We start from the raw sequence: 72,089 nt of genomic DNA on the forward strand, positions 1-72,089 counted from the left end.
AGCCGAATAATTTCGTGCTTTGTGTTAAATGTCCTGGCGCCGAGTTCTGTCGCTGTGTACGTCAGGGTCGTAACGAGGTATATTTTTTCACAACTGATCCCATCTTTTTACCCAAAATTTTGATCCCTGATCCCAAAAGTTATGGTAACTTTGATCCCTGATCCCCCCCAAATTTTGTTGATCCCACTTCATTCATTCCTTATAATTTTGCCTCGATGTCGATTTTGCAGTACATTAGCATCTAATCAGTATAACTACAACCACGCCAGCACAAAATGAACTGTTTACAATTTCTTTAATAAAAAACCTTAATAAAACACAGAATACCGTTCCTCGTATTTCTTTCTGAAGAAATTATCCAAAACATTGGTGCCTATCTGAATATGCCTGATCTCCCACTTCTCCTGTTCGACTTCATCCATCCATGTTTCACAATCAGCGCTTAAAAGGAACGCTTACTGGCACACAGGACGCGGTGGCCTAATGGTTAGCGCGCTTGATTCCCTTTTACCTTTACTGGCACAAATATCATTGACCTCCTCTTATTTTTACTGCATGTATAACCGAACCAAAGTGGCTGATACTGTTTAATTCCTGAACTTTTAGTAAGGGATACATAGCGTTTCCTGTAATGCTGTGCTATTGTTCATTCTTGTCATGTTCTTGTTAAGGAGGAGGGAAGACTGCAGTATGTCTGTGCAAGTTATATAGACGAATATGATTTTCATTCATCATTGAAAACATCTTAATTTAAGAGTGGAGAGCGGAGTTAAATAGGTTTGGATATTCTCGCCGAAACTGAGGTGAATAATCGTTTTACTATGCTACACTCGGATATATACCACACATGTCAATTGCAGGAGATTCCTCGTGCAGTTAAGTTAAACGTGTTTTACCCCTGAAACTGCAGGGACTGTTTGCTGTCTTGTTCTAAAGAAGGTTCCTTATATGATTTTTGCAGTCATTTAATTAATAGGAACTAGACCCGAGAAAATTGCATATAAAACTGTTGCGTATATTTCGCAAGAATTCATGTTTCTTTGAAATCTAATTTTTAGAAAACTCACGAATTATTTTTAAAAATACTCACGCAATTAGCAACTAGTATAGTTAAACTACATATCGTGTTACTCTCATGCCGGATCTACTGCGTCCAGCTTCAAAGCGTGTCGATTGGTCATAATTTTCGTTTGTGAATAATATTATCCATTCGATGAATCGATGGAATCGACAGGCACCGCTGTATCCAGCTAATCGCTAATGAGATGTATGTTTCCGATCGACAAAGAATAGAAAGTTCTTCTTTCGGGTCGAATCTAGTCACGACAGCATTGGACATGGATGCGAATTCATTCCTTAAATAACTTGGCAATGAGCCTCAAATCTCTTGCTTCTGCTCGTAAAACGTCTTTTTTTCCTGTCTAAAATTGTCTTGTCTGATCTTTGCACAGTAATAAAACCACTCAAACTCCTTTTTTGAATTTTTGAATTTATTCGTTGTAATGGCCCGAAGGTCCAGCCTACATCGCGAAGGAAGAGTTATACACAGTTTCCCCCTCTGCACGGATTCTATGACGCAGCTTTGTCTATGGTTGGCATAATCATGAATGTCTAGAGTAGGACGACTTGGGTTCCAATTATTCCACACCCAGAGTCGTAAAACTTGGAAAGCAGACATCCTATTCAATACAGTGCAAGTTGTTTTCAGAGGGGAACAACTCTGTTTTGTGAAACGACGAATGATACATTTTGAAAGCATCTCTTGTGGGATTTGCAAATGCTAGATCAGGACCTTGTGGACACCTTTGCTCTGTACGAAAAAGACTTTCATCAAGTCCGCCACTCTAAACGAAATGGGTTGTACCTCGAGTAAAAAGATTCGCTAGAGCTGCTTTTAAACGAGCCAGGAAATTACAGGAGACAGTGGATTAAAGGTAAGCAGGCTTTCCTCAGCATATTTGTTAAAATACAGTGCCAATGACTCTACAGCGACCAGGACAACTGAAGAAACAAATAAGTGAAAATAAATACATTCTTTTTGACATTTTTACTGTGAGATCTACAACTCTAGAAACAATGTGTTAGAGTCACCTACAACAATTGGTCTGCCTGTGCTGAGACCTGCGCAACACGTGTAATAATGAAGATAAGCCGAGAAAACATGTCAAACATAGGACATTCTCTATGGACCTCTATAAAATGTCTTGGGATTTGCTGTGGACACGAGTAGTAATTCTATTCTTTGAAAAAAAAAAAACAATAATAAAGGATACCGTATTACCAGGAGCCCATGGGCTCCTGGTATTACTAAATTATTTTGAAGGATTTTTGCAAAACTCCTGGTACTATCAAATGCCACCCGAGAATGTCAGGACGTGTTATTGGACGGCCGTCACGGATTGTGGTAGGCTTAGCCGCCAATGGATATTTGACATTATTAAAAAAACTAGCAATGGTATATTGCAATTCCTGCGTTTCGATTGGTTAACAGGCAATGGTATATGAGCTCATATACCATTCACAACAAATTTGGTAGCCAATACGCGTCAAAGAAAATAGCTGGGGAGCTCAAATATTGCAATTCTTTGGGCGTTTTTAATAAAAGAATCATTCCACTCGCGCTTGTTGGATTTGAGATCGTTATAGCGAACTCGGCGCTATGCGCTTCGTTGGCTATCTACCATCTCATATCCAACACGCGCTCGTGGAATAATTGTTAAATATTCACCTCCAAGCAGCTATCAGCGCGCGCCAAAAGCGCTATTCACTGTTCTATTATATACAGGTATATACAAATTCATTGTAAAAACACATCGGGAATTGTACTTACCTGCTTGATGAGCGCATTAGTGAGCTTCCTTCGTACAGTTTAGGTGACCAGAAACGTGATCTGGGATGTTTCTGGGTCATAAATTTCAATTTGTCAAAAATAGTGCAGATTTTAACAAGCACGAGGACGACAAAGACTTTAAATCAAACATCACTTTGCCTTCTTAATGAATTATCGTCCTTCTTTTTCTTTTTCCCCATGGATCGAATCGAAAATCAACGAAATTTGTCCAAACAACAATGAGTCGAATGGTCAACATCCAGCAATGGGCCAACGTGATCATATGACATATCATATGACACGCAGCGTGAGTAAGACAAAATTTAAACCCACAAAGTTATCAACGATTGCGTGACTAGCCAGTACTGCCCGGTCATGAAATACTTTATGAAATAAAGCATAAAGTCTATAAATAGCAACTAAGCATGAAAAATCCCGGTAAATGTGCAATTTGTGATTGTTATTGTTATTCTAGGACAGCCTGATCCCTGATTCCATGAAAAACACTGCTGATCCCGATCCCACTGGTTGTGATCCCAGATCCCGGGGCTGTGATCCTTGATCCCACCCCTTTTCAGGCCTTTGATCCCTGATCCCATATACCTCGTTACGACCCTGGTACGTGTTCGGTCTCTTTAAAGGGAATTATAAATTAATTTAATTTTGTGATGTGCATCTGAATGAATGAATATGAATGGGTTTTGCACGATCGAAACCTTTTATATAGTTGTTTTAAAACAAGATGAGAAACTTTTGGTATTTTATTTCCATTATAAACGACAACTGAAACGGAAACAGCGATATATGTTCATAATATTTATGTACGTTTATGTTCATAACTGAAGTCAACTTCCAAATTAATAATACTACGCAAGTTATAGCTTTGACGTAAGTTACCCGCCAGAGTAAATAAAAGATACAAATCATTCCCAATTTCAAGTAAGTGAATGATATTATTATCTCACTCTTTAATCTTAAATTTGAAATGCAAGAGTCCTAACAAACAAATCAAATTCAATTATTGACAAGAAAATTCATAACGTGACGCAGGTCACGCAATGAGCTCAGTCGATGATTTTACTGTTTTTTCTTCTTTCTTCGCGTCTATATAACCAGTATATCGGCATAAGACATCAACAAAATCAAATAAAGTTTAAACTTGCTTTCTTTGTGCAAATCATAGCTCCCAAATGTAAATTTAGCGGACCAGATCACTTAGCGGAGGACGAATTCAAAAATTAGCTTTATGCAAATTAGACACGAAGGGGTCGTAAACTTTCGTTTCTCATTTGTGTGAATCTTGAGTGCCCAGATTTTTTATTTGATATTATAACAGAAAAGACATCGAGCTTTTGCACAGTGTTTATTTTGACTCGATATCGGACATACCAAGGTGCTTTTTCGGCCTCCAAAGTTTCTCAATTTTTGCCCTTTCCCGAAGTGCTTGATAAAGCAATATTTTAAAAGGCGAAGGAAACCTCAAAATAGCCGAAAAAAATTGAAAGTTTATTTTGCCTGAAAGAAGAAAGGTCAAGCTATTATTCTAAGTTTATTTCGATTCAAAGCATTGAAAATTGCTCTTATAGGAATATCGAGAACTTTGCCATTTTTACGCACATTTTTTGCATATTTAATGAGCTAAAACCGTTATTTTCGTTTTTTCTTAATTTCTCGAAAACCATAAATTCCTAGAAGATGAGAATAATATTTTCGAACATAGTTCCCCAAAGGTGTTATTCAGGCAAAGTTTCAAGATTTTCGATTTTCCCAGCCTGTCCAACGATTCTTCATATTCTCAGTCGGAGCCTCTTAAAACGCAAAGCGACTTAAAGACATGATATCAGTTGCATATTTTGTTTAGCGAAAAAGGGGGAAACTGAAGTTAGTGCCATACCTGAAGAATAAAGTACTCGTCAAACTTATATTCAAAAATCGACGAAAGTGGACGGCACGGCGAACCACACTGCAAGCTTAACATCTTTTCAACGAAGCCTCTAACGCTCACGTCGAACAAGGATGGGTCGAACATTTAAATTGATGATGTAGAGAAGTTCAGGCTTTTCCCGTGAAGTAGTAAGTCCAAAACGCTTTCAACAATCACAATTTTAATATTCAGCTCGTGTCACGGCAGGTTTGCACCGATAAAGCGCCAGAAGCGAGCAAATACTCTGCAAAGCGTCCAATAATCAAAAGCTGGCGGCCAGATGGAATGGACATTCTTGTAGGCTTCGCTCTTCAAACTTAACGTTGATTCGCAAATTTAAGCCATTTCAATATCCTTTTGAGGGTTAAAAAAGGTGAATTTCGCTGTTGTCGCATCGTTTTACTTCGCCTTGAACCATTTTAGAATTTGGCAGCCACTCATTAACTTTAAACCAATGAAATGATTTTTGCGTTCGCCATTGATTGTGCGTGCAACTCGCTTCCTTTTAAGTGCTCGAAAAAAGTCATATAATTAATCCTTTTTTGAAGAAGCTTGTTCGGTCGAGATGACAAGATATTGGCTTCGTTCTTTTTTTTGTGTTTCAGTGGACCGATAAAACGCAACAAGAAAAAAGAACTTGGCCAATATCCTGCCATTTACGCAACTTGATCTCACGATTGGTCAATAGCCCATATATGTTGATTTCAATAAAAGATATCTCGTGAAAAATCGGGATAGTAAGTGACAAGATTTCGTTTCTTAGTACATCACTATGTTAATGTGAATAAATGAAATATCGTGGAAAACCGGGCGAGTAAGTCACGAGGTAACTTTTATTAGTATTATGATGATAATTCTACAGAATAAAGGTTAAGTACTAAATGCACAAGTAACGAACTCCGTCATTGTCTAAAGACCGTTTGGCGTTCTTCGTTTTCGACCAGTCTTCGTTTTCACACCAGGTCTTCGTTTTCGATTGGGCCCTTCGTTTTCTATCGGGTGGTTTTGGTCTTCGGTCTTTGTTTTCGACACTACCATATAAAGACATTCGCGCTAGCTAGCGCTACAGTAATTGATCGCGCGACTTTGCCAGCCATACCATAATAAGTTATTAGGGATTGCTAGAGGCTATCAGTGGTATTTACGTAAATTCCCGGTTGGCTTTGAGCAGATAAATTTGTAACTAGCCTTTAAACGACTGTGGAGCAAATTGTAGATTTTTTTTTCTCACACTGACTCACTTCGGTTGTTAGAGTTGGACATTTTTTACGTACCCTGGTCCTGAACTGGGTTAGGATTAGCCACAGGGTGGGGTAAGGGACAAGCCCCTAATCTATAGAAAATGATCTGACCTGGCTCGCGTCTCAAATAGCCTCTCATAGCCAAGCTCCCACCAGAAGCATGCACGTTGCAGCACTGCTCTGACAGATTCTGGAGGTGTGAAGGCGGGTTGCTGGCGCCTTAAAACCAGCTTGCTTCTGGTAGATGGGGATCGTAGCCTGGGAGTGGCAACCCATCTAAGAGAAGGAATACTTATTTGTCGCCGCAGTGTGCCTTTTATTCCTACATAGGCTACAGTTAATTAATCATATTTTACTCAATTACTTGTCTGTTCGGCCAAGCAGGGGCCCAAAGACATTATCACGATTTTTATTTTTTTTGACTATTTATCATGACATCTGTTGATACTGCCGTAAAGAGCACCTCACAGTTAGTAAAATAGCATGTCTTTGAGTCGTTACAGTGGAACCTCGATTTAAGGAAGTGCCAAGGGACTGGGGAAATTCGTTCGTTAAATCGTGAGTTCGGGAAAACAACCAAAATTTTCTTTATATCGAGTATAGTTAATAATTAATTTTCAACAGTGTTATGTTGCACTATCCAGCATTTCCAGGTCTGAACATCTTAAGATGTGTACATAGCTCTACGGCACTAAAAACTGAACAGGCAAACAAAACTACTTAAAACTTCACATTAATTCCGACGCTAATAAAAGATTTATTCGAATGAATATTTTTGTCATCAGTAAAAATGCGTCCTTCATTTACTGAAGAAATTCCTCAAAATGAACATGGTAACAAAACGCTTCAGATCGTGGGCCATGTGCCGTGTCTTCCACTTATTTTTAAAACGTGGAGGACAAATATCAGTGGAAGTGGTTGGTAAACGAAGAAACAAGGACATTGGACTAGAAATTCTACTTATTTATTCCTTTTTCCACAAGAAACCTTCAAAAATAAAGAAATTAATAGAACTCACAAGAGACAAAGAGGAAAAGTCGATCTGTTGAGGTTGTTGTTGCCCTTGTGTTACAGGATTAAAGAAATTTTACATTTGTTTCGAATTCATCTTTCGCCACATGTTGACATTTATTCGTTATATTGATGCATATTTTCCGTTTGGCTTCTGGATTTTGTTCCTAGTTATAACGAGGATTTCGTTAAATCGAGGTTCATTTTATTGAGGTTCTGTTTCAAACATTTTAATTTTGGCCGGACAGAAGAAAATCGTTCGTTAAACCGAGGACTTCGTTATATAGAGGCTCGTTATATCGAGGTTTCACTGTACTTATAAAACCGCAGTGGTAGATTCGCAAAGTCGGAAAAGTTTAGAGACAGAGAGCTACTACAGTAAGATGGCGACATGACAAACTCGAATTTGCACGTTTTTTTTCTCTTCAGACATTCATATATCCACTCTCAATTTTAGAGAATTTTCTAAACTCAAAAGCATGCGACAGTAAAAGCAAAGCCACATACGTACAGGAAAAGGCCAAAATCTACACGTGCAAAAATACAAACTTGTACATTCCGTCTAGGTCAATATTCAAAATTACAGTGAATACCCAGACCACATTTCGGTCTTGTCGCGTGCACTTTCGCACTTTTTTCGACAACCTTTCTCGAATTAACTGTATACAGACACGATGAGTAAACGTTTTATTTAATACAATATGTTTTAGTCACTTTAGTCCTTATGAGAATTCAAAATGTCTAAGGTTCGATTTCCGGAGGCGGAAAAAAATCATATCAGCTCTCCAGCCTTGAGGAGTCATTCACAGCTTCGACCAAACAAAACCGTCCTTGAAGTTTAATTCGGAACGAATGTTTGATTGAAATAAATATGTTTTGACTTTGTAGCTCATGTTATTTTTCACCAGTAAATTCATGACTGGCGCAAAATCCTGAAAACAGTTTGTCATTTATTCTTCGTTGATATACTTTATTGTAAGAGAAAAAACTAACAACAATACAAATGAAAAATAAACTGGAGTCGAGTCCCTATGACGTTAATCTAAGTGGACAGTATCGGCTGCGGTTGAACTAGAGGGTCTATTATAGGGGGTCCGATCCTACAGTACGCAGAATGCCAGATTTTGATCTTTCTAGCAAACAGCAGAAGAACGAATATGGCACACTTATATTATAATAACCGATATTTTTAAAACTACTTAATAAATTCTTTAAATTCTTACGATATGTTACCTCAATATTAGTATTTCTCCTCATAGAGACCACAATAATGCAAGAACAGAGCATTACTTCCTTATTCTATTTATTACCTTGCGAAAGAAAAGGTTTTACATCTAATGGGCACTTTTCAAACCCATAGAATACAAGGGTTTTCATAAAGAAGCATGAAATTCAAAGTTTTAGACGGACGGTTGGGTTTGCTTGTGTGGTCTTTCTAACATGAGCATTTCACGTCCCTTCCAAATTACCAAAGGAAAAGCCCTGGGAACTGACTTCGCACTAATGTCGTGTTATTTAATAGAGAATTACTAGTTAATTGCCTCGTGACGTATTCGCTTGAGATGAGAATCACCACGCTTTCAGTCTTCTACACGGACGATAGCCGAATTTATTCTATTTCGTTAACAATATTAAAAAGTTGTAAAGGGAAATTTGTGCTTAAATCAGCCTTCTTATATTCTAATTAATTTTCATTTTTTAAAATCACTCTTTCTGTCTCGGTAATATTTCCAGGGTATATTATACTCAGTTGTCTGGCGTTCTAAGCCTTTCTTGAGTTCCAAACTAAAAATAAAAAATGATACTGTTTCATTTTTTATTTTTAGTTTGGCACTTAAAAATAGTTTAGACCGCCAGACCACAGAGTATAATATATCGTCAAAATATTACCACGACAGAAAAGGTGATTATATAAAATGAAAATTAAATAAAACATAAGAAGGCTGATTTAAGCATCAATTTCCCTTTGCCACTTTTTAATCTTGTTTCAGTTTTATGACGATTAAGCAACGCTAATTTAATGGTAATAACCGTCAATGTTACTGTTAAATTAAATTAATTAATTTGAACGTGTTGGAATGCGGAAGCTTGTTTCTCGGCCAATGGCTTTCACCGGCAATATATTCATACTAAACTTGAATACCGACGCACCCTAACTTTTTATCTACAGAACAAACATTCAAGTTCACTGGAAGAAACAAAGGACTCCTTTCGTCTTCATTCAAAAACTTAAATAGCCATTATTTTCTCTCAGGTGTGTAATTTTAAGCGGCGTTCACACGGCCAAAACAAGTTTTGACATTATAATTGGAAAACCTTGAAAATGGGACTTTGATCAAATACAGGTGTATTGGCCTGTTTAAGCACCGATTTTACACCAAAAATCGGATCGTGTTTTTCTTTGATTGGCTCTCTCAGAATGCAACCGATATTCAAAATGAACAATCTTATAGAAAGGTCGGTCCTAGCTCTATCAGATACTCATCACAAAAATTCACTGACTTGCTAATTGATGACGTCACCAGTGGTTCAAGGGCCGCACCTCCAAATAGCGCCTAAAATGCGCGTTTAGGAGTGAAATGGTTTAGACCGAGACCACCGTTATAGCAGCACGAAGATCATCGTTATATTCGATTTATTTAAAGCATACTTAATAAATTCCTTAAATTCTTACGATATGTTAACTCAATATTAGTATTTCTTCTCATAGAGACCACAATAATGCAAGAACAGAGCATTACTTCCTTATTCTATTTATTACCTTGCGGAAGAAAAGGGTTTACATCAAATGGGCTCTTTTCAAACCCATAGAATGCAAGGTTTTTCATAAAAAAGCGAACGGAAATGCAAAGTTTGGACGGTTGGATTTGCTTGTGTGGTTTTTCTATCATGAACATGTTCCGCCCCTTTCAAATTACCAAGGGAAAAGCCCTCGAAAGGAGATTGACTTTCCCACTTATGCCGTGTTATTTAATAAAAAATACTGTTTAATTGCCTCACGATGTAGTCGCTTGTGAAGAGAATCACCACGCTTCCAGTCTTCTACACGGGCGATAGCCGAATTTATTCTATTTCGTTAACTAGAATAAAAAGTTGAAAAGGGAAATCGGCACATAAATCAGCCTTCTTATGTTTTCATTAATTTTAATTTTTTTTAAAAAATCACATTTTCTGTCTCGGTAATATTTCGAAGGTATATTATCCTCTGTGGTGGTCTAAGCCATTTTTGAGTGCCAGACTAAAAATAAAAAAATGAAACCGTTTCATTTTTTATTTTTAGTTTGGCACTCAAAAATGACTTAGATCGCCAAACCACATCGTATCATATACCCTCGAAATATTAACACGGCAGAAAAAGTGATTAATCTTGTTTCAGTTTTGTTTCAGTTTTGTGACGATTAAGCAAAGCTAATTTAATACTAATACCTGTCAATGTTATTGTTTAAATTAAATTAATTAATTTGAACGTTTTGGAATGCGGAAGCTGGGTTCTCAGCCAATGGCGTTGACATGTATACATCCCGGGCAATATATTATTACTAAACTTAAATACCGGCGCACTCTAACTTTTTACCAAAAGAACGAGCTTTCAAGTTCACTGGAAGAAACAAAGGGATCCTTTCATCTTCACTCAAAAACGTAAAGAGCCATAAGTTTCCCTCAGGTGAGTTATTTTAAGCGGCCTTTACACGATAAATTTCATGTTGGCAAACTCAAGTTGGTGTGTGTGAAAGATGCAACAACAGTTTGTAAACACGTTGTCAAACTGTTGGCGATAAATAAAAAAAAAATAAAGTTCTATTTGTCGCCAACAATTTGCCAACTTGTTTGCCAACTATAGTTGTATCTTTCACACACACCAACTTGAGTTTTTCGTGCAGAGGCAGGGAAGCAGGGATGGCGCGGTGGTGAGAGCTTGTGGGTTGAATTTGTTGTTGGTTCTCGTCCTTGCTCCGAGGTTTTTTCCCGGGTTCTCCGGTTTTCCTCTCTCCACGAAAACCAACACTGCTAAATTCCATTCGATCGGGAACAGTGGACGAAGAGCCACTCTGTGGAAGTGCCACTGCACTGCAAATTCGAACCCATTTATTTTATATTTTTTATTTATTTCAAGGCCGCTTAAAAGAAAGAACTTCATAGGATCCCGATAAGCGTAATTTTTCGTATCACATTTTGCTTTTTTTTTATAGGTTACAATGACAGGAAGGAAGTTGGTTGTATTCATTCTGCTGATTGTGTCAATGGAGCTGTTTTTTGGTAGCGTTGATTCCAAATGGTGGCGTCGCCGACGCCGCCGTCGACGATCTCCACCTCCACCTCCACCGCCAACCACTCCTCCCTGCAAATCAACCGTTCCGTATCCTGGGATCATCAATTGGCACAACAAGTGGCATCAGTCATTCTCCGCTTATTGCCCATACAGTAAGTTGATACATTCCACTTGATTTCTAAATCTTTCTGCTACGGCGAATGTCAAGCGTATTTTTTTTTAAGTGGTATAAAATCTTAACTTCAATAAATCACACAGAACGTACCATAGAAGAGTCTTCAAGCAAGCCCTTGCCTTTTCAGGCTTATATATGCAGTTAAATGTTGCATTTGATATGTTTCAATTGATGCGCTGATTTGGATGCAACCTATTTTAGTCCGATATAAGAGAAATATATACAAATTGCAATATCGTTTACACTAAAAATTATGTGTTGAATTCTAGGCTACTCAATGGCACAGTGGCTCAGTGTTTTCCGACTCTGCCAAGAAGACCGAATTCACCATTTTCGATGCAGTTTTGGACCCGCTATCTTCGATCACAGCAACTGTGGCTGGACGTCACAATTTGTGAATGACGTGAAAAAAACATTTATCTTCAAATGCCCCAGCCAAGGTTTCATCAATGGAATAGGAAGCTATTTTGATAAAACTTCCAAAGATCGCAGGTAGTTAGAAAAAAATAGCCTTTTTCTACTTCCCGTGCAGTAAGTTACACTTCTTCTAGACTCCTAGCTTTACCTAGACTGTTCACAGCGCTCTGATTTACTTTTTTGTTTTGTTGGTTGATGAGCGCGGGAAAGAACGGAGAGGGAACTGGACGCCAGCACAATAATAATAGGCGCTCCCACAACTCTCCTCCCTCCCCTGCGCTTCGCGCTCGTGCTCACTTCGCTCGCCGATTCTTTCAGTTTTTGAGTTGACAAATAGGGAGGCTGCGGGCAGTCTGAGCTTTTCCGATTATAGAGCGTTTTCACGTGACGTTATAAAAATTCTTAATTCAAAACTCTTGAACCTACCAAGCTGTTCTTTTAGTATACTCTATACATCAGTGTCACTGGTGAACGTTTTTTGCCAGAAGAGTGTTTTGTTTTGGAGATAAAATGTTTTTAAATTTTAGACAGCTTAACTCATCGTCATCTTAAATGTTAGAGAAAACAACATTTCAGCACTTTAAAGCACTTTACAGATATGTTTATAAATTAAAAAAGAATTATAACTAAAGCTTTCCGAAGGCAACACATGACTTTGGTAACAAAATCTTTCTTTCTTCATGCAGACAGTATTGGCCGCAGTATTGGTGTACCAAAGTGGAACACCAATATAGCGGACTCATACGACGCTCTGTAATTTTCCGAATTTTTTTTCTCAATAACTTGGCTGCAATGAGTGCCACTGCAAAGTTAAAATTTGGGGAAGGTATTCTTTCCCACACACTCCACGATCGCTGAGTTTGTTGATGTTTTTGATGCGAGAAAAACGATCTTGTTATCTTGGTGAAAACGCTCTATTCTCCCCATTCCTTCTACACTTATCATTATTTAAATAAATCAAATTAAATTAAATTAAGGGTACATTTAAGGAATTTACCTTCGGCAAAGTACACTGAGTATTGTTATAGCAAATATTGAATTTCTTGACCTGATGTATTTCCTTTACAGATTTAAATTCCGCTGTTGCCATGTCAATGGATACCAGCGCTCTAACTGCAAGACCACGCCATATATGAACCAGTATGGGGGACTGTTGAACTACATTGTGGCACAGGGTTACACCTTAGTTGGCGTGATAAGCAAACACTCAGTGGAAGAACCTTCGAAAAAGTTAGTAAACAACTAATTTACTACCAAAAATAACTTTTACATATTATTTAAAACAATCGGTGTTCAAAATGTGTTGAAGACAAAAAGCGAAATTATTTGTTCTCAAGATAAATAAAACTGTTGTGATAAGGCTCCTATCAGAAAAATTAGAAATATAAACACGTAAATAAAATTAGACTAAACTTAAAAAAAAATGAGCAGCATTATTTGTTTGTGCAATCATATAGTAAGTTTATTTATCCTGGTAAAGGGGGAGCGCTGTACTACAAAAGTTAATATCATATCACGACAGAGCAAGTTTTTTTTTTTTATCAACAAAATAAAAGATCGATAAATTAAAGTATCAAGAGAATCTGCAACTCAATTAATATTGCATGGCCCTTGAAAGGGCCATGTAACCAAATCGCCCCTTGAAAAATGTGTCTTTGTTTTTATGTTTTGTATTCTTTTTGTTTTTCAGCTTTAGCGATCGGATCTGGAGGTTCGAATACTGTCAAGTTAAACGGCAAAATGGAAAGAAGTGAAGATCTGAAACAGTCTGGAACGGCACAAAGTGCAAGGAATAATGCTAAAGAAATTAAGCAGGGCCTAAATATAAATTTTAAAGGTAAAAAACTTTGACGATGAAAATGAAGATAATTTTATATTAGTTTTAAAAAAGAGATAAAAAATAGGGGCTTTAAACAACTCAGTCAACAACGTTAAACTCAAAGTAAGCAAGTGAGTAAGTAAGTGAGTGAGTGAGTGAGTGAGTGAGTGAGTGAGTGATCTTTATTTTTAACACGATGGGGATAAAAGCTGACAAGCTTCTTTTGTGTATATTGAAAAGTATGTAAAAGTTTAAAATATATACAATTAACAGCTGGAATTACCTAGAAACAGCAGAAATGGTGTTAAAATGATGGATATGCGTTTTTACTTTGGTTTTCTTTTCAAGGCCATCATCAAAGCCATACAGTTGCATATCTTCAGTAAAATACAAAAAGTCAAGAATTGCTTTTGAAATAAAAAGAACCATGAGAAAATTCGGTTTTTCTACTAAGCGCTGTTTAAGCTTTTGTTTTTCAGTATTGACGTAGACAAAGAAAAGTTAGCTAATAGCTTTCTGGAGTTTTGAAACGCCTGCTTTCTCGATTTTTAAAGTCACTATATAATTATTTTCATCAAAAAGAGAGTATGATGTAATTACATGTAAGGGGTTAATTGTCCTGAGCTTCTCAAATCGTAATAAAACCTTGCACATATTCAATTTTCATTGTATTTGTTTCAGTTGTTTTGTGGGGCATGCGGCCACTTAAGATTCGATTAGATACTAAAAAGAAGGGTTTTCTTGTTGCAACAGGTTTAATGTCTTAGCAAGACTTGATTAATTTCACTACAGGAAAGCAGATTAAAGATAACATTCCTTAGCCATACTGCATGTTAGCTATTTCCTCCGCCTCTCTCTTCTAAAAGATCAAGAACAGACAACAGTGGATACTCAGTTAGCAGAGACTTGTTCTAGCATAGTTTATTTCGTCAAATCTTGGGGTACCACACACTACACAAACAAATTATATATAAAGAATTTATCCCGGCCAATAGCAAAACGACACGCACTGAACAACGCTATGTCCCGATAAAATCAAAAGAACAGACAAAACAAGAAGTCCATTTGCAAGCGCTCGATGGCAGAGTGCGCTCTTTTAAATACCTCAGCTAAACCTAAATAGGCCGCGTAGAGCCCTATCCTAAACTATGTCTAACGCGGTCGAAATTTCTGAGAATATCTGACCCTTTCTGAAATGCCCACAAATTGTAATGCATACCTTACTACAGGAAATTTCGCGACATATAATTTGGCGATTCTAGAAAAGATATTTTCCGACATTTTTAAATTAAAATCTCTGGACACCTGTCAACCTAAGGAGGGGTAGGGAGGGTGCGGGGTAAAAAAGTATCTAAGCTTCTCAGATACTTTTGGAGAAAACTAATACAATACAATAATACAATACAATACTGACAATACAATACAATACAATACAATACAATACAATTTTAATATCCATACGTGAGACGAGGTCTCCCTCAATGTCCGAGCCAGAGGCTCACGTATAAAACGTAGGACTTAAAATTAAAATACACTAAAATATATGCTATTAAAAGTATATACAATTTATCCCACCCATTAAAAATAGAATGATAAAAAGGACAAAACTAACACCATCTCCCTTCCCTTACCCCATACTGTATAAATAGTTTAAATCAATGGATCAAGTGATAAAGAATTAAAAAAAATGCAAAAGGATAAAAAACGGTACGTGGATACAGAGCTTGTGCAAAGGCTCAAAAACGGTTGCTAAAATAAACATTTTTTGCCATGGCGGCAGTCCTCGCCGAACCCAGAGCCTTTTTCCTTTACTGTGACCGAAAGTACTGAGAGACTGCAATTGCAAAGACCGCAGCTTTCTTTAGATTTTGAGCAAGTTAACGAAATGTATTGATACTGCAGTTTTAAAAATTTCCGTATCACCTCATACTTTCTTTTGTATGCATCCAGTTTCAACCTCTCCTAGCTCCCGGAGCGCCGAACGAGAAAATTCAGTCAAAAGTCTAGGAATGTTGTTGTACTGTTGTGCTGTGTCGTTAAGGCCTTTAAATTGATATTTGTTTGGTAAATTGTCACAGATAAATCCTTTCGGATTTTCTGGGTGAATATTAGTGTTAAATAAATGTTTAGGATAGAAAATCTTATAATACGAATTTGCGAGCTTTTGTTACCTTTCCAAAAATCATAGCTGACGTTTTTGCCTAACTCAAACAAAATGTTTACTTCTCTGAACCGAACATTAGACGTTATATTTCTAATTTTACGAAGGTTGGAGTTGATATTTCACTTAAGAAAATTTGAGGGGATAACAGGTGTTCCGAATAGATATTCTCCGAAATGCTTCGTTTGGTTTCCTTTAGGCTTGGATTTTTTTTTTAATTCTGCCGGAAGAATTTCGAACAGTATACATGGTATAGGCCAATTTTGGCTTTTTGCGACTGCGAGCATAATGCCCGCAGAATGTGATTAGAATAACCAAATAAAAAATCCGCCCTAAAAAGAATTGACCGAACAAGCCTTTTTTATGATAACATGTTAGAAATTAAATAAACGATAAAAACGGAAAATAATAAATGCTCAGATGTGAACAACAATCAGTGGCTTTAAACAGAAGAATCAAAGTAACGATGTGGCGACATAAATAGTCTAAAAAGAATCGCTGTCACTGAAAATTGGCTAACGACGAAAATTTCACCGAGCAGAATATATACCTGCCCAAGCAGTAGTCTAAGCAGAGTCCTGCCGGCAGCGGGTAGAATGAGCCAAAACAAAGCAGAATTTATCGAGGCATATCGTACACGCACGTCAGTGTGGCCAGCCAAGCAAAACAAAGCCTGGTTCGCACGCACGACACAAATACAAACGCAAATGCAAAGCACAAATGCAAGCGCCGTTCATACGTTGACGGCAAACCGTCAAGATGGCGGACAAGTCACGCTTCGCTTGCTTGCGTTTGCGCTTACATTTTTCTCAGCAATGTTCACACTTGAAGCAGGTGCAAATGCAAAGACAACAGAGATTGTGGTGCGGGGGGACAGGTGCAAGAAGATGGACAATTCTCCATTCCTTGCGCTTGCATTGGCGCTTGCGTTTGCGTTGGGCTAGTTTACATGTATTTTTCCTTGCATTTGCGTTCACGTGTGAACCAGGTTAGATTTAGAGTCAGTGCATAAAGACCTTAAAAGACACTTTAGAGAGACACGAACTACACGACTGTAGGTTTGCGACGGGATGGTCCTGAATTCTCATTTTTTTTTTCCTACTGATATTGTCAAATGCACTAGAAATGAAACATCGCTCTATCTACTCGTGAAATCTTTGCAGTTCTCCATTCGCACTCGCACAAGGGTTGGGGAGTAGGGTCACACAACAAAGTTTAAAAGGGAGCGGAGACTTTGCCCTGAGGAACGACCCTACTTATTTACGTTTCATGGAAAATGCTACCCCTCCCACATTCCTACAGTAGAAAGACAAAGCTGTTAGAAATTCAGTAGAAATTTAGTAGAAGTACACAGCTGCTAGCTGAGTAAATTTTATATCTATTCACCAGCCAGAGAAAGCTAAGAGATTAAATTGAATTCCAAATTTTATCTTAGTTTCAGTAACATTTTACCTTCGTTTTCAACGATAATAAGCCAAAATGACTTCTAGCTTCCCCGTCTTAAATATCATTATTTTCTTTTCTTTTGTTTCTCGCTTAGAATATAATATGGTGGCTTCTCTAGGTTAATTGTTTGAATGAATCAAAATGACACCCTTACCAGTTAACACTTTCAATAAGAAATATTGTTAGACCTGTTTACAATCGCTACACAGCAGGTGATTTAATTAACACACCCTAACAAAGAATGGAACAAAGAAACCAGAACAAAACACTGGTTTTTGTTAGAAAAGCGCCCGCTAGGTGTTTATGTCGCAATGATCCTTCTATATACAACTTGACCAACTTGCCTATATTGAATGCGTCGATTTGTTGTCAGTTGTCAGGCTTTTCACAAGGAACTCACAAAGGGCTTACTTATAGAGAATGGGCATCCTTTCTAGTCAAGGTTGTTTGAAGCTGGCGCTGGCTTGTGGAATTTTAGTAGCAACTGCGTTTCAATATATTGTAACGTTTGAACACCATGAAGGAAAGCAGCGTTATTTGATCCCTCGAAGCGTTCTTAAAACAAATCGTCCAATCATAGGTCAGTATATTCTTGTTGTATATATTTTACCAAAATAATCTAAACTTCTCATCTTAAAATTCTGATAATATTAATTAGTTGAAAACTAATGAAATTAGATAGATCGATAAGTTAAAATCATAACAATGATGTGACACCTTTAGAGCGAACATAGCCCTTCAAAAGTATTCAGCGATTTATTAAGCGAATGCTTGTGTAAACATTTATTTATCCCAGCTGTCAACATAAAACTGAAACTGTTGATGTGAAAGAAATATTCTTAATATCAGAGAATCGAGACACAGTTCAGTAAAATGGCTTCATGGTACCAGTTTGAGCCCAAACAAGAATCATTGAGAGAAACAAAGTTTTTTGTTTCTAAAGCAATTGTTGTGTTGCGTTGGCGGGCAAGTGAAATATTTTGATAATGTTTATCAACAGAAAATTAATAAACGTAAATTAACGGCCAAAGCGAATTTTGAAAAGCTGACGTTTTGAGCGCTAGCCCTCCGTCGTTAGCGGAGGTCCTGCGCGCGAAGCGCGCCAGCGGAGCACCACGGGTAAGGAATTTTTAGTAAACGGATTAAGCCAAAAAAAAAGGTTATCCCTTGAGCGGACGCCCGACTGCCATCCTAAAGTTTTTGATTATCTGTTAAAGGTTAAAATTTCTAAAAGAAACAAAGTTTTTGTTTCTAAAGAAACAGTTGTGCTACGTTGGCGGGCAAGCGAAATATTTTGATAGTGTTTATCAACTGGAATTTAATAAACGTAAATAAACCGCCGTAGCAAATTTTGAAAAACTGACGTTTCGAGCGTCAGCCCTTCGTCGAAGCAAAATTAATGAGGGCCTATTATTATAGCGGAGATCCTACGCACGAAGCGCGCCAGCGGAGCACCATGGGTAAGGAATTTTTAGTTAACCGATCAGGCCGAAAAAAAATGGTTATTCACTTTTCTCTTGAGCGTATCCCTGACCGCCATTCCATCCCATCCAATCCCCACTGAATATCAGTTAAAGGTTGAAATTTCTAACCTTAATAATTTGCAACGATTTAAGCTTTTTCAAAACTTCGAATTGTGTTTTCATGATAATGTCGCCTTTTTAAAACAAGGTATCGTGACTCAAGAAACCAATGGAGCTCTTTTGCAGTTTGGCGACCAATACCTTGTCGCTGTCTACGTCAAGTTTTTGGAATCCGCTGGAGCCAGAGCTGTACCAATCTTGTATCCTCTGAATTTAGTAATACAGTGGAACCCCGATATAACGATATGCCAAGGGAGCAGTAAAATAATATCGTTATATCGAAGTATCGTTATATCGAAACTCCCGATATAACGATTTGGCCGTAAAATAACCGAAAATATCGTTATATCGGGGTAAACTAACAAGTACTTTTTTACTGCATATTAGAAGAGGATGAAGAGAATAATTTTGATATGAAAGCTTAGAACACAATATCATTTTCGTATTGCATCGTACAAAGCTGTTTTTAGAAAAGTCAGAGATTACCGTAACGTTATTGCATTAAATTCAATGTTTTGCAAATAAAATGTGACGGTGTACTGATAATATCGTTATATCGGGAGGATTTTACGTTCAGTCCGCTAAATTCTCATCGTTATATCGGGAATATCGTTATATCGAAGATCGTTATATCGGGGTTCCGTCCCATACATTTTACTGTAACTTTTGCCGGGACATAGAATATTCATCGTTATATCGGGAATATCGTTATATCGAGGATCGTTATATCGGGGTTCCACTGTAATAACAATGATTATGATGATGATGGTGAATATGATGATGATGATGATATAATTATAATGGTAAAGACAAATTAAATTAACAACACTTATAATAATGAAAGTGATTACGAAAATGATAATAATGATAATTGATGATGACGATAATGATAATGGTAATAATAACAATGTTGATGATAATGGTGATGACGATGATGAAATGATGATTTAATGATAATAGTAAAGACAATGACAATGAATAATAATGAACTGGCAATCACAGTGATAGTGACAGTGACAGTAACAATGACCGTGACATTGAAACCGATATTGACAGTGACAGTGACAATAATGACAGTAGCTGCGGTTACACAGGCTGATTTTAGCAAGAGAAATATCAGGTTTACCGAAAATCGGCTTCTCACGTGTAACCATTCTTTCCAAGTAACAGTGAGAAACTTGAAAAAACGTCGACCCTCTCAAGAAAATTAAGGCATGGGCCTTCAATTCCTATTTTTGCTCTAAATAAGTTAGGGGGTGGTCTATCTTCTGATGCTTTTTCCCTAAGAACTTTAAACTGTGACAGACTAATACGATTGTAAATCTGGATATATTGACATGGATGACGTATGCAAATTAAGTCACGTGACCTATTACGGCCAAAAAATTTGAAAAATCTCTTGAACAAAAACGGCAACAATTTATTTCAACCGCCATTTAATTTTACTGCTATCAGATAAAACAAAATGGTAAACACAAAAGATCTGTGCTTGGCCTTTGTTAAATGTTTGAATAATTTTGAAAATAAACGACATTTTGCACTAGTACCCAGTCCTCATATGAAAGGAAATTCTTATTATATACTTTTCTTTCGAATTATCTTAAAATTTCCAAGCACAGAAATGATGTAACATCATAAAGCCAGCTGCAGATACCGGAGAATGATTAAAAGTGTTGCCGTTTTGTTAAAAAGAATTTTGAGCTAGAAATAACCCTGACAGGTCACGTGACAATATCTGACCAAAAATAGTATTTAAGGTTCCATGACTTATTGCTGTTTATAATGTCTCAAGGTTATTCCGTGTTATTTAAAATGCTTAAAAAGTTAGACCACCCCCTCACTTTTTGGAGAAACAGATTTAGGCCCATTCCTTAATTTCCCTGAGCTACGTTCCGTTTGTAGTTCGGCCAACAGTCCAAGCCTGTGAGTAAGCTAGATAACTGTAAAGAAGCAAATCGAATTCCTTGACTATACAAAGTGTGAACTCCAGCATGAAAGAAGTAGAAAGAACGTTTCATTCTATTAATGGGTAAGTGAACTTTTGTGAATTGCCAAGAAACTCAAACGGCCGCCTTCAGTTATCAAAAGCGATCAAAAGCGATCAGAAGGCTATTAAATAAAATGCTATGTGCCATTTTGTAAATTGAAAGCAAACATGAGTGAACACAAACGATTTAATGTACTAGTCACGTGTGTAATCGAAAATGTAAACGATTTTATATACTGCAACGGTAAAAATATTTTTTGGTAAAAATAAAAGACAATGCAATGATTTTTGAACATGTCCTAAACATCATTCAGATTTGTAATACGGTTGAGATAAAATGCAGTTAGGCAACAGTAGAGGCAAGAAAACAATCATAGCAACGCTGAACTTGTGGAAACTAGAACAAATATAAGCACTAGTATATCTGAATAGAAAGAGTGTATGCACCCCTAAAATGCAAATTAAAAAGATGTGATTTTTGTGTTAGGGTAATCCTTCCTGGTGGTCATGTGAAGCTAAATCAGTCTGGATATACACCGGTTGGAAGAAAGTTACTTGAGCTTGCCATGAAGGTTTGTTCCTTGTGAGAAAAGAAATTAACGTACCCATCTTAGAGTGGATGTACTGAATCTTTTATCTTTTCCAACAACAACAAAAAAACACTACATTGCTTTCAAAACATCGCCATAACAATGCATTTTGATTAGAAAGGCATCTGGGGATTAATTCGTAAAAATAATTATGGGGACTTTGCAACTGATTTTGCCAGAACAGCCAAAATTTTAATTTACTGGCACTGGAACTGCTAACGAGCGTTTTTGGCTGTGGATGGCTCAGATTGAAATGGATTGCAACTTGAAAAATTAAGGCAAAACTTTTCAAGTTCCTATCGCTCATCTTCAACACAATTCGATATTAATAGCCGTAGCATGATTACTATCCGCAAATTAAAATTATATAAGATGTTCAACTGAAGATAATGTTTTCCATGGGTTAAGTTCCCTACCACTAATTTCGGAACTGTTAAGACCAAAATTCTGAGACATCCCCGTGACGTAGCTCCTTTAAAAACACGAAAATGTTGACCCCAAGACTAAGTATGGTGGTGGATGCTCCTGCCACTTGAGTTAAGTTTTGCACGAAAACCGATAGAGAGAATCTCTGTTATTTTCTACCAGGCGTACGATGAGACAGGGGAGGTGTTTCCGATCTGGGGAGAGTGTCTGGGACTTGAATTAATTGCCATGCTTGTCAGTGGCAGAGATTTAAGTCTCGGCCAGTATGACCAGTCCTTTCTGAGCATTACAGATGCAAGGAACATTAGCCTAAAGCTTGATCTGCCTGCAGGTAAATAAGCAATTGATTTTCATACTAGTGCTGCAGGAATAAATAGTCTACGTAAAGGGGTATCTTAAATCTCAATTTAGTTCAAATAAATAGGGGTCACCGAGTTCGTGTATAAGTTATAAGCACTTAAAACTAAAATTAAGGACGTTTTTAAAACGCTACGCGGTTTCTGTGGAAACGACAAGTGACTTGTTCAACAATGATTGGGAATTTGTTTTGGAAATAGAGTTTAGCAATTAAAGTACCAACTTAAAAAGAAGAACAAAACATGTCACTTAACGTTTATTTCCAGGCTTCCCTTTGTAAGCTTGTGAATAGTATAGCCAGGACTTGAATCTTTTCCATCTATATATATTATATTTATCAGGCGTGAAAATCCTTTACTTTTTAACTTATGACAGCCTCTCCTATGGAAAGGGAGGGGGGAGACACAACTTTTAACACCATTTTGTGTTGTGTTACATTTTAAAAAAACTCGCATATAAGATTTGGCTAATATTTGCTACTTATTAAGTTAACACTTAGTTATAAAGCTATTAAGAGCATAAAAGAATGATATGAAATTATCTTTACAAGCATATTTAACGTAAGAATCTTTTTAGGCTACTTGGAAAAAATGCTGGTTCTAATTTATATGCGGGCTTTTACTGTTCTATTTGAAGACTGAAGTTCAAGTCGTGCAATTCATAACCACGTATCGGGTAAAATATCAAAACTCAAATTTCAGAATTCTGTATTAGGAGAATAAAGTAGTAACCATTAGACATGACCACGCTTCTCGTATTTTTTTCCAGACTATAAATCAACTAAATTGCTAGGTTCTGCCCCTGATCATATTGTTAAGTACTTAAGAGAGGAAGATATAAGCTACAACAATCACTTTAGAGGCATTACGCCAGAGGTAAGCTTGTTATATATGTTGTGGTTCAATTTTAAACCCTTGGTACAATAGGATTCTTTCGATTTATTAAAATTCGACCTGGTAGCGAGGCTTAAAGGACACAAAGAAAAGAAATTTTACAAGCATGTTTATTCATTTCTTTTGTTTGTGTCCTCTAGGCCTCGCTGCCAAGCTGAATTTAAATATATTGAAAGAAGCCTATTTGACATTTTCATTTGATTAAAATTCATTATTACATATTACCATGCACCAGAACAAAGGGAAATACCAAATTGTACCACGGGTAAAATTGTACCACAAACCTACGTTCCATAATATAACGTAAAGATTGCTTGGTTAACTGGTGTTAGTCTCTAGCTACACATTCGGTGTAGAGACTACTTGTTCGGTGATGTTATATTGAGGTGTTAGTCAGTGAGTCGTAGACTGAGAGGTGAGAAGATTTTACCTTCAGGCCAAAGCCCGCCGGTTCCTTTGTTAGCGGTGGGTCACTGGGACGACTTCAGTGAGATAATTATTAAGTACGTTGCTTAATGATTCGATTTAGCGCCCATCTTCCATGCAATAAGCGCCCCCTTCTGAATAAGCACCCCCCTTCGAATGTGTTTTTGTCAAAAGCGCCCCTATTCCAATAAGCGCCCCCATTCTAATAAGGGCCCCTATTCTTATAAGCGCCCCCTATTCTAATAAGCGCCCCCTATTCTAATAAGCGCCCCTATTGTGGATAACTGACCCTACTAAAGTCATCGACACTCATGAACGAGTAAATAGGGACATGCAGCAAAATTATTATTAATGACATGAAATAATTCATGCTTCACATATCCATGCCTGCTTTTCATTTTGTACAGACATTCCAGAAAGATAAAAAGTTACGAGAGTTTTTTCAAATAGTCTCAACAAACAAAGACAGGAAAGGAAAAACGTTCATATCAACTATAGAAGGTAACTAAAAAGCGTCCTTTGTTTCTAATATTACCGTGAATAATTTTAAAAACTATAGGCAGCATCATATTTAAGATTTACAAAACTACACATAGTCTTCGTTCGTAGTTATCGTAGGTTATGTACATAAACATTAAATGCCTCTTTTTATAACATCTTTGTATAGTAGCAAGGCCAAAAACATATTTACCCCCAATAACATCAATCATATTACTACTATAATAATTTCAGAGGGCATTTTGAAAAAGAATCAAAGACCGTAAAGCGAAATCTTGAACACTGGTAGAGTCGAGTCGAAGTTGATTTCTGAAACGAAAAAGCAAAAAGTTCTTTGCTCAAGAGTTCTCTTAGAAGGAAATATTTCAGAATTAGATAGACACCAAAGTGCTAAAATGAATTGTGCCATTATTGAACTGGGAGTTTGGCAATAAGGGCCTGAACTCAGAGGGTTTCACTCGACGAAGAAAATGTTACATTCACTTCACCGCCTGGATCTTCTTCGAGTTTTGTAATTCCTCTTTATTTTGTCGTTATCTGAGTAAAGATCAAAAACAGTTTGTTGTTGCAGATGGCAGTACTTCGAGTGAAACAGTGCTTGAAGCGCTGCCAGCAAGCCAGAATTGGCGCCAGCAGTTGAATGATTTCCATTTCGGATTTGCTGGCTGTGGCATTTTCTTATTTCCGATATTAAGCCCGCTAAATTCTTTTGTCCGCAAAATACGCTCAGTACCAGAAGAAATATTAAAATATCAGATATTATTTAGTTTTGGCTGAGTTTATATGTGGCCAATCGCACGCAAGAAAACATATTTCGTGGATAATAAAAACAATTAAAGAATGCTGTAAAACCAAAATTATAATTCGTTATGTGACCGGTATCCTGATCCTGACTGATCGCCCGCGAGAAAACATATTTCGTGGATTATAAGAACCAATAAAGAATGCTTTATCACCATGATTATAAAGTTCATTGTTTCCGGGGAGAAAGCTTAGGCCGGAAAGGAACGGCTAACCACGCTTTGTTGACTGCTAACATGGTTTATCTCTCACAGCGCGAAAATATCCAGTTTACATGTTCCAGTGGCACCCAGCGAAGCCCCAGTTTGAGTGGTCAGCGGTGAAAGACATCAAGCACACTCAGGAAGCCATTCTCGCTGGACAATACTTTGCAGACTTTTTTGTCAATCAAGGTAAAAGCGAATCTCTGCAGTATCCCTCTAACCCTTGTAATCGGTTCCTTAAGGGGCAAAAGCCCCCACCCCTCCCCCAATAAATATGAAACCTTTCTCAAGTGTGAGACGATAGCTAATAATTCTGAAAACAAGTCGTTTTTACTTCTTTTCTGCAGCTTGGAAAGTTTTACGGGTAGTTCAGATTTAACGGACCATATCATTCAGCCTTATCAATTTTAAGGAACCTGCCATTTCCATTCTGATTTGTAAGAACTGCTGGGACAGGCCAACATATTTGGTGACAGAATTTTGTTGTTAGTCAGATTTGTCCTGTCATATCAGTCAATACATAAATACTATATATTGTTATGGTGGATTTGAGGGAAAATCTCGCGGAAAAGGCCTATTTCACATTCAAGAGTACCGGCCTGGCCGAACAGTTCTGACAAATGGAAAGCGCCCTAAGGATCACACCGTGGGCGTCACAATGCCAAAGTGGGTAAAAAGGATACCCTGAAAACCCAAAAAATCATACACTATCCCGCGGAGCATTCCGATATAGCCCATACAATGACAGTAGTGCCCCCTTCCATTCCACCCCTCCATTGCCCTGGTCGCGTATGAGCTCAATATAGTGTCAATGCATTGGAATCAGTGTTTATCGGTTGGCATACAGCATACAAAAACAAAAAAAAAAAAACAAAAAAAAAAAACACTACATCATTTCTTTTGGTTTTAGCTCGTCTAAGTTCTCATCGATTTCCAAGCAGAAAGGAAGAGAAAGCAGCTTTGATTTACAACTACCATCCAGTTTACACTGGTGACGTCATCACAATGCTGCAGTGCTATTTCTGGTGATGTTGATCATCACAACCAAGACAAAAACAATGAAGCAAGTTACATTCCGTGACGAGGAACAAATAAGCCCAAGGTGGTTACTAGTACAGCCCGGTGCATGTTTTCATGGCTTTCTTCGAAAAAAAAATGCTCACTAGTAGAGCCTTTCTCGAATGCAGGAATGTGAGGAATTTTAACAAACAATAAATACAAAGCTTTTACCATGTTGTTCTTTATTGCAGTCAGAAAGTCGCAATCATTATGTTCTATTCCCCATGGCAGTTCCACTCAGGGAATCTACCTATAATAAGATACCTACAGTAGGTTTGTGCGGCGACAAAGGGTCTAGATTTTGGCCTTTTAGGTCTGAAGAAGGGTATGGTTTGTGCACTCTGTTTGGCAATCAGATGAAATTCTTTGAAGGAACTATTTTTTATGGTTATTATTGGTCTATTTTCCGCTCAGATAATTTGATCACGCGTTGAATTGCTTTTAAGGGGAAAACGTTTAACAAAAGCTATAAAGATAACACCACAGCTTGTTATCTTCCAAAACGATTCAATTCCTCCAATTTCCCTTAAACATGCTCTCGACAATCCTAGACAAAACTGTTGAGTCACTTACCTTTTTCCTAATGATTATATTTAAGGTCATAAAAGGTACGTCCCCCTTTCTTTGCCCCTCAATTTCTTCCCCCTTTTCACTGTTGTTTTTAATTAATAATCACGCCTCGAGTGTAAGAGCACCATTCTAAGCACTGAGCGGGGAGAAGGGAGAAACGGCAAGCTGTGCATGCTTTTAGAAATGGCATTGAAGAGTATTATTTGCACTAAACTGGCGTTTCTCTCAACTAGATTGTCCAGGATTGTAGCTGATGTAATAAAGTAACCTGGCTACAACATACGAGAGTAAAGTAATAATCGTAAGCTTACTCAGGAAAGTGATATTGTGCAAGATTTGTGAATGTGGTTTACTGCAAGAATAAGTATGGAACTCTATTATGAGTAGAAACCAGGCACAAGCTTTTTTTGAACCAATCTGACATTGCATGTTTTTTAATGCTACATATCTACATCACCATTTTAGTATTTTCGGGTTTAATTCACAAATGCCTCTTGACGGGGGAATAAAAATGCGCAAACAAGAGACATCTAACACTGTGAACGAACAACAATCTGGTTCCAGCACAATGTGATGGCTTATCAGAATAAAAGTGTTAGTATTGTTGTTTTAAAGAAAGTGTTGCCAATGTAAGTGGCCATTTACACAACGGAAACCAATCACAGGGGAGCAGGGATGGCGCAGTGGTGAGAGTGCTCGCCTTGATCATGATGTGTCCGGGCTTCATTCCCAGACATAAATATGGGTTGGGTGTGTTGGTTCTCGTCCTTACCCCAAGGGTTTTCAACCTAGTTTTCCTCCTGAAAAAAAAAAAACAGCATCTGCCAAACTGGATAGAGGAACCGCATAAAAACCAGCTAAGGCTGACGTGGCTTCCTCCTCTTGTACATCCAAGGGTTAATTGGCTAGAGCCGGGGAGGGGGGGGGGGGGGAAGAGAAAGTGGACACCTTTTCTTTGACGGTATAGCAGTGTCGTGAAATGGAACAAGTCTGTGTCAATCAAGCCGTTGCTAAGAAAGACGTCACCCAAAGTTTATTTTTCTCAGAAATATTTAAATATCAATGACTGTATGCATGTGAAATGCGAATAGTGTCGGTATTTTGCGTTTGATGTTTCACGCCGCTGAGGTTTTTTGTTGCATTTTCAGCCAAATCTCTCACCTGATGTTTCACGTCACTGAGAATGTTTTGGCGGCGTAGAATAACAAGCGAAAAATTTGTCACGGTTGACATTTAACAACCAAAAAATGGTGAATCATTTCAGAATCATTGGAGTTATTCTAATTAGTATAATTCGCAAGCCTTACTTTTGCCAGAGTGGTCACCGTTATCATTGCTTGTTGTTCTGATGTTCGGCAAACTTCAAAGGAGCAAACAAGATGCAAATGGCTATTGTGTTTTGTGCACGGTGAAAACCAAAACATGCGAACTAAACAATGAACTTTGTCAAGCTATTCACTATGCCCTTTCAAAGCAGAAAGAGCCAAGGTTTTACTAACATGTAGGACAAAAAGAGCTGAAGCTTTTTTACATTTCGCTATACTTTTCGTAAATAATATTATGCGTAGTCATTTTTTGGTAGATTGTTAATTGAAAATAGTATACTTATCTTATTACATAGCCGGGAGTGTTTTACTGGAAAATAGACCACTCGTAAAATTCATACGAAACTGCATCCGGGACTGTAGTGGCGTATTTCCCATATCCTCACTAGTGAGGATATCGATGACGTCATTTCTCGCCTTTGCACGGTTGTTTGTGAAAGGCTGCCAGACGCCGGTTGGAAATGGCGAGCTATCGTTTCGTGAAGTTCCCTGAAGCCAAAATTAAACGTTTTACTGAGGAACAGCAAAATGCTACACGAAAAAAAAACTTCATATGACTTGAAATTATAAGAGCTTTTTGCTTGTGGAGACGAAGAGAGGGAAAATCAAGAAATTCCAGCTGCCGAACTGCAAGACTTCGCGATCAGAAATCAGAGCGGTGAGTTTAAGCAGAAACAGATTTCAAAACGGCGAATTATATTATCAGTGACGGTGATGAAAGCTAATAAACGGTGACATTTACGTTTTAGATCTTTTAAAAGCTTCAGTTCGCGAAATTTTGCCTTTCAGATATGCAATTTGCTCAATTCTTATATTAGTTGTCGTTGTGTTTAACCGCGGGATGAATAAAAATGTTTGAACTTTTAGTTTATGCATGTTTTTTGTCTATATAATAAAAAGAAAATTACACGGTGGTTTGAAGATATGAACTTTATTTTCTCGTGGTAAAAGCAACTGATTTTACTCATTCGCTGCGCTCATTCGTAAAATATTGCTTTACCACTCGAAAATAAAATTCATATCTTCGCGCCGCCGTGTAATATTCTCTATTTATCCTGCGAAATTGCGCGGAATATCGACTGATACTTAGCCGACGAGGCCGTAGGCCGAGTTGGCTAAAATCGGACGACATTCCGCAAGATTGAGCAGGATAATTGTTTTATTATTCATCAAAATATCAACGAAACACATTTTGCAGATGGAAAAACCGTAATTATGCAGCGCTTTACAAGATTTCGGACGAATCTTCGCAACCTACGTATATCGCAGGATATCTGTTATGTACGGATGACAGATAACGCTAACATTTTGACCATATATGGGCAGCGCGCGCATTTGTTGAATAATAATGCGACATAGTCCGAGGTTCTCGACCAATCAGAATTAAATTCACCTCTGCAAATTATACTAATTGTTAAATATTCACCGCGCTAGGCGGTGAATATGGCATCTCAAGGTTTGGCTACTAAGCCATGCCACGTTTGCCATCCAGGCCAGTGAACATGGCGGCATTTGCTGAATGAAGATTTCTCTCATTTAAAAGAAATCACTCAGCTCCAAGTCCTGGATATTTAAAACATTGGAAATTTTGCAAATTAACTGCTAAGGCTTTTGGACCGAAAATATTCTCAAGAAATGGTGTTCAAGGCATTAGAATTGATCGTAAACGTACAACATGATGGTTTTGGAGATCGCACGCTGCCATGTACTCAGGCAGATCGACTGGCGAAACATTATTTAGTTCTCTTCTCACCGGAGCTAGTAATTTCGAGAGGATTCACAAAATTGCTCAGACGTCACCAACGATTAAACAAAGGTACCAGATATCTTTCTTTTTTGTAGTGTTTGTTTTGTTCCGTTTTATTGCTAAAATTTGAGTGTAAATTACGATTTCAATCGATGAGTTAAACTGCATGGTTTACACCTATGCAAGCGAGCGCTTGTGTTTGTTGTTTTCGTGTTTTCTATTGTTATTTTGCAGTTCTTGATATTCACCTCTGAAAATTATACTAAAACAATTACCCTTCGTCGAGGGGAATATTCAACAATAATCACTGAGCCTGAGGCGAATAATTGTTAAATATCTGATGTAAGAGTTACTCGCTAATTCAGTTTCTTTTTAACTGCAAAAGAGTATTAATAATCTATTATTATTAGCAAACATTCGATAGCTACTGTGCACACTGGGTTCCCCGGCATCGCTATGCCGCATTTTTGAGTCGTGTAACAAAGAAAGTCCCCCCCCCCCCCCCCTTGGCTAGAACGAATGTACAGTTGAGTGTTTGTTCAAACAGCACGAAAAGAGAGAGATGGTGCAAATTACAACTATAATAATAAAAAAAATGGGGCACACAGCCAACACCTAACTCGAACATTAAGTAGCTTTCAGTTGCGATTTGGTTTGCAGTTGGGTTCAGAGCATTAACAAGCGAACGGACAGAACTTCAAAGTCTCTAGAGGTTCCTTAGATCTAACACGGGACGATTGTAATTAAGTACAAGTTACATCTGTAGTTATCTTTCGTAGACAGATATAGCTGACATGGTACGTATAAATACCGCGCGAGTGGGACAGCTAAAATAATTTGTCGCAATGTACAAACTCGATAGATCCTTTATGTCTCTCTGATTGAGAACACGAAATCTGAAGTCTTTGAATAGCGCTTATTGCAGTTCCCAGCGGTTTGACACATAAACGAGGCGAAAGGGTCATTCTGCATTGTTTTAACCGATGTGTTGACCCTTTCACCTCGTTTGCATACCTTCTCAACAAAAGAATATATTATCGCAGGCTCAACTACAATAACAGCTATTCTAAATTGCCGTACTAAAAACTGATTTACATGTGAAAAGCGAATTGGCTTCAATCATAAAACTGAAAATTGTATTAAAGCGTCGGTCGCCCTTTCCGCTCGGTGCCAATAATTATTGGGACGCAATTGTCTCACACCTTTCGGTGTTTTCCGCAAAAAAAAAAAAAAAAAAAACAAATTGAAGAATTCTGCAACAGGGCTGCACTAAAGTTATTAATAACATATCGTTATTTACTAGTTGTACCTATCGGTAAGTGCCAACGAGCGAAATACTCATGTTTGTTCATAAGAACAGATACTGAATGGTTTTCGATAGAACTATATTTGTTTGAAATGACCAAAATATGGTAAATTGTATATTAGGTAATATGCGAAAAAAGTGCTATTTCTCTGGTGTTCATAAATGACACAGGTTTGATAGCCTGCGTAGCAGGCGCCGTAGTTTCCAGCGCGCGTATTCTCGCGATCGCGCACTCTTTTAAACGCACTAAAAAACGTACACAGATGTCTGCTACGCAGGCTACGGGTTTGACAGATATTTAACCCTTGACAAACCTGTTAATTTTTTCAACGTCAAAAATGTCACAAAATGTGGGCAATAAATGAGGTTTAATCACTGTTTTTTAATTACAATTAAGACGCGATGGTTAAAATGTTTCCGAACACAAAAGGGATAGTTGCATTTCAAGTAGTTCTCATAAATCAAATCCCAAAATCAAAACTGCTAAGACGCTTTACAGTAATCAGAGACAGTCATCCAGCATGGACGGGTCAGAAGGGGGCCCGTTTCTCGAAAGCCCCGAAAACTTAACTGGCCAGTAAAGCCATAGCAAAATCTCAAACCCTTTGATTAAAAAGCTGTTTAATTTCATGACATTTTTTATATGAACGGAGGTTTCCTTCATACAAAGTTTCAGGCATATACAATTCTCTGTTTATAAAACACAGATAATTTAAAATGGCTTTACGGGCCCGTTAAGTTTTCGGGGCTTTCGAGAAACGGGCCCCACAGATTTCAGTCTCGCATGCGAAGTGTCATGTTCAGTTACGCAAAACTCGATTCCCAAGCAAGAATATGAACAGAAAACAAAACTTAAACGGTCAAGGAATATTTGGAGACAAAATTTTTATTCAAGTAAACATTACATTTGCCGTTAAAAGCAAAAAACTTTTGACTTTCTTGCGTGTATGACATGCAGTAATTTTAGTGAGCGTCGCTTTGTATTGATGTTATTCCTACGCGGAGCGAAAATGCGTGCCAAATAAAAAATAAACGGTATTTGATTTGGGATTAAAATAATCATCGCTCAAACAATTACTATAAACACAATCAACACTAAAAGGTAGCATTTACCCGACTTCAGCATTCTCGTAAGTCAAGAAAACTCCATTTGAAGTCAGCAGTCCGCTTTTGATTTTCGTGTCTCTCTTCGTAAATCAAAGGACTCCAAAAGATTATTTTATCGCTTTAAATTAAAGACCTTGATGTTCATTTTTCGGCGGTCGAATATTCTGTAGGGTATTCTCTTTCCCTTTAGGGTTCCATAAAGGTGTATTTATCGTAAAAGGGGTGAATGACCACATTGAAAATTTTAACAGCGAGCCGCGTGGACGCCATTTTGGTCATTTGCTCTTTAGCAAAGAGTGAGAGACTGGGAACCAGTTGGGAAGAACAATACAACCCAAATATGGGGTTTACTTACACCCAAATATGGTTAAAAGATAGTCCCTTACGCAGAAGTTGAGTTTTTTTCGGCTATACACGCACGGCTCTATGATTCTGCCGCCGAGTCAGGCTCGCCTCTTGGCCCGGCTGCCTCGTTGTCAATAACTTTAGTGCAGCCCTGTTGAACACATACAAATTCTCCTTTCTGGTCTCTAAGCATTTCTTATAATGAAAGTTGGGGGAATTTGCCACTGCGTCAATGCATGTTCGATTCCTTTTAGTGATCACTTCCTTATATCTCCTGACCTGCTTGCTGATTTAGTACTGTTGTTTTGAGGAGAAATTAGGTTTGAATTCTTGGTTTTCACGTGACGTCATCAAAATTCTAAAATCAAGAATCGCAAGACCCCTGAGTTTTTATCCTCCACTGGCTTTTACACGTCCTTAATATATATCTTTTTGACGATTTTTAGCTCGATAGCATTTTCCGTCTTTAAGATAGAGCATTTTGAATTTCGTAGTTTCACGCCACACGAGATCAAAGATGGCCGCCGGAAGGCTGTCACGTTTTCTTTAAAAAATGCCTCATCCTGTGATTTTGATTTTTAACAATCTGGACAGTAAAGGTTTTGCGAGAAGTGTTTATGTGAATGTTTACTTGTTTGTGGGGGTGATTCGACCGCTTTTTGTAGCGGAATTTAATGCCAGATGTTTTCATTGATTTCCGGCCGCCATGTTGGAGCCCAAGCAGTTGGGCTCCAATATGGCGATTCCATACTGTGCTCTCTAAATTTGCGTGAAACATTTTGACGGATAACTCGAGTACGGAATAACGTACAGACCTGAGACTTGGACAACAAGTATATAAGGTAATTTTCTACAACCTGTCACATTCTTGATTTTTTTTGACTCATTAGTTTTGGATTTATTTTTTGGCGGCGTGACAGTGAAAACCACCAATACTGTTAAGATGCTGGAAAAGATAACAATCACAAGCAAAGCAGAACAAAATAATCTGTGTACAATGTTTACCATTTTGTTGAAGCGAGCACCGGAAATGAACTCTTAGCGGACTGTAATTCCATTTCAGTCGTACCATTGTTTTTAATTTGAAAGTACATGAAGCAGTTTAAAAAAAAAAAAAAAATCGCTAATAAAAGAAGGCGAAATCGATGTAAAATTTGACAGGGTGAAATTTTTTGAGGAGAAATTCTAGCTGAGACAAATAGTTGACGTTTGTAATATTTTTTACCGTCTCGTGAATTCGTGATAGCAAGCCATTCATGGTTCCTAATGCGAGCAAATCATCAGTAATTCTTCGCTTGCACAATCAACTTTCGTTTTTATAAGTGCAAAACTGACAAAATTGTGCGCCACCGAGAAGAAACTTCACGAAATTTTCGGACGTTGTCGACGTTTATCTACGTGAATTAATATTAGAAGGTGTCTGATCAGTTGTGTGGTAATTCAAAAAGACCAAAGAGTTTTATTTTCAGGATCATGCGAGATCTGATTTCCTTGAGTTTTTTTGTGTAGATTGAATTTTTCTATCAATTACTAGCCGGACAGAATAAAATTTTCAGGTACTTTGCACCTTTGTTATTCTTAAAACCTTTCGTTTCCAAGAAAAAGTGAATATCGTATTTCTTGTTAACAAATCGATACATTGTCAAGTGGACTGGTGACCAGAAAAAGGAAATAGGGCCCTAATGGGTCCGGTTGTTCTCCTGGAATAACGTATCAACATTGTTAACTGTCTTCGGTTCTTCGGCTAACACCAGTTAATCCGCCACGCAAGTTATTATGACATTTAAAAGTCGTAACCCTCGTGCATGCAAAGCAACATGCCAGCTACCGCTGCGTACGTCACAAACCACAATAAGGTCTGTTTCAGCGCGTATAAATAGTACCTTTACAAAAATTGTGTTACTTATCTCCCCTCCACCCACTCCAAATTCTAAGTTTTTTCTGAATTTTGGAAATGGAATTTGGTATCAGGAGTCGAATGCGTGTCATAAATCTTATCCAGTTTAAGGTTTTTAATTATTTCACTGCAAAAATAGCTCTTAAAATCGACGTATTTGGCGATAATATCTCATATACAGTAATCTTTCCCAAAAAATATTTCTCAAAACGTGGATGTGCCTTCTAATGGTGAGCAATATAATAAACGGCACACAGTGCATGCAGAGGGTGACGTTTCCTAACGGGATCTTAAATAAGGAAATTTGTCAAAAAATTAACATACTAAATAAAAGAAGCTGACAACTTCTGTATTGAATGACTGTTCAACAAGATCTAAACAAAAGTTGCGTTATCTTGTAGCGTGACATTTGGTAATCCCTGATAAAAAATACTTCTCTCTAGCGACAGAGGTCAAACGTGGTCTTGTAATTGAATTACGACCCAATTACACAGGCCAATTGTAGAAGTTGTCTTTTTACTGAATCTAATAGAAGTCATCAAATATAATTTGTCTCCTCCGTTTACATTTTGTATAAGTCCTTTCTAAGAATTTTACTCGGCGTTTTTCGTGGCGATTTATTGTTGTGCTAAACTTAATCTCCGTTCGACGTTTACGGTAGTTAGTTCGCAGTCCTATTTGGTCGGCCGATCGCTACGAAACCATTACTTAAGACAAAAGACTTCGCATCATCGCCTAAAAATACCGTGTGTGTGTGTGTGTACATTGCAAATTATGTAGGCCACAACCTTATCTCCACGATCTTGCCCTGTTGTCTTGCAAAAATGTTTGACGCACAAGTAATAGTGATAGTTTGACGCTTATTTTCAGTTCACACTGAAGGATCGCACTTTTTAGGCCTGTTTATACTTAAAACCCTGTTTTTTCAATTGTTTATTTAGAAATTAAAGCGGCTTGCGAAATGCTTGTAAAACAGTGACGATCCTGATGTTAATTTTATAAACAGCGTAAACACCAACAGCTAATCGCCGGGCCAACAAGGGATAACAAAAATTTAAACACTTTCGTGCCGATCTAAAGGAGATAATCAAATTACTTCATTTATCTCGGAAGCACGCTTTTTCGCAATTCCGAAGCAATACGCGTACGAACAAACTTTGCAAAACCTAAAACGTTTAAATTGACAGTAAATTGGAACAGGGTCAAACATTATTTATAAAGCGTGAGTACAGTCAGCACGAGTACATTCATGCGGCAAATCATTGATAATCACAGATAATCATTGATGCAATTAACACCTTGTTAAAGCGGCTTTATCTATTAAAGGAAACGAATGACAGAAGCTAACCTAACCCCAGTTGCCGCGTGTCGCACGTAGTAGCGGGAGCAATAGAGGCGACTGTATTCGCATTTGAATGTCAAAAAATTTGGGGGAGTTTGGAGACTATTTGCACGGTTAATAAAGCCCATTGTTACCCCCGAAAATTGTGTGATTTTTTAACTGTTTTTTTAAGTAGTAGATAAACTGTGTTTATAGAAGTGTCTGCAATTTCTCGTGTTCTTAAAGGCAATAATCCCTTAAAAATGGAGGCTCTTACTTTATAAGCCGTAATCATTAGACGTAAATAGTAACATTGACCCACGCTTACATGATTTGCAAGTAGTTTACTATTTCTGTTATTACTTTGTCCACATAAATACTCAGCAGCTTTTGCAGATGTTTGGTCAGTCACTGGTGTTTTCAGTCGGGCAGCTTCAGCGTTTTCTTGCTTTAAAAAATACACTTCTCAATAACTTCTCTGGGCTAGCTAGTTCCGCTCCACTTCGCTACTAGAAGCAAATGCATTATCACTGACACAGAGCATCGCAAACGTCGCGGTATATTCGTTCTCAAATTCAATTTGTCCCAAATATCCCTTTTGTGATCATTCTGGAATTCAATTAGCTCCGAATATTCTCTTTGTGCTCGTGCTTGATTTCAATTGGGTTCCGAATATCTCCTTGTACTCGAGTGATTGCGAAATGGTCATGATGATATATCGAGTGGTTACACAACAGTTTACACATTCCTGATTGAGTTCTTATTCTCATGTAAATGGTCACGGAACGTGAAACCCAGTGAAACTCTATGCGCATTACTTGATATCTTAGGTTGCAAATATTTTTAAAAACACAACAACGCTTTTCAGTTATCGGAACATGTTTCGATGTTTCAAACATCATCATCAGCCATAATGAATATATAAGGTTTGCAGAATGATCGTTACTATATACGTAACAGATTTTTTTTCCGTTTCTGTATAGATGTCTAGATGCTTCGCACTAGGTAGGAGATGTCTTGGTGTGGCACTAAAACTTTATGACAAACTTTAAAATAAATATCTTTCAGTTTGTCTAGCTTCAAACAAAAGTGTTAGCCTTTAGCGACAACTGTTATATGGTTTCTTTTATATGACTCAAATGGAACGTTTGTATATGCGCTAAGAGGAGGACTATTTTGTTGTTACAGAAACTGCATTGTATTGTTCAAAATATGAGCTTCGAAATCCGGTCAGTATTTAAGTTGCAGCACGTTTTCAGTAATCTTATTCCTTTCGCGTGCAGAAATTTGCATTGGGTGCTATCTCGCTCACATCCTGTGACGAAATAGAATCATGACTCAGCTAGCAGACAGGACTAAGGTCGACTAAGTTGTCAATCATTTCGAAGGTTGAAACAAGACCGATAAGGGGAGAAAGCTAAATATAGCAAACAGAATATTTGACAGGTACTTCAGATATTGGCCTTTTAATAGCTTTTTGTTGATACAAGCATCGCGTGATCACAAGTCACTCAAGTTGTAGACAGTTCGGATATGACTCATTACTCGAACATAACTTTTAGTTTCATTTGGTTTTAGAACATTAACAAAGGAACAGAGACACAGTTTCAAAGACTGTAGATTGCTTTCAGCTTTAACACAGGACGTAAGTACATACAACTACATATTACATACTGTTAGCTTTTTATTTTTAGAACATTTTTCTTTTATTTTTAGAACATTATACTTGTAATTTTATATTTTTACCTTTGTAACTCAATTTTTAACTTTGTATTAGTTTGATTTGAGGACCTGCCTGAAAACCACTCTATGTGACGGGAGCCTCCTCTTGAAAAATTATTTATTATTATTTATTATTATTACAAGTCATAGCAAGTGACATCGATATCTGTAGGCTAGCTATCTTTAAAGATTTGCTTTAAGACTCTCTGTCGACAGGTATGGGAGCGTTTGTTATTGTTTTGATTCTGTCGCTAAAGAAAACCGTTTAAAAATCAAAAAGATTTGGAGCTTTTGACGACCTAAAATAAAATATACCGATAGAAACAGGTATGAAATGTTTGCTTTTGAGGCCATTTGGCTAGGGACTACTTTATTTTGAAATTATGACCTCGCTTCGTGGGGTCGCAAGCTACAATTACAATTACAAGCTCATGTCGCCGTACGCGTCATTTGAAAGCAACTCCATAAAATAAATTTGCTTTTATTTGCTCTCAGGAGCACATTTATAGAATAAAGGTATACAGTACTTAATGATCTTAAAATACTGTCCAAGTTAAGATGTAAAACAAGTAATGAACATTACTTGGCGTTTTCCATACCGCGGTTTGGAATCCCTACGTAGTTTGTTTCGTTAAGCGGTCACGTACAGATTCATATATGTTTTCAGTTCGATCCTTTCCAGTCAGAACGGTTGCCATTACTAGGGGAAAAATGAAGAAAAAAAGCCCTTTTCATGGAAAAAAATTTCTAATAATCTCAGCAAAGTTAACTTGGCATTGGAAGAATCTATTGGCAATGCGAAGAGAAATAATTCAGCATCGATTCAGTGTCACTTACTGCCGACAAACGGTGCCGATGCCGCGGGGCCGGGGGGGGGGGTGGTACTCCCCTCTATTAGGTTTATAGGTTTGTGCCGCCCCCCCAAAGGGTATGGTTTTGAGCCGTTTTGGTCTGAAAACGGATATAAATTTTGAACATTTTGGTCTGAAATTGGTTATGATTATCGGGGGAACGTTCACGAAAGCTTACAAACTTATTTTTCTTCCCAGCAACCGGGGCGAGTAACTGGTGAGAGATAAAGAGAAATAGATAAAATGTATTTTACCTATTCACTTTTGAGGCCGGCCACGGAGCAACACGCAGCAACACGTCGCGGCGACATGACAAATCGCAGCGACAAAATATGAATTAACCAATGAGAGAGCGTCATGTATTTTAGCCATATTGAATATGGAAAACTAGTTCGCATTCCCACTCTTCCAAATTCGCTGTTTGTGCGCCGAACAAGCGCCATGTCGCAGCGACTTGTTTGTAAGCAGTACACACGGAGCGACTTGTCGCATAGTGTGTCCCGACCTTAATCACGTACTACAAAGCCAGTGTGAAAATTTGTTTATTTTCAAGGTCAGGTCTGAAAACATTTTTGGTCTGAAATTGGGTCTGGATTTGGAAACGCGGGCGGCACATCCCCACCATGTTCACCTGAATGTACGTAAAGAACGATAATCCTCATTGCGACCAGCGAACAAGCATCAGCGCAGTTCGCTGGGAGCAACTCTAATGTTGGTAAAAGAAAGATTTCTGGGACGCTGACTAGCGATTGCCTTTTATACTCCTAAAATTCGCGGGCGCTTGTATTGTTGTCGATCTATATTTGGCATTTAGCATAATTCCAATTCCTTATTTGGCGTGTTCGCACGTGCGCGTCTTTTCACGACGTCAACAGTTGTGCGTGTTTTCACGTCGGTCATCAGTTTTCTGAGCGGTCAGTGTAAAACAAAGACTGCAAACTGGGGTTAAAATGCAGATTGAGGGTAAAATGAAAACTGCAGACCAGCAGTAAATGCAGACCAAGGGTAAAGTAACAAAATAAGAGTCACAAAGCCTTTTCCCCGCCCGCTCCAAAGTTCGAAAGAATGTACGTCAGACAAAGTTCCCAATGAGCGAACACATGAATGGACTGGCGGCAAATGTGTTCAAATTTTACTTTTTATACAAACTTGACCTTGTGAGACGTAAGTCTTCTGCACCTGTAAACTGGATGAAACTGAACGGTTTACAGCCCTTTCAGCCCCGTGCCCTTTCGGAAATTAATTTTGTACGCACACGAACTCACGTCATTTGTTTACCGCTACTCTGCGTTGCAGCCCCACGTGTCACAGAATACCAGATCGTCTGCAATACGCAACGCGGGCAAGTTAACCGCTCGCTATAAACATAAAAGTTTTGTACTTTTTATTTTTTTTTATATAGTGTTTAATAACGACTTGTTAACGAAGTAAAGCCGTTATTTATAACTTAACTGCGGAAAGGTTTAATCTGCGCCAGTTAAAAACACTTGAAAGAGCTGTGGCGGTGAGTAATTTGATCGCTGAACGTGACCTTGCTGTGATGACAATGTGTGATGTCAATCTTTAAAATGCCTTAATTGTATCAAAAAGTTAAATATAGCTTTTGATCAAATTTGTGTCGGCATAAAATCTATTTTATATGACATTTATCGCCATTTTATTTACGCGATCGCTCGTGTGATGCGTTGTCTGGAGTAGATTCCTTTCAAATTTGGAGCCGGCAGGGAAAAATGGCTTTGTGACTCATATTTCGTTTACCCCAGGTCTGCAGTCTGCATTTTTCACTGACCGGATTGAAAACAATAATTCACATAATCACGTGGGATGATGGCGTCAGATCACTTGACAATTACATCATGATGTCAAAACAGCCGCCATCTTGGATCCGCCATCTTGGATTTCAAAATTTTTCCAAAATGTCTGCAAATACACAAAATCAATAAAACTGTGCTTAAAAACCGTGAAAAGGTAAAAATTAATTGCATTTAAGTTAATTTTCACCAATAGAAACACGAAAATTACAAATTGCCTATCAAAATGCCGTTTGCATGGTGACGTCAAGTTCCTGACACAACTTCCTATCCTTCCAAATTATTCCCAGATAAATTTTTGATCAACTCGCAAAATTTGGCAGGGTTTGGTTGAATCTTGAAAAAGTTATAAGCGTTCAAAGTCAGCGCGGGCCTCAAAAGTCCCCCCCGGTCTGAATAGGGTCAAACCAAGAGAGGATAAGGGGAAAACACATTTCAGAACACGTAAAATTGCGAGTGCGACACTAATACAAGCTCGATGAATGCTGTGTGTCTCTTGATCGAGAATGAGAATCTGCCTTCTTCGAATTTTCAAAGTTCTTTTCTAACATATTAAAAAATGTCATTTGCCTGAGGAAAGACAATTGGCGAGTTAACTTTTTTGCAATGGAACTTTTGGTACAACTTTCGGTGATTTCTGCAGCAAAATAACTGTAGAAAACTCGTGTCTTTTCCCGTCTGGTGAGGCCTTCCAAGGGGTGTAGACGTGTTGCAAAATCACATGCTTTTGAGGACCGTTGTAACCTATAATCAACGGCTGTAGATGTCGCTGTCGCTCCTCGCAGTGCTGGTAAATGCCACCGAAGCTTCGCTTTTTCCCTTTATGCTTCTGCATCCTCTAAAACAACGGAAGGATGGTTATGATTGGCTTTAAAATCTGTTTTGACAGAGGATCAAAGGGCCTTAGTAAAAATTAATCAAGAACAGCGAGCCTAGCTATGTAGGAGCATGGAAATTTTGAAAATCTGAGCTTTCAGAAATGCAATGATTTCGTGCACTCACTTTCATGCGATATTTATAGTATATTTACTCACCATTTCTCGCTATCATTGATAAGTGCACAACTTTCAATGAAGTCGCTGTCTTTTTTTAGCGTTTATTGTGTCGCTATCGCATTTCAACGCCGCAATCATGTTGCTTGTCGTAACTTTTTCGAAGATTTGAGCCTGAAATGTTATAAGAATGTTCTTAAAAAAAATTAAAAGAGTGGTATTGCATTGCGGTATCTACATGTTCACATCACCAATGAGTGATGACAATATCCCTTACAAGTCAGCATATATCGTTTGAAAGGTTATGAAACAGGCTTTCAGAAAAAAAAAACTTTTGACCGAAACAACCCATAATATAAATAAAGGGAAAATGTAGTCAATTTTGACTGTTTTTTGACCTGACAGGGTTGATTTGTTTGATATTTAGTACATATACAGTCAAAGCTCTCTTAACGGACACTCTCGTAAGCGGACAGCTCTACTTACGGCCACCTTGTTAGAAACCCCGTTTTTACTCCCATACAAACTCTGTATTTTTACATTCTCGTAAGCGGACATTCCCGTAAGCGGCCGCGGACACTTTCCGAGATTACGACTTAGACTTTTTTATGTTTTTAAGCTCCCGTAAGCGGACACCGCAAAGAAAATCATATAAAAACCTCTGTATCTTGAATTAATCAATCAACTTCACATCGCCGTTCGTCACAATGATTTTTCTGTATTTACAGTACCATATTTTAGTGTTTGTTTTGTCGTCATCCACGTCCGGTTACATTTCGAAACACCACCAACATGCATAATACCATTTTGTTAGCTGGGCAAGCTCCCGAAAGCGGCCATCTATCCCCTACAGCTCTAGTGGCCGCTTAGAAGAACCATTCTCGTAATATAAGCGGCCAGCTCCAGTTGCGGACACTTTTTTCGCGTCCCGAGGGTGTCCGCTTACGAGAGCTTCGACTGTATTTGACTCTCGCAACAAACAGAAAAAATAAAATTCATTCTTTACTTCTTTCAGCCTTGGGGACGTTCTAAGGATGTTCTTAAATGTTGGCCTTTTTTCAGCCTCGACGTTGTTATGAAAAAGGAAAAAAGGAAGACCAAAGATTTTTATTTTGAGGATCATGCGAAATTTGATTTCCATGAGTTTCTCTACTTAATTTAACAAAGCCTGGCCGGACAGAATAAATTTCTTTACTTTCGTGGTTTCAGAACAAAGTGATACCGCTACCCCGAGGTCCGGGATTGCTACGAAGGCAACCAAACAGCCTAAATCGGCAAGACCATCAAAGGGAAATAGGGGTACTTACATGAACATGTCCATTTACTAGCTTCTCTTGCTTATTGCTTATGGTTTCGTATTACGAACCCATGGCCTCCCAGATACCGGCTGGGCGCTCTAACCAACTGAGCTACGAGAGAGTCGTTGTGAGCTGGGCCATTTACTAGGTTGATATGTGACACGCGTCCTACATACTGCTAGGATCAGCAATGTCGAAATCATCAAGTTTGTAGTAAATAATGAAGATGGTAAATTTTAAGCCCGGTAATGAATAATGAAGATGAAGTATTCAACATGACACGAGCATGGGACAAAGAAACAAAAAACTGGCCCAGCTCACAACGAGTCATTCGTAGCTCAGTTGGTTAGAGCGCCCAAACGGTATCTGGGAGGCCATGGGTTCGATTCCCGTCGGGGACTCAGATTTTGTCTTTGTCCCATGCTCGTGTCATGTTGAATACTTCATCTTCTTTATTTATTACCGTGCTTATAATTTGCCATATTTATTATTTACTACAAACTTGATGATTTCGACATTGCTGATCCTAGCAGTATGCAGGACGCGTGTCTCATATCAACCCAGTAAATAACCCAGCTCACCACGAGTCTCTCGTAGCTCAGTTGGTTAGAGCACCCAACCGGTATCTGGGAGGCCATGGCTTCGATTCCCGTCGGGGACTCAGAATTTTTCTTTGTCGCATGCTCGTGTCATGTTGAATACTTCATCTTCTATACGATTATATGTTTTCAACTAAAACTACCGACAAAAAGCAACTCTAAGCAAACTGTCAACTTCAACTTCAAATTTTATTTCAATGCGATTTTAAAACACTTTTAATATAAAGGCTAAGCCGCATAGGTACTTTAAGGGCTAGTCAAGGCGACTAGTCTATAATATTATATAACTGTTACTTTCAGATATTTTTGCTCCCCACCGGCATCAGGGGCTGTTTTTATTCTGTGAGTGTGGTAGTTTAAACACACATTTTCTTACACGCATTAATTTTTTCCTAACTACCATTAAAGACCGGATATACTTTCACTGCAGGACTTTTGCAGGACAATGGAATACTCATCAGAACAGTTGAACTATTTTCGAATTTGTTACATCGCCTTTAACTTGGTGCCCAAAGGTCTTCGGAAAATATTCAAACAAGAATGGGATTTCCGTTACAAAACAACGCTTGGAGAATGGAAAGACACGCCAAAGAATGGTTTAGACTTTTACAACAACGAATCTCGAAAAAGCCGTTCAAAGAACGCAAGATATCTAACGACAATACAGAATGGAAACACGGCAGAGTGGGACTGTAGTTGTTTGTTTTTTACGACCCTGTTCTCAGATAGCATTGGCACAACCCTGAGTACCGCAATCAGAAAAGAAGTCGATGATCTTCGTCAGGTCCGAAATAACATAGCTTGCATTACTGAAGCCGAACTTACAGATGCTGAGTTCAAGAATTATGTCAGAAGAGTACTGCTTGCGTTCAACTCTTTGAGTCTTACGGTCAATGATATTGAGGCAGTTAAAAACCAAACGAGCTTTCCCACGAGAGATGTGAATAACTTAAAGCTACATGCTGCTAATCTCCTAGCAGAATTGCAAAAAGCAAAATCTGATTTACAAGTCGCACAAGACACAACAACGTCAAAAGAACAACAAGTTGAAGCCATTGCTACTGATTTAGAAGTCGCGCAAGACACCATGCAGAGTAAAGAAGAACAAGTTGAGTGTCTTACGCAAGAGATTAAGTCCAACGTTGAGTCTTTCTGTGATCTCACATTCAAGCCATCTCACGAAATCGTCAGACGTTCAAATGACATCACAAGGATTATGTCAAAAATGCAAGAGCTTCACGATGGAAGTAATGGAGCAGTTAGTACTATTTATTTGTCTGGAAATCCTGGGTGTGGCAAAACTCAAATTGCTCGTCAAATTGGACAAGACGTCTTTTCAAAAAGGTCACGCGACAGCAAAGACTTAACATTTGTTGCCACCCTGAATGCAGAAACCCTTGAAACGCTGAGAGACTCGTACATCAGTCTGGCTAAACAGTTAGGAATTACAGAATACACTTTAACTAACCTGACGACCTCCGAAGTAAACAGCCCCAAGGAAATAGTCCAGCAACTCCAACATTTAATCTTGCCAAAGATTAAACATTTCTCAGAGTGGTTAATAATTGCTGATAACGTTGTCGACCTGTCTATGGTTCGCAACCATCTGCCTCAGACTGCCAGTGAAGAATGGGGTCACGGTCAGGTGCTGATTACAATTCAAGACAGCAGTGCGATTCCTACAAATGATCTTCATACTTACCACGAGTCCCTGAGCGCAGGAATGCAGCCGGAGGACGCAGTAGAGCTACTGAAACGAGTTTCACAAATTTCAAATGACGACCAAATTCAAACTGTTGCTGAGGTTCTCGAGTATCAACCACTTGCCTTAGCAGCCGCTGCATTTTATGTACAAACGGTTGTGAGTCATGGTTCTCCAAATTACAGTTGGACAAACTTCATGGAGGCATTTGGTCGTGGCGATCATGAAGCGACAAAAAAACCTCTTCCTGGAGGGAATCTAGCGTATTCAAAAACGATGACTACTGCAATAACAATGGCAATAAATAGTGCTTTGGAAAGCGATGAAGTTTATCGCCAGGTACTATTCTTTCTTTCACTGTGTGCTTCCGAATCTCTCCCAGTTGAGGCAGCTGTTAACTTTGTCAAGCATCGCACTTCGGGACAGACAGAAGAGTTCATCAGGGCAAAGATTTTAAAATCCTCCTTGATTACTTGCTTATACAGTGAAGATGGGATACCTGACTATTTAAGAGTACATAACGTTATTCATGTAGCACTCAAGAAAATTTTGACACTGGATGTTGACTTCACAGAGAAAATAGAGTGTATATCTGTGGCAATTCAGGTTTTTCACTCCCTTACTATGTCATTGAGAAATCGTTTAACTGAAAGTAGGTACATTTGCTTAATGCAACGTAGAATTACGGCCCATTGCAAAGCATTGCATGAGATTCTTTATCAAGATTGTGGTACAAAGGATGTTTTGGTAAAGGAGTTAACATCCTTTATCTCCGCTGACAAGGTTGTTTCGTGGCTTCACATGACTGCTTCTGTGTGCTGTGACCTCAGCAATTCATCAAATGCTAGTCTCTTTTCCGCAGCAGGCTGTGATTTTTTCCAATACATGAGTAACACAAGAGAAAGTGACATATTAAAAGCAGATACCTTGGCTGTGTATGGAACCGCACTATCGATGTCACGCCAGTATGAATTAGCAGTGTCACACCACGATAAGGCACTGATCATTAGGAAAAAGATTTACGGAGAGGAACATGCAGATGTAGCAGCAAGTTATTACAACTTGGGAGTTGTTTCTGTGAATCTCGGACAGTACTATGTAGGAAAAGAATACCACGAGAAGGGACTTGTCATCAGGAGAAAGATTTATGGCGAGGAACATGCAGCTGTAGCTGCAAGCTGTAACAACTTGGGAGCTGTTTGTCATGATCTCGGACAGTACAATGAAGCAAAAGAATACCTCGAGAAGGCACTGGTAATCAGGAAAAAGATTTACGGCGAGGAACATGCAGCTGTAGCAGCAAGCTATAACAACTTGGGAGCTGTTTATCATGATCTCGGACAGTACAATGAAGCAAAAGAATACCTCGAGAAGGCAATGGTCATCAGAAAAAAGATTTACAGCGAGAAACATGCAGCTATAGCAGCAAGTTATAAAAACTTGGGTGCTGTTTATCATGATCTCGGACAGTACAATGAAGCAAAAGAATACCATAAGAAGGCTCTCGTCATGAGGAAAATGATTTACGGTGAGAAACATGCAGATGTAGCAAAAAGCTATAACAACTTGGGAGATGTTTATCGTCATCTCGGACAATACCAGGAAGCAAAAGAATACCTCGAGAAGGGACTGGTCATCAGGAAAAAGATATACGGCGAGGAACATGCAGATGTAGCAGCAAGTCATAAAAACTTGGGAGCTGCTTATCATGATCTCGGACAGTACAATGAAGCAAAAGAATACTACGAGAAGGCTCTGGTCATCGAGAAAAGGATTTACGGCGAGGAACATGCAGATGTAGCAGCAAGTTATAACAACTTTGGAAATGTTTATCGTGATCTCGGACAGTACAATGAAGCAAAAGAATATCACGAGAAGGCTTTGCTCGTCAAGAAAAAGATTTACGGTGAGGAACATGCTGATGTAGCAACGAGCTATAACAACTTGGGAAATGTTTATTGTAATCTCGGACAGTACAATGCAGCAAAAGATTATCACGAGAAGGCACTTGTCATTAAGAAAAAGATTTACGGCGAAGAGCATACAGATGTAGCAGCAATTTACAACAACTTGGGACTTGTTTATCGTAACCTCGGACAGTACAGTGAAGCAAAAGAATATCACGAGAAGGCACTGGTCATCAAGAAAAAGATTTACGGCGAGGAGCATACAGATGTAGCAGCAATTTATAACAACTTGGGAGTTGTTTATCGTAATCTCAGACAGTACAATGAAGCAAAAGAATATCACGAGAAGGGACTGGTCATAAGGAAAAAGATTTATGGCGAGGAGCATGCAGCTGTTGCAGCAATTTATAACAATTTGGGACTTGTTAATCGTTATCTCGGACAGTACAATGAAGCAAAAGAATATCACGAGAAGGCACTGGCCATCAGGAAAAAGATTTACGGTGAGGAACATCCTTTTGTAGCACGAAGATGCCGCAAGTTAAAAATTGTTAATAGGACGGATTGTATTTTGTTATAAAAAGTTTATAACGCAAGCGTGATGGAGGGAAGGTGGGACTTACTTCCGGTCATTCATGCTTAACAGTCGTACGCTTTTGGCGTCAATTCTGTATCGTGCTTTGCTATCTAAAAAGGAGGGCTGCTAAACATGGATACCAAATATTGATTGTTTTTAAACCTATTAAGACCGGGCTTTTTTGGATCTTTTTAGACCGGGGGGTGGGGGGGTCGGATTCCGCCCCACTCCGTAACTTCCAGAATATGTCAGCAATCACAATGAAACTTACAGGATATATAGTACGTCCAACAATCTAACTTTTGGTACACGTCACGTGGGATGATGACGTCACAACAAGTGACAATTACCTCATAATGTCAAAACAGCCGCCATCTTGGATCCGCCATCTTGTATTTCGAATTTTTTCCAAAACGTCAGAAAACCGCCCAAAATTACTGCAAAGTACTCAAAATCAATAAAATTGTGCTTAAAATCCGTAAAAAAGTGCAAAAATGGTATTAAAGTTATTTTTCATTAATAAAAACACGAAAATTACAAATTTGGGAAAACATGCCTGTCAAATTGCCGTTGCCATGGTGGGTGCAAATTAATCCAGATAAATGTTTGATAAAGTCGCAAAGTTTGGCAGCGTTTGGTTGAATATTGAAAAAGTTATTAGCGTTCAAAGTCAGCGCGGGCACTTTCCGCCCTCCCCCCCCGGTCTGGATATGGTTAATGTTCACCAGTTGTGCAGTTTTTTACTTGTTTAGTTTAATGAAGATATTTAAAGTACAACAAATAATGCATTTGCATGGTTTCTTTTAGAATTACAAATGTCACTTATAATTTATTACGTTTTTATAATTTTGCATTCACTAAACTTTCATTTTCGAAACTTAGCAGAAAAACGGAAAAAAAGAATTTTTGTTTTAAATTCAGAATGGAGAAGCATTTACAAACCTTATAACGTCTTATGTCTAAATCGTGATTATAACGAACAGACGTTTAACACTAATGGTCAATAGTTAATGTTTTGCTTCGATCACTGGAAAATAATTTAGTTTCTTGTTTTGAAGACATTTTAACGAATCGTGTAACTTTTAGCTGTATTAGGAAATTCATGCTGCCTCTTCCTTTATTCTTAACTATTATTGGTATTGTATTCCATGCGTATCATGGCCGCGAATGTAAAACGCTGAAAATGAGGTGACTCAACTTTAATTCCGCTTTGAGTGTTCTTCTACCATTTTAAGAACCGTGGGTGCCAGAGTTTTTCAGTTCTTTGCGAGTTGCATTATTGTTCACAGTTCATACAAAGGTAAGAAAATTCTTACACCCATGGTAGATTGCACAGTTCATTGTACATATCAGAAATGTTTATCAAGAAATTCATTGTTAACTGTTTTTAGAAATTTCCCAAAAGATGCTAGACAGGGGGACTTAAGTGCATCATTTTCTGTGTTAATATTGTAAATAATATGATTATAACAACATTATTAAAACAATGTTATGATTTTCTTGTAAATTTTTATCTGTCATTCAGTACGAATATCGTAAAATTCCGAAAACAAGCCATTCCCACCGGAAAATATCCCACCTCCAAAAAAAAGATGATGATGATGACGACGACGACGACGACGATGATGATGATGATGATGATGATGATGATGAAAATAAAAAGCCCTCGAAGTAAGCCTTCCCAAAAATAAGTTCGTGGGCTTATTGTAAGGACAACCTTACGTTTACAAGCTCCCAAATATAGCACTTGCTTAGTATTTTACGTCGTTAGAGTATGCGCAGAGACCGAACCTGTAATGTTCGTTTCACTACTGAAGGGTGTCATATCATTCTGATCAGTTAATTTAACGCGGTATCCCTCCCACATATACACCCAATATAGGAGACGCGGTGACCTAATGGTCATCGCGCTGGACTCCGATCCGGATCGAGCAGTGCGGGTTTGAGACCTGGCCAGGGTCATTGTGTTGCGTTCTTGGGCGAAACCTTTTACTCTCATAGTATCTCTCTCCACCCACTGTATAAATGGATACCGGCGAATTAATGCTAGGGGGAGAATTAGTGTGTACATAAAAGTCTTGATTATTTCCTAGTGGCTTTAAAGATCGCAGGTCATTGCTAAGAACACAGTTCTCGCGCTTCCTAGAAAACTCCTTTTCGTACCGTTCATGTTTAGCACTTTGTTTGTGTCAACCAAGCTCCCTCAATCAAGTGTATATGTTGTAGGTCAAATTGGTTTTCAGGCTAAATCTGTTGCCAACCTAAAGATAACACTTTTTAAATCACTTAATAAATCAATTTGAATTTATTTATTGGGATTTCGTTTAAATGAATTCAACTTGTTCTACGTCATTGTAAAAGTGTCATCTTCGGGTTGACACAGATTAACCTAGGTTGGAAACAGATTAAACCTAAAAACCAATTTGACCCACAACATATACGCGAAACAAGTGAGTATATCAGAGCGGAGGCATTTTGAAGCATTTATTACTTGAATAATGATGGATGTCAATAATCGACCCGACCTGGTCGCAAGTCGCCACCCGTGGCGCGAGAAAAAATGGTGAGAGTGCGAAAGCTCTCCCCATTCCCCCCATACCTTGGGTAAGTTAGTGGTCGCCCCAGTACCTTGGGATGCTACAGTGAGTCTGACCAGAATGGCTGAATCTCTGAAAGGACGAGCACGAAATCCTTTGTTGATTGTTTCAAAATAGTGATCGATTTATTCTTTCTCCTTAAAACATCGTTGTATTGTTATGTGTACAGGTATTGAGAATAAGCAAGTTCATCAACTTGATGTACTATCAAATTCTCATATCTTCTTTTAAAGAAATGTAAGGCTGTCAGTAAGGAGAGTTAGTATTTCTAGCTAGGGACTGAAAAGTAATCTCTTGCATCATCCTGGTATTAATTTTTTCAGAGGGTCCAGCTTTGTTTTAGTCCTGCTCTAAAGAATCCTGACATAGCTGTAGTTGCTAAAAATTTTAAGAGAGGAACAAATAAACTAAGGTGTTTTTAATTCGTGTGTAATTTCTTTGAAAATGGATTCTGGAAGGCTTGTTCTAAAAATAGACTGCTCGTTAAAGACATAGCATGCGCCCTAATCCTAGATGTAGACTTCTAGCTAATGAACTTGTGAAGATACCAATCATAGACACGAACCTTTTTCCACATCCGTCGCGAGGTGGTACTATGATGAACTACAGATGTTCTCGCTGACGGAGAATGTTCTTTGTGTCCAGATTTCCATGCATTCTCTTCTCTTTCGCCACTAACATGGTCCCGATGTTTACCACGTTTTATTTCTGGAGACAATCGTTTTGTTGTTTTAGTTTTCTGTATTTGGTTTTCCTGTAATAGACACGTGTTCTCGCTGTCTTTGTCTTATCGAATGATGAACACTTGTCTAAATCAAATCTTGTTTTTGTAGAAATCGTGGTCTGATGAAACCTGTCACCATTCTCTGCACCATTTGTACTCGCATCTTTGTTATTCCACCGCGAGGAAAGTTCAAGATTATTTTCTGAGGAAAGATGATCTTTTACATTGCACACAGCACCCGCACCTGGTGCGACATTGCTGCCACATTAGGAGGTATCAGATTGGCAGCTTTTTAATTTCGATGAAGATCTCTCAAGATCATTGTAAAAGCTAGCACTCAACCGAGTTTTCCTTTGTATAATCTCCACCAGATCCGACCGTTATCAAATTTTATAAAACTATTGTTGTTTGGATTTCCACGTACAGAAATTGTTAGAGCAGACCCGATGGCGATAGAGGTTTCTCTTTTCTCCTTCTCTATATCATCAGTGCATATCTTTTCTTTATTGGAAAGAGGTCTTCTGTGGGCGAGTTGCTGTAGGCTTGCTTGGGGAAAGGGTCTCGAATTTTCCATTTAAAACGGATCAGCCTTGTACGATTTCTCACCCATTCAATCACTTCATTTGAACATTGCGTATTTGCAGAAATCACACCTGGGGCTTGGTAATATTTTTTACGTCATTCTCCTCCATTTGCTTTGTTAGCAAAGAAGGAGACGAGACTTTGTGATCATTGTAAAGTAATGTCGTTCCCTCTTAAGGAGTTCAGTTCCAGAAAAATGTTGCCTTTTCATGTCTTCGTCAACGTGTGGTTTGGAGATATATTGCTCTGGGGTGATTACGATATCTGTGTAACCTGTAGCACCATCTGAAAATAGAAGAGCAATGTCCATAGCCCATGATCTTTTCCATGACTTTTCAAAGACAATTTGACCACTTTCTCCGAAAAAAAAATCTTGATGTTGGGTGTTTTGTTTGTTTTGTACAATCAACGTACGATGAAGGTTTTACACGGTAAATGAAGGTTTTACACGGTAAGAAAAGAATTTATTATTTTATTTATGCCTTTAAAAGCGGGCGATTTTATAATTTTATAACATTCAGAGATGCGTTTCACCGAGACATTTTGTGGCGATCAGTTTTAAAAGGGCCTTTGTTAGTCAATATATCTATCAATTGTTATTTTATAATGATAATTGCGGCTTTTCATTATTCAATTTCGATGAAATGACGGTTTAAATAAATCGTGAATGAAATACAAATGCGCCCACAGAAGCTAATTCAATGTGGTTTCTTCCCTGCGAACAACTCGTTCAACTTTTCAGGAATTTCTAATCGTTTACGTTTTCGAATTTGAAAAAAAAACTTGACTTCCAAGGGCCCTTATACCTCAGTACATCTTTCAACCGTCGTTTTACAATTAAAAACTTGGCCTTTCCTTCAATTTCAAGCAAATAACGGTTTCAATAAATCGTGAATGAAGTAAAAAACGCGCACACAGATGCCAATGCAATTCGATGCAGTTGTCAATTATCCTCTTGTGGCGTGACCTATTTATACCATTATTCAATGAAAACGAGAGCCTGTCTTGTTGTCAAGTTTTGAACGTCGAGTAGATTTATACTAAAACAATTAGGTTATTCGCTCTCGATTTCTATGCATGATAGTTGATGAGGGCGAAACCCTCATCAACTATCTTGCGATAGAAATCTCGAGCTCATATTCTAATTGTTAAATAGGCAGACTGATGGGACTTTTATCTCCTATTACTACCCGACGGCTATGCCATGCAGATGACGCCTAATGAGGCCAAATCAGCTGTCCATGGCTGCCACTTCCCAGGAGATATAGTTGCGCGCATGAGTGAAGTACTGGCCAGGCCGTGAGTTGGTGTCCGAGACAGTGTGTCACTTGATTTGTTTGTTTGGTTGTGTGTATGTTTGTTTGTTTTTTAATAGATTTTGACCATTTTGGTCTAATGTAGGATATCGTTTGTGTAGTCTGGTCAGTAATTATTCGTAAAAAGCTATTTTTATGATCATTACTGTATTTTCCGCTCGAAAAATTTGATTGCATCTTGCTCTTAAGGAGAAAATCGTTTTATAAAAGCAGCTCGAAGGCTTAGAAAACGAAGGCTTCTAAGCTTCCAAAAATGATGCAAATCCTGAAAATTCCCTTATAAACGTGCTCTCGACAATCCTGCAAAAAACTGTTAAGTTACAATTTGCCTGATATATTTGAGGTCATAAAAGGTACGCCACCTCTCTTTGCACGTTAATTTTTTTTCGATCCCCATTCTCAGTGTTGTTTTTAATCAAGAATCACGTCTCGAGTATAATAGAGTGTTCACAAACCCCTATTTTCCCGTGAAGTATTAGAGATCGGTCGCTGCGTTTGACTGGCCGCCATTTTGGTTCCTGAACGCGAGCGAAAACTGGGGAGAGATCAAAAAGCCCGTGGGTAGGTGTGCGGGTGCGTACCCACGGGAAGGGCAACTTTCTGAAACACAGCGGGGAGGAGGGAGAAATAACAAAATGTGCAAGCTTTTAGAAGTAGCATTCAAAAAGAGTTGTTGTTATTTGCGCTAAACTGACGTTTCTCTCAACTAGTTTTGTCAAGGATTGTAGCTAATGTAATAAAGAAACATGGCTACAACATGAGTGCGTAAAGTAATAATCGTAAAATAATCAGCTTGCTCAGGAAGGTGATATTTTGCAAGATTTGTAATTGTGCATGGTTTACTACAAGAATACATAAATATAGGGCCTTTTTTGGATAGAAAATTCATGCACAAGCTTGCAGAAACCAATCAGACATTGCATGATGTATTTCTGATGCTACATATGTACCTTATCGGTTTAGTATTAGGGTCGCGGATGCTTCTTGACGGGGGAATAAAAATTGGCAAACAAGAGACATCCACAGGCTGGTTTTCATATGATCGCCCCAATCGTTTCTATCGCATCGAACGTTTGCGAATACTGAGACGATCGTAGGCGATCGAAGCGATCGGGGGTTCTCATATGATCGTCCCGATCGCCTGGTATGAGCGAAGACCTACAAGATGCAGCTAAATACAATCATTTTAGCCCTAGATCCAGCGCAATGACAGCCTTCAATGAAAGAGCAAAACTTGTGGCCTTTTATCTTCTAATTTATTGCAGTTTTACGGCGAAGAAGGGAAGGAGAAGCTGTAAGGATAGAATATTGGCGATCCAAGCGATCGTGATCGCGTCAATCGCCGCAGACATTAGCGATCGTCTTTATAATGTTCTCATATAATCGCCCCGATCGCGAATAAACTTTTTGAAGTGACAGAGGCGATAGAATCGATCGGGGCGATCTTATGAGAACCATCTTTAAAACTCTGAGCGAACAACAATCTGGTTCCAACACAATGTGCCGGCTTCTACTGTAATGGGCAATTCCCACAACGGAAACAAATCACAAAGGAGCAGGGATCGCGCAATAGTGAGTGCGGTCACCTCCCACCAATGTGTCCCGGCCTCCATTCCCAGACAATGTGGGCTGAGTTTGTTGTTGGTTCTCGTCCTTGCTCCATCCATCAGTTTTCATCCTAGTTGTCCTCCCTTCTGACCAACATCTCCCAAATTCCAATCTGATAGAGGACTCGCATAAAAACCATGTGATGTGGCATCCTCTCTAAATATAGTAATTTATTTATTTATTTATTTATTTATTTCAAGGCAAGGGGACTTTGGGAATCAAGTTGGGCATGACCCAAATTCAATTTCAACCATAAGAGGTATTACTCCTTAAATAACAAATTGACAATTTCAATGATGACTGGATGAATTGTTCCAGAAATAGAGTCATTTTCGTAACGCCACTTTTCAGATTGATAACCTTAAAAGCCCCTTAATTGATGATACCGCGAGAACTCTAGTGAATGCCATTTTAACTTGCAATCAGGCGTCGATCCTTTTTGCATCGGGGTCATTATAGGTTTTAGTACTCTTTACGCTACCAATCCACACATTCTACGCCCTAAAGGAAACAAAGTGCATACACGTTTCAGAAAGGCATAACGATGAGCGATACATCCCCCCCCCGCCCCCCCCCCCCCGCGATCTTATGCTTTATATAGTGAATCTTCTTTTTCAAATGACGAAAAATTGTCAACAGGGTCTTATCCCCCACCCTTTGACGTCCAAGGGTTAATTAAGAACGAACGAAAAGGCAAAGATACGATATCAAGAGAAAAGAGAGCCGGTGCAAATTTAAAAAAAGATAAATTAAAAAATGGGGCACACAGCCAACACCTTAACGTAAAAAGCGCAAAAAACACCGGAACCCTGCTTTACATTATTTTAAAGTGTCTTCATGGCCAAACCAAATTTCATGTAAATTGTAATTTCCATTACTGGAAAAGAAAACAAAAACAGTGGAAAGTGGCATAAAATAGGTAGGGAAGTCGAAACGAAACCGGTAGCTGGAGAGAGGGATCTTAATATAGCAACCAAAAAAACTAGATCATTTTAGATGTTGACCTTTTTGTTGATCCAAGCGTCGCGTGATTTCAAGTCATTCAAGTTGTAGACAGTTCGGAATGTGGGCAGATAATATGACGCTTAACTCGAGCATTACGTAACTTTCAGTTTCGATTTGGTTTGCAGTTGGGTTCAGAAGTTTAACAAACGAACGGAAAAAACTTCAAATAGTCAAGAGTTTCCTCAGACTTAACGCAGGCCGATTGTAAGTACGTACAAGTTACATCCTTACTTATCTTTCGTAGACAGATATAGCTATTATGGTGCCGTTATAAATACAGCCCGAGTGGGGCAGCTAAAATAATTTGTGGCAATGTACAAACTCGATAGATCCTTTTTCTCTAAGATTGAGAACTATAGCTAGAAATCTGAAGTCTTTTAATTCTTAAATTGCCGTCGTAAAAACTGATTTACATGTGGAAAGTGAATTGGCTTTAATCATAAAACTGACAATTGTATTAAAGCGACAGTCGATGCAAAACGTTTATAGCTCTATGGACGATCGCTCTTTCCGCTCTGTGCCAAATGAGACTCGATTGTCTTACAACTTTCGCTGATTTCCGCAGCAAACAAGTTGAAGAATACTTAAACATTGTACCTCACCTAACTAACGTTTTTTTTAGTAGGAAAACAGCAGATAAAAGTACCAATTATCTTAATTGATAACTTAAGTTCAGCCCTGTTGAGAACATACAATTTCTCCTTTCTGGTCTCTATACATTTCGTATAATGAAAGTTGGGAGAATTTGCCACTGCGTCAATGCATGTTTGATCATGCATGATTCCTTTTGGTGATCACTTCCTTATATCTCCTGACCTGCTTGCTGATTTAGTACTGTTGTTTTGAGAAAAAATTAGGTTTGAATACTGTTTTGTTAAAGATGCTGGAAAAAATAACAATTGCGTGCAAAGCAGAGCAAAATAAACTGTGTACAATGTTTACTATTCTGATGAAGCGAGCACCGGAAATGAGCTCTTAGCGAACTGTAAATTCCATTTCAGGCCATATATACCATTTTGAGTTAATTTGAAAATAAATGAAGCATTGAAAAACAAACCACAATTTTGACTAATAAAAAAAAGAAGAAATCGATGATAAATGCAACAAAATGATAAATTCAGTAAAGAAAAATTCTAGACGTTTTGTTGGTAGTTGACCTTTTAATATCATTTTCCGTCTCGTGCTTACTTCGTGGTTACAAGCCAAACATTGTTCCTAACGCGAGCAGATCATATAACGCTTCACTTGCACAATCCATTTTCGTTTTCATTTGTTCGCCATCGGAGTGCAAATCTAGCAAAACTGTGCGCCACCGAGAAGAAACTTTACAGAGAGTTTAGACGTTTTGTGTAGATGAATTAGAGGTGTGTCTAATCAGTTGTGTGGTACATTAAGAAAGACCAATGATTTTATTTGTGGGGATCATGAGTGAAGATGAGAAGTCTTCGTGAATGTACATATAAACATGTAAAGTTGAGTTTTCTGTGAAGATTGAAATTCTCACACAGTTATCCGGACGGAATTAACTTCTTCGTTATCATGGTCTCAAAACAAGAAACTGCTACAGAGGAAACAAAACAGCCTAAATCGACGGCGATCAGTTCTGGGGTATACCTAGTAAAAACCAGCAACGGGGGAATAGGTGGATTTACATGTACATGTTAATGTACTAGCATCTCTTCCTTTTTGTTTATTAAGGGTTTTTAATTACTTTTTTCTACTGTCTAGGTCCCAGCTTGTAGCACTTTTTACTTAAGTTCAGTGGCCAAGTGCAGGAGTACTAGTTATAGTAAGTTTCTTTATAAAAACAATGTGCAACTAATAGAAGTCAACATTGTTTAGGTCTAACTGTGTATCAAATTGAATTTATCGTAATTTCTTAGAAATTATATATATATATATATATATATATATATATATATATATATATATATATATATATATAACATAGAATAGTAGAGTCGGACTAATTTAAAACCATTTATTCGCTACTCTGAGTTTCATGCCTCATACGAGGCAATCATCAGGCGACTGCCAGAAAAACGGTTACATGAAAAGATATACAAATTTGAAAATAGGGAACAATGAGTACTTGCGTGACATGTCAAGATGTTATTGGAGGAAAAAAAAAAATCTATATTAAGCTAACATGGTATTTAACAAGAATTTCTTAGAGTGTCTACAGATCGAAGTCAGTTCGTTTCTATGATTGAGTGTTGACATTTCTGGTTTGCAAATTATAAAATGTCAACACTCAATCATAGAAACGAACTGACTTCGATCTGTAGACACTCTAAGAAATTCTTGTTAAATACCATGTTAGCTTAATATAGATTTTTTTTTCCTCCAATAACATCTTGACATGTCACGCAAGTACTCATTGTTCCCTATTTTCAAATTTGTTTATCTTTTCATGTAACCGTTTTTCTGGCAGTCGCCTGATGATTGCCTCGTATGAGGCATGAAACTCAGAGTAGCGAATAAATGGTTTTAAATTAGTCCGACTCTACTATTCTATGTTGTAACAGCTCTGGTTTTACCATCGAGCACTTTTATAGCAGATGAAGTCTTCAGTCTATCGACTTGTTGTCTACATATATATATATATATATATATATATATATATATATATATATATATATATATATATATATATATATATATATAACTTTATCACAAATGAAGACATTTTTTTTCCATTTTTTTTACCTATATTTCGACGCCTTATAGGCGTCTTCTTCAGGGTAAATTACCGTTGCCCTGCACGCGCCATACTACATTAACAAGTTTCAAATTGAGCATCCACGCGCGCGCGCTACAATAATTCGTTTACTCCCCCGCAGGCGCGCGCTAACTAACTTTACATAAATCTACGTACGTCTTGAGCGCCTATTTTGTACAAAGAAAAAATCATTATCATTCAATCCATTCGGATCTAGAGTTTTCAGTCTATAGGCCCACTGACCCTCCTTTTCTCGCAACTGTTGTTCTCCATTAACCCGGTCTATCAATTGAATCTTAATGTCGCTTAGTCCATTATGTCCTTCACTACAAAAATGTCTGTACAAAAGATCATCAGCCCTTTTCTCGGCCTGCGTCAACATTTCGTGTCGCCTAATTCTAGACTTGTGGTTATTAAACCTAAGTCTAAATTTCGTTGTTGTGGAGCCCACATACTGCAACGAACATTTCTTACACGTAATTAAGTAAACTACATAACTAGAGTTACAATTAAGGTTGTAATTGATCGAATAACTTCTATTGTCTTGCGAGCTCTTAAAACGACCGTTCTCATCCATGTATTTGCAAACTTCACATCTACTAGATGTACATTTACATGTGCCGGGCCTGTAATCTCCACGTTCACGATTATTCACTCTTGCTCTCACCAAATAATCACCAAGGCTTTTAGGTTTCCGAAATGCTATTAATGGAACATCTTTGATAGCTTTCTTGCATCTGTTTGATGACTGCAACACTGGATGTAAGTCCCTAAGAATCCTGCTTAAGTTTGGCAATCCCGGATGATAAGTCACCACGAACGGTGTTTTTGTCTTGCGCGTTTGATGATTTCCTGTCAAAAACTCCTCTGTTGACGCAGGCCGAGAAAAGGGCTGATGATCTTTTGTACAGACATTTTTGTAGTGAAGGACATAATGGACTAAGCGACATTAAGATTCAATTGATAGACCGGGTTAATGGAGAACAACAGTTGCGAGAAAAGGAGGGTCAGTGGGCCTATAGACTGAAAACTCTAGATCCGAATGGATTGAATGATAATGATTTTTTCTTTGTACAAAATAGGCGCTCAAGACGTACGTAGATTTATGTAAAGTTAGTTAGCGCGCGTCTGCGGGGGAGTAAACGAATTATTGTAGCGCGCGCGCGTGGATGCTCAATTTGAAACTTGTTAATGTAGTATGGCGCGTGCAGGGCAACGGTAATTTACCCTGAAGAAGACGCCTATAAGGCGTCGAAATATAGGTAAAAAAAATGGAAAAAAAATGTCTTCATTTGTGATAAAGTTATAATTTTCTATGAAGATGGAAAGCGTTGGATGCTTGTGATGATATATTAATAATTTGCATTGATGGAAAGGACGGAATCATACTACTTTTTCAAGTTGTTAAACTTGTGCAAGAGACGTTTGAATTATGAACATCATAATCGTTACTTGAACGCCTGTAGAGAAGAGGAGGTTGTGGCAAAGGGACTTCGATTGAAGAAGAAAGCCAATATTGAAGTATTAACGGAAAATTTCGAGGAGGATTGGGGATCGATTTTGGCGGATGCTTCGATGAAATTACAGGATTTACTGGAGCGAGAAACAAACAACGTGGAGCGACATGTATCGGGGGAGATTTTGGAAACGAAGCGACTTATTATGGAGCGATTTGGTGAGCAGACATTGGGGACAATGGTAAGAAAGATTTCAGATATTTGTGAGAAAATGAATGATTCGCTTTTGGAGAGGAGAAGAAAGAAGTTGATTGATTTACGTACCGAGACTGGGGTGGCAGAAATGGGAGAAAGTTTGAATGTGGGAGATGTGAGAGAAAATGAGAATGGAGCACGATATGAGGAACAAACTGGGAGTGGGCCTTCAAGGGAGCAGATTGAAGAATTTATTTCTGACATTAGACATGAAGTGAGAAGAGGGGTTGTTCCTGGTGATGTTGTTAGGAGTGTTGAGATAGAGGACTTGACACAGGAGGAGAATTTAGCGGGTGTAAACCCTCTACCTGTAGATTGCCCTATTTTACTAGTTGATGCTAGGGAAATTAACAGTGATTTAAACAGCGTAGTGGAAGCGGCACGGGAGGGGAATAGGAATGAATCAGAAAACAACAATGTAAGGACGTTTGGGGAAGCTTCAGCAAGCAGTGTTACGGAGGTTGCCAGAGAAAACAATAGAACACCAGAAATGGGTAACGGAATGGACACAGGGGCTGGATTGAATACTGGAAACCATATTGTAGTTAATTTGTCAAAAAGGGAACTCTCGGAAGCGGAAATATCTTTGTTGTCAAAGGGGTTGAAGTTTTGTCCAACGCCAGAAAAAGTTGATGTTTATAATTTGAGAAAAGATATAAGGGAGTTTGTGAGGCGAATTAGGTTGAGGGAGTTCTTTTACTGTGATGATGAGGTCGATGGTGCGTTTTCGGATATACCAACGTTTAGAAACAGGTCAGCATGGTGTCCCGAAAAGAACAGAGAAATGGCAGTGGAGGCGTACGTGGAAGCCCTTGAGAACGCGATTTTATCGCATGACTTTGAAACATCACATCAGCGGAATTTAACGCGAGAAGAACAAAGAGCTTTAGAAAATTTGCGAAGCTATGATGACATCATCATAAAGCAAGCGGATAAGGGCTCGGCTGTGGTGGTACTGGATAAAGGGACGTACGTACAGGAAGCAATGCGACAATTAAACGATGAGGAAGTTTACACGTCATTGGATACAGATCCTACTCAGGAAATGGTAGGGAGGATTAATGATAAGATAAAAGAATGTTACGCGAAGGGGGGTATTGAGGAGAAGACGAAGGACTACCTTTTAGTGACAGAGGATGCAAAACCCGGAAGGTTTTACTTGTTACCAAAGCTACATAAGCAGGGGTGTCCAGGTAGACCGGTAATTTCGGGTTGTGGAACTCCTACGGAAAAAATTTCCGAGTTTGTGGACCAAAAATTAAGACCTTTAGTGCCGAGGATAAATTCGTACATAAAAGACACTAATGATTTTCTTAAGAAGATAGGGGAGCTAGGAGAGCTACCAGAAGGAGCGATATTGTGTACGATTGACGTGGTAGGGCTATATCCCCACATTCCACACGATGAGGGATTAGAAGCTTTAAAAGAAGCGCTTATGAATTCGGTTGAGGCGGAGCGGGAGGGAACACTGAATGAGGATATTGTAGCGTTTGCGGATTTGGTATTGAAGAGTAATAACTTTGAGTTTAATGGTGGACATTATTTACAAAAACGAGGAACAGCAATAGGAACGAGGATGGCGCCTTCTTACGCAAACATTTTCATGGACAGACTAGAGAGAAGTTTGATACAAAATGCGGAGTTCAAGCCTCATACTTGGTGGAGGTATATAGACGATATATTTATTGTTTGGACTGAGGGTGAAGAGAAACTAAACGAATTTATTGATTACTTAAACAATGCGCATGGCACGATTAAATTTACTTCGAAGTGGTCAAGAGACGAGATCGAATTTTTGGATGTTAGAGTGATTAATGAATCGGGAAAACTGGAAACAGATGTGTATGTGAAACCAACAGATAGTCACCAGTATCTGCACTATAGCTCATGTCATCCTGGATCGTGCAAAAGAAGTATACCGTATGCGCAAGCAATGAGGCTACGAAGAATTTGTTCGAAATCGTCCTTTTTCGAAAAGAGAGCGAAAGATTTGGTGCTTTTCTTAACCAAGAGGGGCTACAAGAAAAGTTACGTCGAGAGCCAAATACAAAGAGTAAGAAGCAAGACCAGAGAGGAGTTTTTGACAGGAAATCATCAAACGCGCAAGACAAAAACACCGTTCGTGGTGACTTATCATCCGGGATTGCCAAACTTAAGCAGGATTCTTAGGGACTTACACCCAGTGTTGCAGTCATCTAACAGATGCAAGAAAGCTATCAAAGATGTTCCATTAATAGCATTTCGGAAACCTAAAAGCCTTGGTGATTATTTGGTGAGAGCAAGAGTGAATAATCGTGAACGTGGAGATTACAGGCCCGGCACATGTAAATGTACATCTAGTAGATGTGAAGTTTGCAAATACATGGATGAGAACGGTCGTTTTAAGAGCTCGCAAGACAATAGAAGTTATTCGATCAATTACAACCTTAATTGTAACTCTAGTTATGTAGTTTACTTAATTACATGTAAGAAATGTTCGTTGCAGTATGTGGGCTCCACAACAACGAAATTTAGACTTAGGTTTAATAACCACAAGTCTAGAATTAGGCGACACGAAATGTTGACGCAGGCCGAGAAAAGGGCTGATGATCTTTTGTACAGACATTTTTGTAGTGAAGGACATAATGGACTAAGCGACATTAAGATTCAATTGATAGACCGGGTTAATGGAGAACAACAGTTGCGAGAAAAGGAGGGTCAGTGGGCCTATAGACTGAAAACTCTAGATCCGAATGGATTGAATGATAATGATTTTTTCTTTGTACAAAATAGGCGCTCAAGACGTACGTAGATTTATGTAAAGTTAGTTAGCGCGCGTCTGCGGGGGAGTAAACGAATTATTGTAGCGCGCGCGCGTGGATGCTCAATTTGAAACTTGTTAATGTAGTATGGCGCGTGCAGGGCAACGGTAATTTACCCTGAAGAAGACGCCTATAAGGCGTCGAAATATAGGTAAAAAAAATGGAAAAAAAATGTCTTCATTTGTGATAAAGTTATATATATATATATATATATATATATATATATATATATATGATGTTGCCTGATGAGTGTGGTCATACTTTGATCACACGAAACAGCGTTGTCGCAATAAAACGATGAATTGAAATCTTCCTACTTTAAGCCTTAATTACTAGCCGTACAATAGTGTCTAATTACGTGTTGTATCGGACGCGATTTTTCGATCTAAATTCGCGTCTTTTGTTAAGACCGTGAGGATTGAGTGTAAATAGCTGCGAGGTCCAATAGGCCTCTCTAGTTAGTAATAACTTGTCAATAAAAGCAGCGTCCCCTTGGCTATTAATTTGCTCGATGATAATAAAGCTAATTTCGGAAATTTCGTGCCTTGCGCAATTAAAATGAACCGCAAGCTCGCACGTCTTTTTGTTGGTAAGCATGGATGATTTATGATTACGAAAGCGAACTTTAAATTCTGTGGTTGTTGATCCTACATACTGTAATTTGCATTTATTGCAAGAGGCCAAGTAAACAACGTTTTTAGATGTGCACGACAATTTCTGATTTATCTTGTAAACTCGGCCTGTGGAAAAGCTTTTAAATTTAGAATCATGGATTAAAAATTTTTTACAAAGATCACATCGAGTAGAACATTTAAAACATCCTCCCATTTCCCTCTCTGCCTGGTTTGCCCCATTGTCGGAGCGGAATTTAGATGGTGCTAAAATATCTTTGAGGTTTTTGGTACGGCGATATGCTGGAAAAATCGATTTAGGTGGAAAAATTTCAAGTAACTCGGGCGACGATCTTAAAAGACGAGCATGCTTATTGATGACCCTCTGAATGTCAGGCAGGATAGGATTGTAGTCAAGGACTAACGGAAAAACCCTTTTGTCAGGCTTAACCTTTTTCTTAAGCAATTGTGATCTCTCGATACTTAGCGCTTTGTCGAATTGTTTGTCTACTAAAGCTGCACTATAGCCCTGGGACTTAAGGTACCCTTTGTATTCGGCACACCTCTTATTAAGTGTCTAATACAATAGTGTCTAATGTCTTATTTTATCGATTTTTAAAAGTGTACCATGCCTTTGCGTTTAAACCAATAACTCTCAAATTTGGCTAAGTTACTAATTTTTGAATGCTCTTTCAGAAGATAGGGTTCATTTTTCAATTCAATCGATATTGAATATTCGTACCCAGTCCCCTGCTCGTTTCGAACATGGCTAATTGTTAATAAATGTTGAATACTGTTGTAGAAGATTTGTTATTCGTAGCCGTACATCGAGAAAGTGAAATGCCCCAGAATTAATTTTGGAATTGGCATACGCGTTTGCTGCTGTTTTAATAATTATGTTCAAAGGAACGTGATTGTCTGTTCTAAAATCGAACATTTTGCAAAGCAGTTAGTTCGAACAGTGACATGTTGGTGTATTAAGCTGTTGTTTAGGGTTTAAATTCCATTTTCGTACTTAGATCCAGCTTGAAGCACAATCAACTTTTAGTGACCAACAACAACATTTCAAATTCTAGTACGTCTATATAAATAGAGTGTAAAATTATTATCGCACAACTTTTGGTGATTTCTGCAGTAAACAAATTAAAAAAGCCTCCAGCATTTTACCACACTACACAATCATTTATTATTAATTACGGAAACAGCAGATACGAGTGCAAAATGTTCTAATTTCTTCTTTTAGTTCTGACCTATTGTGAATATGTAAATTCTCCTTACTGGTTTCCATGCATTTCTTATTATAACAACTGAGAGAATTTTTCTTCGATGTCAATACATTTTAGCGCATATTTCTTTTGGTGATCATTGCTTACTTCTCCTTTAATTACTGCATGCTTGATTTTGTATTGTTGTTTTAAAGAAAAATCAGGCTTGATCACTGCAAGGTGTAAGATTATGGAAAAATATCAATCGATTACAAATAAAGCATGTGAGCGTAACATGTAGGACAATGTTTCTATTGTCTGATAAAGTAGGCACCGAGAAAAAAACACAAGTGAAACTGAACAATTTTACCTCAAGGCATACAATTTTTGCTAATTTTAAAGTACATAAAGCAATGAAAAGCAAATTGCAGTTTTTGGCAAATAACAGAAAGAGAAATCAATTTAAGATGTGACAGAATGTTAAATTTAATGAAGGAAACTTCTAGACTTCTTCTTTGACCTTTTAATATGTTTTCCCGTCTCGTGCTAACTTAGTGATTACTCATGTGAATTAAGGAATGGTTCCTGTTTTCATGCGACGTTTTGGTCATTTCTTTGTGATTTGTTCTTTTTCTCAAAAACTTTGCTTCTTTTTGTTTGTTTATATTGGAAGTAAAACTTTCCAATGATTGGCTCAGCCCTAAGCGGTCACGTGACTGACCACGCCCTTAAATGTAAAAACTATGAGCATTTAAGTTACGGGATGTAAACCTACAGGGAAACTCTCGTTTTTCCTCTCAAAACCTTCACCTCACTTAGCCAAACGTCCTGCTAAACGGGGATTCTGATAAATGTTCATTATTTCTTCATTATTTCCTATTTTTGCCTAGTCCCAGTCCCTCTCCAAAAGAAAGAAGTTGCAACTGAAGCAAAAGAAATAAATTTGTAAATCCCCGATTAATTTTCTATACTTGGTGGTTACAGCCATTCGCAGAAATCGCAATTAGTCAAACATTACATCTGCAAGTTTTCGTAAATTTGGATTGAAATACATATCAATAATTGGGCGTGGTTTGTCACGTGATCAAGCAGGAATGTCCTTTAAACCAAAAACTGAAACATTTCGTACAAATACTTCCACATATGCAAATTTATAAGGAAAAGCTTGAATACCTTTTAGATTAGACCACCCCCCTCCAAAATTTAGCCTGACCCATTCCTTAATTCACTTGAGTACAAGCCATTCATTGTTCATAATGCGAGCAGATCATGTAACACTTCGCTGCACCGTCTGTCAGGAATCTTGTTTCGTTTTCATTGTTCAGAGTGCAAAACTGCCAAAACTGTATGCCACCGAGAAGAAACTAGGATGATTTTGGAACGTTTTCATGTAGTTGTATATTAGAAGGGTGTCAAAGTGTCCAATCAGTTGTGAGGGGTCTTTTATTTCACATATTTTGGTTAAAAGTTGAGCTATCTGCGATGATTGAAATTTTCTTACAGTTTGCTAGCCTCCCACGCAGTCGTTCTTAGGGGCGATCGTGTTTCACTCCTCCCACGATCGCCCCTAAGAACGACTGCGTGGGAGGCTAACAGTTTGCCGGATTTCTTCGCCTTCACGGTTTTAAACAACAAATTGCCACCCTAGGGCAATGGACTGTTACAAAGGCAACTAGATCATCAAAGGGTACGAAGTGAGCGAAATGAAAGTACTGTCGTGTACATGTTCATTTACTACCTTTTCCTGCCTGTTGTTAAGGTTACTGTAGACCTTCAGAGGCCAAATTTTGCGAAAAAATTTTTCTTTGCTCATTCTAAACGTAAAACACTGATTTATAGTTTGGTGAAAAAGTAATGTAAAATTGTTAAATGATCGCGAGATATCGAGGAAAAACTTCTTTTTAGAAAAGTTAATAAATAGCAAAAGGTGTTATAATCCTTATTACACATGGGGCGCTCCGTACATTTTTCGCGGAAAACTTCATCCTACGACTCGAGTTACGCAGATTTGAATGTTTTATTGACATCGAAAGAGCTGTGCTGTTTAGCATGGGTTAGGCAACAAGGATCAGTGAATTTTCATGCAGAAGTCTGTAAAAAAAATGATATGAGTTCGTCGAAAAGAGTGAACACAACTTGGACGAAATTTCGTAATTAAGAAAACCGCGTTAAAGAAAACGAAAATGAAAGAGGGAGATTAGAAGAAAGCCAAAAGCAAATTGATGTCCAATTGGAGCTCAAGCTAAAATAAAATAATATTTTAGCAGTAGACACCTAAATAACGATAACTCGCCGAAAACGCGTTGGATCGACCTGAGAAGCTGGCAGACAACAAAGAATGAAACAACGAATCAGGGTAAGTCAACTTTATTCACAAAATATACATTTTTTTTTTACTTTTAAAGCAAAACCGTTGTTTCCCATACAAACCCTTATAAATCGAATCTTTGTAACACAACACCGCTCGTAAGCAAGAGTCACGTCCAAAGGTAATCAGCTGATAGAGAGCTTGGGCCGCCTGTGGCTTTACCGAACGAATTCATCCCCGCTACAGCACTTTGTTTGGGATCGCCGGTCAGCCGATTTTGGCTGCTATTTTCGCCGCTGGTTTCCCGTCCTTTCCCGTTTGCTAGCGCTTCATTTTCCTTTTGATTTCCCGTGTTGGAATCCATTCTGGATGTCCTTACTTTTCACATATCTAGCTGCTAGTACTCCAAATATTCGGGCCAAATTTACGGTTCGGAGCCACGTTTACATCATTCGACCATGATTTGCTTGCGAAATAATGTTTTTAGTGAATTTCAATGAACTATTTTGGTGAGGAGTCTCTGGGGACGTAAGCTTGTGTTTCAATTGGTCGGCGGCATGACCGCGTTGACAAACACTTTGATGAGGTGTGATAAGCTTGCAAATCTTTAGGAGCAAAAAACTCGGGCTTTATTTTTGCGAGGATTCCACTGCTTCAAGCGAATTGATAGGGTATGTAGATTCGACGGATTTTAACGAAACTTGGCCAAAATGTTCCTTGGTTATTAACGCGCCAAAGGGTGTGAGGCTTTTTTTAATATTTCAAATATTTTGCGTTTTACGCCTTCTTACGTGACGAAGATCAGCAAATATTCTAATCGCCGAGTTTACAATAGTTTTTCTCAGCAACCAATAGGAATATCCAAAAAGCCTCACACACTTTTGTAGTCCATTACCTGCTGATTGACACTGTCCAGTTTGTTTGGTCGTATGTGCGAACACGAAAGCAGGTAATTCAATTTAGCAAACATCGTCAGTGTTGCGGTTTAAGGCTTGCGCGAGCTTACCATTAGACTAAATCTTTAAAATAATTGTTTCTTTAGATTCTACATTCTATTGGCTTTACAGTGATATATACTTTTTTAAGGTTTTGTAATATATAGATTTAGGCACGCCTAAAAGCGGAGCTCCCCATTTATTTAATTTTCACTGGAGCTTACAATGTTTTCATTCTAGTGAATAAGCGGCCAAAGTACTAATGTTTATGGCGGTTTATAGGTGCAAGACAAATTTAAATAGCTCACGGTTAAACTGAATGTCAGCAGTACGACAAAAATAATAATCTTAAAGCGGGGCAAAATCATTACTCATGGCACGAAAAATTACTTTAGAGTACAGTAAATTATCTGCTTTCTAGCAATAGAAAATAGGTTCGCGATCCTGTTATAGTTTCGCAGCAGTTTAGTAGACTCCACAATATCTATTACATTGATATAGGATATATTCAACGTTCATTACAGACTCTGTCGGATTAGCTCAATCGGTAAGGTGCCAGTCTGCGGCTCGGGAGGTCGTGAGTTCAAAACCCAGAGGGTCAATTTTTTTTTTTTTTTTTTTTTTACCCCGTAGCAATAAAATGGTTTGTTTACTATATCAACCCGATTTAGCTTTCGAATGCTCCTTCATGTACGATGGTGGTTTTACAGATCGACACGAAAGTCGTCGATCGATTATGGCTCTCAATGTCCACTTTTTTGGCGGTCGATTACAGTTTCTACACGTAATTTTCAGCCACGTTTTGTTTCATTGCTTCTTGTTTTTCTTTTCAAACCTCTTTAAATTTTAAAGGCCGCCTTTATACGGCCTTCTTCTTTCTACCATCAAACTATTGCCGCCATGTTGCGCGACTCCGTACGCCGTACGTACGCGCCCGCGAACCATGCCGCTATCCATGTTGACCATGAAAACTCATTTCGATAGTGTTCCTTCTTTCATGGTTTTGGTGCTACGCTTAGGAGCTCCGCTAAAAAGAAACGCGCGTATGAACGATTTTCCGGAAGACACCCCTGAAGGTCTACAGTAACCTAAAGTGTTTTTAATTACGTTTTTTTTTTCTTCTACCGTCTTGTTCCCAGCTTGTGGCACTTTTTAATTAAGTCCAGTTTCCAAATACAGAAGTTAGTAACTTCATAAATACACTTCGATACACTGATGAAACATGTAATAGATTTCAACATTATTAACGTCTGAGTGTGTATCAAATTTAATAATATCAATATCAGAATTTGTTATTCCCAGTTTAATAAATCAAAAAATGAAGTGCTAGTGCCCAAAAAATTAGTTTGATACCGTTTGCTGCTTTTTTGTTAAAAGGAATGCAATGATCTGTTCTGAAATACAATATTTTGCATAGCAGTTTAGTCCGAACAAACGTGACATGTCAACATCTGGTGAACAAGTGCCACTTGTATTTGCTTGTTGTTAAGGTTTTTAATTCTATTTTCTTACTTTCTAGATCTACTAGCACTGTTTAATCAACTTCAGTAATCAAAGGCAGGATTGCGAGTTTCAGTAAGTTTATACACTCAAAATTATGTTTATCAAAGTATAACTGGATGGTTTCACTTTGATCGTAACAATTAGGACAACTTTCTCCGTTGTCAATACATCAAAATTATGTAATCACTTCCTTAATTCTCCTGACCTGCTTCCTTGCTTTTGTATTGCTGTTCTAAGAAGAAATAAGGTTTGATCACTGTTAGGTACAAGATATTTTATGGAAAAATATCAGACTACTGCGCATTTATTTAGCCGGGTGAATGATGTAAAATAATGTTTCCAATTCTGCTGAAGCAAACACCGGAAACGAACGCTCTCTATTAATTAATGAGCGTTCCACACATAGATAGCGTAACGGAACAATTTTACCTGAACTAAATCCTGTGAAGGTAATTAAAGATGTCTAGTTATCCTATTTTTTGTTGTTTGTTTTGTTGTTGTTGTTGTTAAGCCATCCATTGTTCCAAGAAGAGATCATATAACTCTTCACTCCCACAATTTGAATACTTTGATTTAAATTTGTTCTGGGTAACTTAATGAGAGCTTTTGACTTCGCTATCAGGAACAATCCCACTTCTATATATATATATATATATATATATATATATATATATATATATATATATATATATATATATATACACTCGTTTTCAAAAAGGTTGACATTTGAAAAATATATATATATATATAATCTATTGTTCTTATGTCATATTTGACACGATTACAAAAGATATATATATATATATTTTATATATATATAATATGTCAACCTTTTTGAAAACGAGTGTATATATATATATATATATATATATATATATATATATATATATATATATATATATATATATATATATATTTTTTTTTTTTTTTTTTTTTGGGGGGGGGGGTAAGGAAGTAAAGCAGTGAAAAGCAAATAACAGATTTGTATATTGTAAACGTCAGAGAAATTCTAAACAATAAGTTCACCCATTTAATTTTGCTCCCGTCTGCTATTCGCTTTACTGGCACATTTTAACTTTATTTCCCTTTGCTATATTTACAGAGCTGTGAGCCGCCGAGATGGACTTCACGTAGGCCTTTAAGGTGTGTATTAGATGTATCTTATCAAATCTAAAATCACTACTTATAATAATTTCAAGGAGCATTGTAGCGCACTTTGCAGGCTAAAATGATGAACTCAGTGCATTTTAGCCCGCTGCCGTGGATCAATCAGAAATAAGAAAATATTGAAGCCAGCCAACCAGAACTGAAAACCACTCAACTCTTCGTGCCCTTCCTGCTGGCTGGCATCACTCCAAGCTCCGTTTAATTTGAGTCGAGGCGCTTCCATCCTCGACTGCAAACTGGTTTTGAGCTTTATGACGAAAAAATTGCTGCTAAACTTGACAGGTTAGATGAAGAGGAATTACAGAAACTCGGAGAAGAATCCAGGCGGCAAAGTAAATGTTAGTTTGTCTCAAGCGGAGGGGGGGGGGGGGGACAACTTCCCATACATTCTCTTATATGAAATCTCAGCGATACTCTCACAACTTGCAAAGCAATCATCGGGGCGGCAGTCAGCGGCCATAACAACGTGGGACCAGTGGGAGAGTTTGATTATTATTTTTTATAGTAGTGAAAAAATAAAAAGGTTTTCTAAGTTTTGTTTTTAAAGCAGCGAAAATGTCTCCGGAAAGGTTCTTGGTGTCAATATGTGGTGTTTGTTATGAAATAAAACCATCACGGAAATGGTTATGAAAACGTGGCGATCGAATCTTCCTACGCCGGACGGAACTATTGTTCTTTCACTATTGTTTCGAGGTTGTTTGTTGACTTAATCGTTTTTTGTTTTAACTCATGATCATTTACAATCCCCATGTGGGTCAGTTGAAAATCGTGGTACAATCATTTGCATTTCAGCACTAAAAAGTAGCACGGCATCACAAAATTCTGCGTTCTTATAACTACACGACGATGACGAAATTTTCAGATAATCACACTGGTTTTAGATTTTTAGTTAAGAGAATTGAACCCCTTTATAATAAGTGATTCAACAGCATGGTAGTCGTGACTGCCATAGTTTTCATTTCGCGGGGAAAGATTGCCTGTTGCATCATCGTCCAAAAACCGCTGACTACATCGTAAATTGAGCGCGTTGCAAGTTGTGAGAGCATTGCTACGCGGTCCCAGACCTGGTTTCTATCCCCGCCCCCTGGTTTGTGTTTTTTTTTTCCAAACTCGCTCAGCTCAGGCATAAAGCCAAACTGCCAGTTCAGTTAACAGCACAATTAAATTAATACTTCTAAATGACGACTATTTCTTTGCTTTCGAAAGAATTCTGCTATTTATTTTTAGAAAAAAATTTTCCGAGTACTTTAGCGGTTTTCTGCCCAATTTTGTCAACGGCAGTGTTCAAGATATCGCTTTCTGTGTTTGATTTCTAAATGCCCTCTGAAATTATTGTAACAGTAATAGAATTGGTGTTCTTGGGTGTAAATACGTTTTGGCCCTTCTCAGAGCTAATTTTTAGCCCTTGCCTGCGGCTCGGGTTAAAATGCACCTGAGTCGGGTCAAAAAGGTACGCCCGCGAACATTAAGGAGACTATGTTACGGATTTTAACAGATTTTTGAACACCCAAAATTTATATTTGTGTCGTAGGAAATTTAAAAAAATAGGTCCATTTTTAAAGGATATATCTTCAGTTAAATGTTTAAAGATAATGTTTTTCATAGGTAAAGTTGCCTACCAATTATTTCAGAACAGTTAAGACCAAAAATCTGCGAAATCGCCGTGACATAGTCCCTTTACCTCTATTGGTATATTAGATTGCCTGGAGCCCAATCGGGTGTCTAGCCTGTCCAATCGATTCGTTTGTTGGTGAGCAAAGTGAAGAATGGCAATTAAAAGAGAACACGAGGGTAAGTCGGCGGTGTGTAAAAGAAAAAAATCTTTAAAAAATTAAGGAGAAACACCCACCACGCTCAAAAATAAATTGGTTTGTCGCCTTTAAATCTGTCTTTTGCTGGAGTCAAATAAGCCTGAATTTCAGACATCCCTCTCTGGTCGCCTACTCCCGAGAAGGGTCGTCTAAAAAAATCCGGCCCTAATGCCGTCTGGTGACGTCACTACCCGAAAACCGGGTAGTGATTTTGATTGGTTGATTTACAAATTATTTGCATAATTATGTGAAGTTATTTAACGGGCGAGGATTGTCATTTGAAAACGT

The 72,089-nt window shown here is 38.1% G+C and overlaps 4 protein-coding genes and 1 pseudogene across 5 annotated transcripts in view; 4 read left to right on the top strand and 1 right to left on the bottom strand.

Moving 5' to 3' along the window:
• Positions 1–4,835, bottom strand: part of LOC144631062 (gamma-glutamyl hydrolase-like) — a 49,048-nt gene extending 44,213 nt beyond the window's left edge. Inside the window, exon 1 of the mRNA XM_078489439.1 lies at positions 4,725–4,835. The gene's annotated coding sequence lies outside the window, so the exon portion shown is untranslated. The remainder of the gene's footprint in view (positions 1–4,724) is intronic.
• A 5,753-nt stretch (positions 4,836–10,588) lies between these two features.
• LOC144630019 (dermatopontin-like) lies at positions 10,589–13,685 on the top strand. Its single transcript, XM_078488297.1, has 5 exons — positions 10,589–10,670; positions 11,197–11,428; positions 11,721–11,943; positions 12,937–13,098; positions 13,559–13,685. The coding sequence occupies exons 2-5, from the start codon at positions 11,203–11,205 to the stop codon at positions 13,620–13,622; spliced, it is 675 nt and encodes a 224-aa protein (XP_078344423.1). The 5' UTR covers positions 10,589–10,670; positions 11,197–11,202; the 3' UTR covers positions 13,623–13,685.
• A 3,911-nt stretch (positions 13,686–17,596) lies between these two features.
• Positions 17,597–26,265, top strand: LOC144630020 (gamma-glutamyl hydrolase-like). Its single transcript, XM_078488298.1, has 9 exons — positions 17,597–17,874; positions 18,966–19,077; positions 20,856–20,906; positions 21,352–21,436; positions 22,043–22,211; positions 23,006–23,112; positions 23,964–24,057; positions 25,110–25,247; positions 25,969–26,265. The coding sequence occupies exons 1-9, from the start codon at positions 17,715–17,717 to the stop codon at positions 26,085–26,087; spliced, it is 1,035 nt and encodes a 344-aa protein (XP_078344424.1). The 5' UTR covers positions 17,597–17,714; the 3' UTR covers positions 26,088–26,265.
• A 17,188-nt stretch (positions 26,266–43,453) lies between these two features.
• LOC144630495 (uncharacterized) lies at positions 43,454–47,386 on the top strand. Its single transcript, XM_078488848.1, has one exon. It carries the CDS (start codon positions 43,454–43,456, stop codon positions 47,195–47,197), a length of 3,744 nt encoding a protein of 1,247 aa, XP_078344974.1. The 3' UTR covers positions 47,198–47,386.
• A 21,460-nt stretch (positions 47,387–68,846) lies between these two features.
• The window catches only part of LOC144629614 (uncharacterized), a 20,831-nt pseudogene continuing 17,588 nt past the window's right edge, over positions 68,847–72,089 (top strand). Inside the window, exon 1 of the transcript XR_013566405.1 lies at positions 68,847–68,895. The product of XR_013566405.1 is annotated as an uncharacterized LOC144629614 (transcript). The remainder of the gene's footprint in view (positions 68,896–72,089) is intronic.

This window comes from Oculina patagonica, chromosome 11, assembly GCF_052425735.1.
Source record: "Oculina patagonica isolate OP01 chromosome 11, crgOcupat, whole genome shotgun sequence".
Taxonomy (NCBI): Eukaryota; Metazoa; Cnidaria; class Anthozoa; order Scleractinia; family Oculinidae; genus Oculina; species Oculina patagonica.

Excerpts from the sequence above, each read along its gene's own strand:
- LOC144630019 (XM_078488297.1), top strand. The coding sequence starts at position 11,203 with ATGACAGGAAGGAAGTTGGTTGTATTCATTCTGCTGATTGTGTCAATG. Across the intron at positions 11,429-11,720 it reads CTCCGCTTATTGCCCATACA|GCTACTCAATGGCACAGTGG; the intron begins GTAAGTTGATAC and ends GTTGAATTCTAG. Across the intron at positions 11,944-12,936 it reads AAAACTTCCAAAGATCGCAG|ATTTAAATTCCGCTGTTGCC; the intron begins GTAGTTAGAAAA and ends TTTCCTTTACAG.
- LOC144630020 (XM_078488298.1), top strand. The coding sequence starts at position 17,715 with ATGGGCATCCTTTCTAGTCAAGGTTGTTTGAAGCTGGCGCTGGCTTGT. Across the intron at positions 19,078-20,855 it reads GCCAGAGCTGTACCAATCTT|TGTGAACTCCAGCATGAAAG; the intron begins GTATCCTCTGAA and ends GACTATACAAAG. Across the intron at positions 23,113-23,963 it reads TTAGAGGCATTACGCCAGAG|ACATTCCAGAAAGATAAAAA; the intron begins GTAAGCTTGTTA and ends CATTTTGTACAG.
- LOC144630495 (XM_078488848.1), top strand. The coding sequence starts at position 43,454 with ATGGAATACTCATCAGAACAGTTGAACTATTTTCGAATTTGTTACATC.